General features: G+C 47.0%; 4 protein-coding genes across 7 annotated transcripts; 3 read left to right on the top strand and 1 right to left on the bottom strand.

The window, feature by feature from the left end:
- Positions 1-1,144: 1,144 nt before the first annotated feature.
- EFS (embryonal Fyn-associated substrate) lies at positions 1,145-11,760 on the top strand. 4 transcript variants are annotated; one of them, XM_049898740.1, is made up of 6 exons: positions 1,145-1,390; positions 6,418-6,696; positions 6,944-7,084; positions 7,211-7,933; positions 8,239-8,328; positions 10,147-11,760. In XM_049898740.1, exons 1-6 carry the CDS (start codon positions 1,373-1,375, stop codon positions 10,582-10,584), a joined length of 1,689 nt encoding a protein of 562 aa, XP_049754697.1. In that variant the 5' UTR covers positions 1,145-1,372; the 3' UTR covers positions 10,585-11,760. The 4 variants fall into 4 exon arrangements, with proteins under 4 accessions (XP_049754697.1, XP_049754699.1, XP_049754698.1 ...); XM_049898742.1 differs by lacking the exon at positions 6,418-6,696; XM_049898741.1 differs by lacking the exon at positions 8,239-8,328.
- A 2,965-nt stretch (positions 11,761-14,725) lies between these two features.
- On the top strand, positions 14,726-21,914 carry SLC22A17 (solute carrier family 22 member 17). The gene is made up of 10 exons (XM_049898859.1): positions 14,726-14,991; positions 15,151-15,657; positions 15,759-15,862; positions 18,540-18,694; positions 19,285-19,450; positions 19,628-19,773; positions 19,942-20,047; positions 20,205-20,422; positions 20,711-20,822; positions 20,972-21,914. Exons 2-10 carry the CDS (start codon positions 15,250-15,252, stop codon positions 21,258-21,260), a joined length of 1,704 nt encoding a protein of 567 aa, XP_049754816.1. The 5' UTR covers positions 14,726-14,991; positions 15,151-15,249; the 3' UTR covers positions 21,261-21,914.
- Positions 21,915-42,566: 20,652 nt separating this feature from the next.
- PABPN1 (poly(A) binding protein nuclear 1) lies at positions 42,567-59,978 on the bottom strand. Its single transcript, XM_049897515.1, has 11 exons — positions 59,889-59,978; positions 59,502-59,589; positions 58,594-59,033; positions 57,820-57,967; positions 47,652-48,007; positions 47,195-47,309; positions 46,420-46,487; positions 45,983-46,089; positions 44,617-44,704; positions 44,380-44,531; positions 42,567-43,485 (listed from the first exon to the last, which is right to left on the bottom strand). The coding sequence occupies exons 3-11, from the start codon at positions 59,023-59,025 to the stop codon at positions 43,446-43,448; spliced, it is 1,506 nt and encodes a 501-aa protein (XP_049753472.1). The 5' UTR covers positions 59,026-59,033; positions 59,502-59,589; positions 59,889-59,978; the 3' UTR covers positions 42,567-43,445.
- Positions 59,979-65,875: 5,897 nt separating this feature from the next.
- Positions 65,876-67,183, top strand: PPP1R3E (protein phosphatase 1 regulatory subunit 3E). The gene is made up of 2 exons (XM_049898293.1): positions 65,876-66,350; positions 66,637-67,183. The coding sequence occupies exons 1-2, from the start codon at positions 65,934-65,936 to the stop codon at positions 67,057-67,059; spliced, it is 840 nt and encodes a 279-aa protein (XP_049754250.1). The 5' UTR covers positions 65,876-65,933; the 3' UTR covers positions 67,060-67,183.
- The last annotated feature ends 2,946 nt before the right edge of the window (positions 67,184-70,129 follow it).

The raw sequence follows: 70,129 nt of genomic DNA, 5'->3' as shown, positions 1-70,129 counted from the left end.
CCCCCTCCCTTTTCCCCTCCCTCTTTTTCTTAATCCCCAGGACTGAGCCGCGCGTCGGAGCGGGCCGGAGGGGAGGAGGAAGAAACTGCACTGAGAGGGAGCCAGGAGCCCGGGAAAGGGAGGGTAGCCGAGAGCGGGGGGTGAGCCTGGGGGCCACGCGCGACCCCCGGAGCCTCCCAGCCCTCCTGCTTCGGGGGGGACCCTCTAAGGGTCCCTCCCCAACACCCCCCAGGCGAGTCCACAGGACCTTAGCCACTGCTCTCTTTCGCCTTCCTTTTGCTTCTTCTTTTGCTTTGTGGTCTTTCCCTTCGTTCCCAGAGACACCTGGGAGGTGCCGAGGGGCCCTGCCTAGGGTGCGTGCGAGCGTGGGCTGCGGGGCCCGCTTCGGGTGCCAGGGGGCAGAGGGTGCGAGCGGTCGTGCGCGGCCCTGCGCGCCAAGGCCGAGGGTTGGAGGAGGGCGGCGGGCCCCTCTCTGCCTGGCCGCCAGCAGGAGTTGTTCAGGCCGCCCCGCCTCTACGGGTTGTGCCTGCGTGCGGGCTGCTGCCAGGCGACAGCCGGGGGCGAAGCACCGTCGCGGCGCCCCCAGGCTCCCCAGCTTGCTTACAGCGAGCGTGCGAGCGTAAGCCCGCCGCATTGCCTGTGGTGCGAGCGTCTGGGCAGAAAGCAGCCACTCCAGCAACCCAGCCCAACGGCCACGCTCTCGGAGGCCTTTGGTGGCAGCCCGGCCTCCCCACGCTAACTTGGGCGAGTTTGAAGAGGGACAAAAGTCTCAGTTCTCGCTCTCCTGCTCTCCCAGCGGGTGCCGCCGCAGTGTCCTCCGGTGCCCCGAGCAGTGGTCTGGGAGTCCCACTCTTCTGCGCGCCCCCCGGGTGGGAAGGGTTGATCCCTAAACTCACTCGTCCAGCTCAACCGCCCCGGCGGCCTCTCCCAGCCCTTGGGGCCGCTCAGAGAGGCCTGGAGAGGCGTCGAGTACAGCCCCAGCTCCCGCCTTCTCGCCGGTCCGGGCCCTAAAAGGGAGCTTTAGGCCCATGAGGGTCCGGTAAGCCTCCGCGGCCTAGGGCAGGCAGCCCCGGGGGCCTTGCCAGCCTGGTGGCCCCCGGGACAGTACATAGCGCGCGCCTTTGGATAAGGTCCCGCAGCGACGCCCCGACCCGCCTCGCTCCTCCTCCTGCCTGGCCAGGCTGCCTCCCATTTGGAGAGTTTTGTGGATTTTCTTTCTCCTCCTCCAACTTCGGCGGAGGCCACGGCTCAGGCGCCGCAGCCGGGGGGCGCCTCCTCGCCTGGAGGCAGTGGACCATGGTGCGGGTCAACCGCTGCTGAAGTCAGCGAAACCGAGCCTGGCCTGGAGCAGGCCACGCCAGAGGCCGAGCCCATGGCCATAGCCACGTCGGTGAGTCCCATCAGTGAGAGGAGGCTGCCGAACAGCGACCTCCACAGCCTGCCATGCGGTCCTGTCACTTTTATTTCTTCCTCTCTTTGTCTCTCTCCTGGGTCCCTTTCTTCGCCAGAAGGCTGTCTCCCCTCCTCTCACTTTTGTTCCCCTTTCCTTCTCACTTATCCCCTGCGCTCCTACGGGTTCTGAGTTGCCCCTCCTCCCCTCCCCCTCCCCATTCTCCTCTATTCTTTCTGGAGGCTGCTCTTGGAGCAAGGGGAGGGGGCAAGTGTAACCAGAAACCTATCTGCTTTCCTGGGCGGGAACAGGTGGCCACTTGTGGTCGGCAGGGGCTTGTGATTGGGAGGCTAGTAAAAGGTTGGGAGGGGGCTGAAAGGATGTAGTTCAGGGAAAATGGGAGAGGCCAAAGGACTCTTAGAGGCCCATCTCTAGAGGAGGGACGGAGGAAACGGGGGAAATGGAGCAAAGAAGGACGCTCTGGCAAGAGAAAGAGAAAATAGAGGGAGGAGGGGAGGTGATGTCAGCCAGCCTCAGGCCACTTTCCGGGGACTAGGGACAAAGGGAGGAGACAGCTGGCTGGATGGGACAGTGGGAGGCGGCCTCCCAAAGAACAAGTGGTCCACGGCCACCCCCATTAAGCCAGCCATTCCCTCACAAGTCGGCTGGGCCCTTGAGAAGGGGGTAGAGCAGGGGTGGGCCACACCCATCATCAATCCGTCTATAACAACTCTGCCCATCGTTGTTGTTGTTGCTGTCGTTAGGTGCCATCAAGTCAATTTTGACTCTTAGCTACCCCATGTGACAGAGTAGAACTGCCCCATAGGGTTTTCTTGGCTGTAAGAAGCAGATTGCCAGGTCTTTCTCTAGTTTCCTGTAATTGCAAGCCTGGGTTGTTTGGCCCCATTGGACAGAATTCAAACCTAACAGGAAGGAGTACTTCACAGCCCCACCTCTGCTTTCTGTCTTATGCCCTCTGTAGCCTGAATCCAAGTGATTCCCAGGGAAAGTGAGGCTGCCACCAGTGTTCTGGCCCCCCTCTGCTTGGGAACTCTGGGAAGGAGGATTGTGAAACTGGAAAGAGAAACGGAGAGACATCCATCATCTTCCCATACCCCTGGAGGGGGCCTGCTGGGTTTGAGTTTGGCACCATCTCAGACCAAACTCCTTTTAGTTTCTCAGTCTATGTGATGGTGAGAAGACCTTAGCTCAGAGCCAGAGAGGGGGAGGTCGTAAAATAGTAGGGGCACTGTGACGTAAAGATGCTGGCTTAGGAGCCAGCTGGTCAGCTTTTAGTCCCAGGAGGTAGATTTTTTTCTTTTACTCAGAAGTGAGGAGGTCCAGGGAAATGACTTACACTAATCAGACTCTCAGAATCCTAATAACAGCTAATATTTATTGAGCATTTACTACACCTGGCACTATGCTAAGCTTTCTCGTGGGTTTTTTTTTTTTTCATTTAATGTGAAGTCCACAGTTTAATTGTTAAAATGTGTGCCAAATCATATGTTATTCAAAAGAACTTGAAAAAAAACAATATTTTTGACAGCTAGACTAAGAAATCTAACCCTTCAGTGTCCTTAAGTCATTTTTTTTTTTATTGTGCTTTAAGTGAAAGTTTACAAATCAAGTCAGTTTCTGATACAAAACCTTATATACACCTTGCTATATATTTTTTTATATATATACTCCTGGAAACCCTGGGGGAGTAGTGGTTAAGTGCTACGGCTGCTAACCAAAAGGTCGGCAGTTCGAATCCGCCAGGTGCTCCTTGGAAACTCTATAGGGCAGTTCTACTCTGTCCTATAGGGTTGCTATGAGTAGGAATCTCCTCAACAGCACTCGGTTTGGGTTTTTGGTTTTTATATACTCCTAGTTGCGCTCCCCCTAATGAGACAGCACACACCTTCTCTCCACCCAGTATTTCTGTGTCCATTCAGCCAGCTCCTGTCCCCCTCTGCCTTCATATCTCCCCTCCAGACAGGAGCTGCCCACATAGTCTCATGTGTCTACTTGATCCAAGAAGCTCACTCCTCACTAGTATCATTTTCTTCCTTATAGTCCAGTCCAATCCCTGTCTGAAGAGTTGGCTTTGGGAATGGTTCCTGTCTAGGGCTAACAGAAGGTCTCGGGACCATGACCTCCAGGGTCCTTCTAGTCTCAGTCAGACTATTAAGTCTGGTCTTTTTACGAGAATTTGAGGTCTGCATCCCACTGCTCTTCTGCACCTTTAGGGATTCTCTGTTGTGTTCCCTGTCATTGCAGTCCTTGGTTGTAGCCAGGCACCATCTAGTTCTTCTGGTCTTAGGCTGATGTAGTCTCTGATTTATGTGACCCATCCTTTCTCTTGGGCTCATGCTTACCTTATGTCTTTGGTGTCCTTCATTCTCCTTTGCTCCATGTGGATTGAGACCAACTGATGCATCTTAGATGGCTGCTTGCTAGCGTTTAAGACCCCAGACACCACTCTCCAAAATGGGATGCAGAATGTTTTCTTAATAGATTTTATTATGCCAATTGACCTAGATCTCCCAAGAAACCATGGTCCCCAAACCTCTCATGGGTTTTTGATGCATTATCTCACCCACAACCTCACAAAAACCCTATGGGGATAGTAGTATTATTATCCGAGTTTTACACAGGAGGAAACTGAGGCTCAGAAAGCCTAAACAGCCTGCTCAAAGTCACCCAGCTAGAAAGGGACAGAGCTAGGACTCAAACCCAGGTCTGCCTGCCTCTGGAATCATACTCTTAACCCCCTGGCTAGATCTAAAACACCAGTTTATAATTTACATTTAGAAAGAAACATGCTGAGCTAGCCAGAAATCTATGTCATCTGGTTTGCATGTTTCCATTCTGTGGAACAATATCCTTTAGAAGCCAAAATATAATGAAAAAATGGTTTGATGAGTTTGGAGTCAGGCAAGAGGAGAAGTTAGTTTGTTGTTAAAGTCAACCAGCCGTGAAGGGCTGGACAACCTCTCCACAGAGGGAAACACCCACCAGAAGGCACATGCACTCATGCCGAAGGAACAGGGCAACCTCCCCAGGGCCTGATGGTCAAATGCAGCCTGTTTGAGGTCTTCAGCTTGGGATTTTTTACTGAGTTGGTCAGCACACGGGGATTACCTAGTCAGTACTCCCAAACTACCTGCTGTCCACCACCACTGCCTGGGGCCCTGCCAGCAGCCATGGTCACTTAGCTATCATAACTTAAGCAGAACAGGTAATTTGGCATTTTGAGTGGTTTAAACTTGATTCTGCCAAAGGATATCCTGGAACCCGAGCACTGTGAAGGGTTACTAGCAAAGGGAAATTGGGCATAATGAAGCCTCCATGTGCCCTTGACTCATGTTTGAGTCATGGACTCTCGACTCAACCACTGTTAACCAATATAAGAAAGTAGGTCTATACATTTGTGATTGTGGAGAGGCAGTAAAGCAAGTGATTGAGAGTGCAGGCTCTGGAATCCAACAGCCTGGGGTTCAACTCACGCTCCACCAACTCTGCATCACTGGGCAATGTACCAACCTCTCTGTTCCAATTTCCTTTCCAAAATGGAAATAGTGGTGGCCCCTTCCTCATGAGGTTGTTGTGAGGATTAAATGAGATAATTAGTGTAAAGACATACACAGTGTCTGAACATGTAATTAGCACTCAGTATCTGTGACTTAAGGAGCCCCTGGTCATACAATGGTTAGAGCACTCAGCTGCTAACTGAAAGGTCAGCAGTTCAAACCCACCAGCCACCCTGTGGGAGAAAAGATCTGGTAATCTGCTCCCATAAAGATTACAGCCAAGGGAACCCTATGGGGCCGTTCTAGCTCTGTCTTATAGGGTCACTATGAGTCGGAATCTACTCAACAGCACGCAAAAACACCTGTGACTTACTAAAAAGTCCTCAGGAGGTGCAAACGGTTTGTGCCAAACTGCTAACCCAAAGGTTGGTGGTTCGAGCCCTCCCAGTGGAACCACAGAAGACAGGCCTGATGATCTGCTTCCTTTAAGATGACAGCCAAGAAATCCTACGGAGCAGTTCTACTCTGTAACACATGGGGTCACTCTGAGTTAGAATTGACTCAACAGCAACTAACAACAACAGAAACATCTGTGGCTTATAATCTGAGCATATGGCCCTCGATGGGCCCACCCGATGGACAAGAAACAGGCTAATAAATGTTTGTCTTGGTTGGTTTGCCAGCCTGCCTCTAAACACACACACACTGGAGTGTACACACTTTTCTCCATGGTAACCTCAGCCTCTTCTGAGGTTTGCTCAGACTGAGAACAAACCAAGTGCTTCGGTTTCTGTTTTCTTCATTATTATGCTTAGGCACTGTGTCTGGCCTGGGCTTCTCCCACTTGCTCAGGTTAGGGGATTTCTGCAACTGCTTCTTTTGGGGGGACACCAGCTGAGGGAAGGTAAAGAAAATTCTGGGGAAAACCTTAGCAGGACTTCCTAGCACACACACAAGGCTTTGGAGGAAATTCATTCAAAGCTTGTTTATTGAGGACTGATTGTGAGCCAGGCCCTACTGCAGGTTCTAGGAAGAAAGCAGTTCCTGTCCTCACAGGGCTTACAGTATAAGGGAAGAAATCAGTAATAAAGTAAATGGACAAACAGTGTAAAGAATTATGACAGAAACCATGTGTGGAGACAGAGAATGGGGGCTGGGGGAGGGGTGAAGAAAAGGCCTCTTTGAGAAGGAGACATTTAAGCCAAACTGAAGGATAAAAAAGGGCCTGTAAGATAAGAAGTCAAGGGAAGAGCATTTTGGGTAGAGGGAACAGCAAGTGCAAAGGCCCTGAGGCAGGAAAGAATTTGTCTAGTGCAAGGAATAGAAAGGAAGAGGGAGAGCGCAGGAGGAGGGGAAGCTAGAGAGGAGGTGGGCCCAGTGAGAAAGAAATGAGCCATGAGCTCAGATTTTTAACCTAAGGGAAACAGGGAGCTCTGAAGGGGTCTGAGCAGGGGGTGACATGACCTAACATGGGTGAAGACCCTGCCTCACTCCCACCTCACCCACCAGGCCCAGCTGGCCCGGGCACTCTACGACAACACTGCTGAGTCCCCCCAGGAGCTGTCCTTCCGCCGAGGGGATGTTCTACGGGTCCTGCAGCAGGAGGGTGCAGGCGGGCTGGACGGCTGGTGCCTCTGCTCCCTACACGGTCAGCAGGGCATCGTGCCTGCCAACAGAGTGAAGCTCCTTCCCACTGGCCCAGCACCCAAGCCCAGCATCTTCCAGGTGCCCCCACCTCCGCCTGGCTCACCATATCCAGCCCCAGAGCATGGCAATAAGGACCAGGAGGTGAGAGCTGGGGAGCCCGAACTCAGCCCTGTGCCCTTCCTCTGGGGCCTGCAGTGAGGCAGAGCAGGTTACCTCAGCTCTTCACTGACTTTGCTCTGTGAACCCTAATGACCAGCCCTTCCTGGGCCCTGCTTCCCCATCAATACAGGGAAGGGGTTGGAGGGCCTCTAAGCTCCTTCAAGCCAGACGTTATCTTGTTCCCTGGCCCCTCACTCCTCCTGACCCACCCACCTATCTTGATCCCCAGGTGTATGTGGTACCACCCCCAGCTCGGCCCTGTCCCACCTCAGGATCTCTGACTGGACCCTGTCCGCCCTCCCCTGACCCCATCTACAAGATCCCCAGAGGCAGGGGGACCCAGCTGGCTGCCCCTGGAAACACTTCAGAGGTATGGGCAGGGGCTGCCTGGGCCTGGAGACCCATGTGTGTCTGTGTCTGTGTGTATATAGCATGGGGGCCCCCAGGGAGGGTTCATCACTAAGCCTGAAGACTAACAACTCCTCCCCCTCTCCAGGTCTATGACGTGCCCCCCACTGCCCTCCGGGTTCCATCCAGTAGCCCCTACGACTCTCCAGCCTCCTTTTCCCGCCCTCTGGCCTGGGTGCCCCCACAGCCTCCTGGAGAGAATGAAGCTCCCTATGATGTGCCTCTGACCCCAAAGCCACCGAAAGAGCTGGAGACGGACCTGGAGTGGGAGGGGGGCCGGGAACCTGGGCCTCCCCTCTATGCTGCCCCCTCCAACCTGAAACGGGCATCGGCCCTGCTCAATCTGTATGAAGCCCCCGAGGAACTGCTGACAGAAGGGGAAGGTGGGGGCTCCGATGAGGGCATCTATGACGTGCCCCTGCTGGGGCCAGAGGCACCTCCTTCCCCAGAGCCTCCAGGAGCCTCAGCCTCCAATGACCTGGACACTCTGTCTCTGGTTTTGGCCAGGAGCCCCCCACCCCCACACAGGCCCCGGCTGCCCTCAGCTGAGAGCTTGTCCCGCCGTCCTCTGCCTGCCCTGCCTGTCCCCGAGACCCCCAGCCCTTCTCCGGCTCCCTCTCCTGCCCCATGCCGAAAGGGCAGCATCCAGGACCGGCCTCTCCCCCCGCCCCCACCCCACTTGCCTGGCTATGGGGCCCCCAAGGCTGAAGGGGATCCAGAGGGAGGACAGGTGGAGGATGATCCAGAGGGACACCACAATGAGTATGAGGGCATCCCGATGGCTGAAGAGTATGACTACGTCCACCTGAAGGTGAGCACCTCTGGGCCAGCCCCACCCAGAACCCCCCAGCACAACCAGGGAGAAGAGGAAAGAGGCCTGGAGCCCAGCCCCTGAGCCCTCCTCTTCCTCCCTACGTTCCTCCCTGCCCTAGCCCTCCACCTGAAGCCTGGGTCCCCAGTACTTGGCCATACCGCTTGTACCAGTACACCTCTTCTGCCCCTCAGCCCTCTGACACAACAGTCCCCAGAAGGAAGGGGACTCAGAGGGGCAAAAAGGCTGCTGAGGCCACCCACCCTGCCCTCCCACCTCTGTGCTGAGACCTGGATCCCCTGCAGGGCATGGATAAAGCTCAGGGATCTAGGCCCCCGGATAAGGCCTTCCCAGGGGACCCTGAACTGCTGGAGAGGGAGCTGCCAGAGCAGCAGGTAACCTTGGTGGGGGTGGTGCGAGAGAAGGGGGTCTGGGGAAGGGGGAAGAGGAATTTGGGAGGAGAATTCTTAAATAACCATGAATGGAAATAGATTAGGACGGGAATGAGAGGGGATAGATAGAGTAGAGAGGAGTTAGAATTAAGTAGGAAGGAGCTGGAACCTGGAAGAGGATGTCGGGAATTCAGAAAGCTGGGAAAGAATTTGCTGGAGAGGCGTCAGAAAGCCAGGCAGCCAGGGGAGCAGAAAGGGTATAGGTCAGAACTGGGCTGAGCGACTTCTAAGGCTCCTTCCTACTGTGAATTCCTGGGTGCCTAAGAGACCTGGGTCCTAATCCCAGTTCCACCGCTAAGAAACCAGGGCTCTGAAGCCGTCAGTTAATCTCTCTGGAAAGTGAGGTGGTTTCCTGGACCCTGTCTAAAATGGTCAATCACAATAGCTACCATTTATCAGGCATTTACCAAGTGCCAGGCCCTGTGCTAGGCACATTACATGCATCAGCATTAATAATAGTCATTGTTTATTAGTGGTTACCAGGGTCTGGAAGGAGGGGGAGGGGTGTCATTCCTTAAGGGTGATGGAAAAATCTGGAAACAGATAGTGGTGATGGTTGCACAGCACAATGAAGGTAATTAATGTCACTAAATTGTGCGTGTAAAATGTTCAAATGCAAATATTTTGTTATATACATACCCATTGCTGAGGAGTTGGTCCTGACTCACAGCAACCCTATATAGGACAGAGAGAACTGCCCTATAGGGTTTCCAAGGAGCAGCTGGTGGATTATAACGGCCAACCTTTTGGTTAGCAGCCAAGCTGTTAACCATTGCACCACCAGGGCAATATTTACCACAATATTTAAAAAAAAATTTTTTTTTTTTTTAAAAAGGAAAGAAAAGGACCAACCCCTACAGCCAATGCCCTGAATTCGGACTTCTAGCTTCCTGAACTGTGAAAAAATTAATTCCTATGCTTTAAAGCCCCCTCCTCCCAAAAAAGCCATAGTTAAAATTCATACGGTGCTTGTAGTGAGTAATACTGCAGCCTTATGAGGTAGGTACCACTGCACTGTTCAGTACGGTAGCCACCAGCCACATGTGGCTATGGAGCGCTCAGTTTGAATTGAAATGTGCTGTTAATATAACATGCATACCAGATTTTTGAAGACTTAGTATAAAAAATAAAATACATCGTTAATAATTTTTCTATTGATCAAATATCGAAATAACTTTTTTAATATTTTGGGTTAGATAACACATATTATTAAAATTAATTTCACCAGTTTTGTTTAACTTAACATGACTACTAACCCAAAACCCAGAGCCGTTGAAAAGCGACCCTATAAGACAGAGTAGAACTGCCCCATAGAGTTTCCAAGGAGCGTCTGGCGGATTCGAACTGCCGACCCCTTGGCTAGCAGCTGTAGCACTTAATCACTACACCACCAGGGTTTCCTAGCATGAGTACTGGAGAATTTAAAATTACATTGTATGGTTCATGTTGTATTCATCTTGGACAGTGCAGTGCTAGAATCCCCACTTAGAGATATGGAAACAGAAAAGGTCAGAGACTTGTCTGCAGTCAAGTCTGAGGCTCTTTGAATCCAGACCTATCTGACATCAAGTCTGGGTATTTCCCGGTCCTCTCTATGAGAATCTAAATTTTCTGATGGGGAGAGGTAGGAGCTACAGGAACTGCACGCGGGAAGAAAAGAGGGAGGGAAGAAGAAAGGAAGGGAGAAAGGCAGGAAAGCGAGCAGCCCACCAGGTGGCGCTAATGGGAGCCTTCCCACTGACCACCCCTCTCGCCCCTCAGGATGCGCAGTCCCCACCAGGAGAGCCGCTGGTTCTGCCCGCCGGAGACCTACAGCTCCTGCACTTCTACGCAGGGCAGTGCCAGAGCCACTACTCAGCCCTGCAGGCGGCGGTGGCAGCCCTGATGGCCAGCAGCCAGGCCAATCAGCCCCCTCGCCTCTTCGTGCCCCACGGCAAGCGGGTGGTGGTGGCAGCTCACCGCCTGGTGTTTGTCGGGGATACCCTAGACCGGCTGGCAGCCTCAGCCCCTCTTCGAGCACAGGTCGGGGCTGCCGGCGCTGCGCTGGGCCAGGCGTTGCGGTCCACGGTGCTGGCTGTCAAGGGGGCCGCGCTGAGCTACCCGTCCGGCCCTGCCGCCCAAGAGATGGCACAATGTGTGGCAGAGCTGGTGGGACGGGCCCTGCGATTCACCACCCTGCTCACCAGCCTGGCCCCCTGAAGGTCCCTGGGTATGTCTCTGCCCCTCTCCTGCCCGCCCTAGTCTCCCACCAGGCCCTGGTGGCTGGAAAGCTCTGTTTCAAGGACTAGAAGGAGTGGATGTATCTTTTTCCTCTTATTGCCTCTTTCAATCATCTCAGCCTCTCGTAGAGGCATCTCTTCCCCCAACCCACAGCTTTTTGTATGAGCCATTTTGTATAAATTATTTATATTTAATATTTTCCCTGCCTTGCCAGGGGCAGGCACCAGGCCCTCTGGGGGCAGGGAGGAACCAGACACTCCTCCTTTTCCTCTGCCTGGGGCCGATGTTCCCTGGCCACTGCACTGCCACCCACCTACAGAAGACTAGCCCCACAGAGAATCAGGTGGCAAAACCCTGGGATCACACAGAGCCCATCTCTTGTTTATATTTCTCGGCCCCAGACCATCAGCACCTCACTCTGCTAAGAGCGAGGATGCAGGACATTGACTCTGAATGTGAAGGCTGGGCCTCAGGAACTGGGTGTGCACCTCAATAAACCCTGCTATCTGATTCACTGGCTCTGCTTTTGGGGAGCCTGGAGGCACCCTTCAGCCATGCCTGTGAGGCATACACTATGACTATGAGCAGGGTGCTTTTAGGGTTTGGGGGAAATTTTTGCTTTTTTCTTCAACAGCTATTCATTCAGCAAATGTGCCAGGCACAATTCTGAAGGTACATTGTGAGCATACCATTCTAGTAGGGGTGAGACAAATGCAAATAAATCAATTAAAATAAGTAAAAAAATGAACCTGCCACAGATTTGACAGTAGCTGGCGATGGACATAAACAGGGTGATGTGAAGAGACTAACTAGATTGGGGAGGAGAGGGCAGTGAAGGAGACCTTACATAGGTGATATCTGAGCTGAGATCTGGAGGGTGAAAGAACCCAGAAGAACCTGAGAACTTGCATCTCAGGAAGGCAGACATTGATTTAGGGGCTTTCCTCCAAGATCTTGTTGTCAAACCATGTCATGAGAGAGGCTGGCCACACTAGAGCCTCAAAAGGTGCCATCTTGGAGAGGTCACCCCGTAGGACAGCTCTGGCTAACCGAGTGCTCCTGGCTAGCCTGGGTGCCCTCTCCCTTAGGTAGCCCCAAGGGGGTCTAGCCCCTGAGCTCCCCAGGCTTCCTGTGACCATACTTTTGGACAAACCATCTTTTAGAGTTGCTGAAGTGGCAGGTGAATCCAATGTGTTGGAAGTCTAGTCTACTTTATCACTTAGTCACTTTGGTGAAATCAGTGTGGGATGGGGGAGGGGGGATGACTTCAATCATATTACCACAGAGGAAGAAGTCCGAGCTACAGATCTATTGCTTCAGTTCCACTTTCCCAAGAGTATCGATACCCTGGCAAGTTGACTGTATTGGGGGCATTCCAAATTTCAGTCACGCTTTTAGTCTCTCAGGACCCCCTACACATTTATTTGCCTTGTCCCTTGTCAGTTCCTTCTTTCTCGTTTCGTTCTCAAAGGGAAACTCATTTCCAAATTCTGGGGCCCCCAAAATTCACTCATATGAGTTGAAGACATAACAGGAGCCATACCCCATTATCTTCCAGAAAGAAAAGAGATAGCCTAAACTTAGAGTCTGGGTCTCTAATCTGCCATGTGCCTATGTGTCTGTGGTAATCATATCAGTCACTCTGAGTCCCAGTTTCATCTTTAATGTGAGGGTGATCAGAAATCGCTCACAGGGCTGTTGTGAAAACCATCCTAGATAATACATGTGAAAAGCCTAGCTTTTTTCCAGGACAGAAACACAAGGACACAAGCAAACGCAAGGAACATTGCCTGTGCTATTACAGGCTATAGTAAGGCACCATAGTAAGTCCTAAAGAGATGCTGAGATTAGTTGGGGGAACAAAAGTGGGGAAAAGGCTGCTTGCTGCATTAGAAAGAAAGGGTTTCCCCGAATTTGGAAAATTTCTGAACAAAGAAGACATTCAATACATGGTTTGGTGGAGAGAAGAGGGAATGGATTTCCAGGCAACTAACAGCACTCCTTTCCAGCTTTTACCTGGGATTACAGAATAAAGTGCCTATCAGGTATCAAGTCCCTGAGAGAAACGTGTCTCCAACCTCCATGATCCACCTGGGGATCTTGTTAAAATGCAGATTATGATTCAATGAGTCTGAGTGAGGCTTGAGAGTCTAAATTTCTAACAAGCTCCTAAGTGATAAGATACTGTTGGTCTGTGAGCTGAAATCTGAGTACCAATTCTGGTGGTTAGGGAGGGCCTCTCTGAAACAAAGGTGCTTGAGCTGACAGCTGAAGTATGAGAAGAACTCGACTAGGGGGAGAGGAAGCCTTCTAGGTATAAGGAATAATTTGTGCAAGGGCCCTGTGGCATTGGAAAAACAGAGAAGGCCAGTGTGGCTAGAATGCAGAGAATTGGGGAAGAAAAGTGAGAGATGGAGCCCCAGGGAGCACAGGACCAGGCATGCAGGATCATGTATGAAGTGTCTAGAATATTGATAGCTACCTTGATAGTGAGGAGATGCCGTTGAAGGTTGTTAAGCAAGAAAGGGACATTATCAGGTCCGCATTTTGAAAAGATCATTCCATCTGCACCGTGAATAACAGATGGGGAAGAGTGGAGACAAAGTGGATGCAGGACATCAGTTAGGAATTAGGGGGCCAAAGAAACCCATGCAACAGGTAGCTTGACTAAATGGTGGTAGAGAGGAAGAGAAGAGGAATATCCGAGAACTGCAAGGAATAAGGAAGACCAGAGAAGAATTGATGCCTTTGAATTACGGTGTTGGTGAAGAATACTGAATATACTGAATGGACTGCCAGAAGAACGAACAAATCTGTCTTAGAAGTACAGCCAGAATGCTCCTTAGAAGCAAGCATGGTAAGACTTCATCTTATGTACTTTGGACATGTTATCAGGAAGGACCAGTCCCTGGTGAAGGACTTCATGCTTGATGAAGTAGAGGGTCAGCGAAAGAGAGGGAAACCCTCAACAAGATGGATTGACACAGTGGCTGCAAATATGGGCTCAAAGCATAGCAACAATTGTGAGGATGGTGCAGAACCAGGCAGTTTCCTTCTGTTATACATAAGGTCATTATGAGTCAGAACTGACTCAGTGGCACCTAACAACAACAACATATAGAAGGTAAAATAGATAAAATTTTTGAGTATTAGACATGGGCTCCAAGGGCTGTCATCTAAGTATCTGGTCACAATTGAATGAGAAAGGTGCCATTCACTGAGGAAGAACTAGAAGACAACCAGATTACAGAGGGAAGAATATGGGCTTGGTCTTGGACATATTGAGTTAAAGGCTCCTGTGAGTCACCCAAGGGGTGAGGAGTCAAATAAGAGGTGGCTTCCTACTGTTTTGTTTTTTTTTTTTCCTACTGGTGCCATGAGCATGGGTCAGATTCCAAGGCATAGAGAATAGTGTGAGATGAGAGAAGGGCCTAGGACCAAGCCTCTGAGGTGTGCAGATACTGAATGATGGTGAGGAAGAAGATGAACCTGCAGTGGAGAAAAGAGGAACAAGAGAGAGAAAACCAGGAGAGTGTGGGAATTAGCAGCCTTGGAAGAAAGTGTTTGGAGGAAGGGGTGGTCAACATGGCCAAATGCTGTTGAAAAATGATTGAGACTCAACCAGTGGTGAACCCCAAAGAATTCGTTACCTTGTAGAGGACTGAAGCCAGAGCTGAGTACAGTGCTCAACCAGTCCTCCATATGCATTTGCTGTACTATAAATGCTGGTTTACATGTCTGTCGCCCCCAGTGAGTTTCTCCAAGGTAGACCTTGTCTACCTTCTCATCCCCAAAGCCTAGTGCAGGGCCTGGCACATAGAAAAAAAAAAAACAGAAGACGCCTAATAAATTTTACTGACGAATGAATGGATGGATGGGTTGTTGTATGGATGCATGAATGATGGGGAAGAGAGGGAAGCAAAGGTAGCATCTCCCTGGGCTAGCTCCTATCCTTCCAGCTTTTTTTTCCTTTTTACCGCAATGGCCCGCAGACCCGGAACAAGCGACAGAGCCCCATCCCCTCCTTCCCCTGGGCCCTGGCCCCCCTTCCTCTCTCTGACGGAGAGTCTGGACCGAAGGTTCTGCTGACGTGGGAAGGGGAGGAGAGTCTGGAGGAAGAGGAGGGGACAGCTGCGCACAGTTCGCAGAGAAGAAGGAGGCGCCTGGGGCTGCAGAGCTGCAGAGCGGGGTCTCTCCCGACTCCCAGTGTTCGGGCACCAGGTGCGCAACCGAGCCAGAGGACAGCGCATCCTTTCCGGGCGGGCCTGCAGGGCCCCCGCGGTCGGCAAGCTGGCTCCCCGGGTGGCCACCGGGACCCCTGAGCCCAACGGCGGGGGCGGCAGCAAAATCGACAGCACAGTAGAGATCACCCCCAGCACCAACGGAGTAAGTGCCCGCGCCCTGGGGGGCTCCGCCATCCTCACCCCCGCCCGCGCGAGCGCCCAGCCTTTTCCTCCCGCGCAGCGCCCCCCGCCCCCCGCCCGCAGTCCTCTTCCTCGCCCCCGCTGCCCCCTCCCCTAGCGCTGCGGTGTCTCGCTTCACCAGCAGCAGGTCGGGACCCTCGGAGATGCCGTGCCCACGGAGCAGCTGCAGGGTGAGCGGGACCGCCAACGCGAGCGGGAGGGCGACGCGGGCGGCGACGGGATGGGCAGCAGCCTGTCGCTTTCCGTGCCCCCCGGCCCCCTCAGCTTTGAGGCGCTGCTCGCCCAGGTGGGGGCGCTGGGCGGCGGCCAGCAGCTGCAGCTTGGCCTCTGCTGCCTGCCCGTGCTCTTCGTGGCCCTGGGCATGGCCTCGGACCCCATCTTCACGCTGGCACCCCCACTGCATTGCCACTACGGGGCCTTCCCCCCCAACGCCTCCGGCTGGGAGCAGCCGCCCAACGCCAGCGGCGTCAGCGTCCCCAGCGCGGCCCTAGCTGCCAGCGCCGCCAGCCGCGTCGCCACCAGTACGGACCCCTCGTGCAGTGGATTCGCCCCACCGGACTTCAACCATTGCCTCAAGGACTGGGACTATAACGGCCTGCCGGTACTCACCACCAACGCCATCGGCCAGGTGAGGTGCCCAGCGAACTGCAGGTGGCCGCGGGTCTGGGGGCGGTTTGTGGGCGGCGGGGGCGGGGCCTCACCCTGGCTCCATCCTTCTCACATCCCCAGTGGGATCTGGTGTGTGACCTGGGCTGGCAGGTGATCCTGGAGCAGATCCTCTTCATCTTGGGCTTTGCCTCTGGCTACCTGTTCCTGGGCTACCCCGCAGACAGGTGAGGGCTGCCTGGGGGCGGGGCAGGCAGAGAGGGGGGTGCCAGGGAGGCTAGCCCAGGTAGCTGGCATTCTCAAGAAGCCTACAAATATACATTGGACTCTGCAGTCTTCTTTGGACTTCTGTTCAATGACATGCAATCCCACCCTGTCTCAACTTCACTTCCCATAAAAAGATACTCCTTCAGCACCTCATCTGCACAAGGAAACGAGCCCACCCTGTGGATTATTAGCCCCATTCCCACTGATGAATAACCCTATAACCCATGGATCAATGGCCTCATTTCTGAAGATCAATAGCCCCATCCTCCCTGACCAAAAAACACTCTCCAGAGATCAAAAGTCCTATCTCCCCACTCTATTGTACCTAGTACCAGTAGCCACCTCCCTCACCATCTCTATGTATTAATAGACTCTTCCTCACTGACTAATAGCCCCATCCACATAGGCTTTTAGCTTCATCCCAATGGCTTCATTCCTAACGAGCAATATATTCATTCCTAAATATTAATGAAGCCCTAGTGGCATAGTGGTTAAGCACTATGGCTGCTAACCAGGAGGTCGGCAGTTTGAATCCACCAGCAGCTCCTTGGAAACCCTTTGGGGCAGTTCTACTCTGTCCTATGGGGTCATTCCTAAAGAGCAATATATTCATTCCTAAATATTAATAACCCCATTCCCACTGACCGTGGTTCCACTCTACAAACAAATGGCTCTGACCAGTGGCCTACACCCATGAATCAGTAGCCCTTTCTCCAAAGAACAATAGCATCATCCCCAATAACGCATGGCCCTACACCTGCCAACAAATGACTCCACCCTCATGGGTCGGTAGCCCACCTGCTGTGGATGAATGACACCAATAAGCACGCCCATAGATTAAGAACCCCATCCTCATAGATCTTCAGTGCTCTCAGATCCTCTCAGACCAAACATCCCATTCCCATTGAACCAGTGGCCTCATCTCCAAAGATCAGCAGCGTCCCCACCAACTAATAGCTCTTCTCATGGATAAAAAAAATCCCATCTCCTTTGATTCTTGACCCCATCACCACTGACCAGTTGCTCCATCTCCACTGATTATCCCCATAGACTATTAGACTCATCCCCCTGATCTATGTTGTTGTGTGCCGTTGAACCGATTCCAACGCATAGCGACCCTGTAAGACAGAGTAGAACTGCCACATAGGGTTTCCGAGACTGTAATCTTACAGGAGCAGATCACCAGGTCTTTTCTCCTGCCAGAGCCTCTGGTGGATTCAAACCACTGACCTTTTGGTTAGCAGCAAAGCACTTAACCACTGCACCACCAGGGCTCCTTCACTAACCTACAGTCCCGTGCAATGGATTAACAGTACTACTCCCATGGATCAAAGGCAACCCAACATTCAATAGTCCAATTCTCTAAAATCAATACCCCCCTCACTGCCCAATAGTCAAACACCCCTGTGGGCAAATGATCCCAAACCCACAGGTCATTAGACCATCTCCGTATATCAGTGGCCTCATCCTCACAGACCAATATCCTCATTCCTATGGAACAATGGCCTTACCACCAAATATTAATGGCCCATCCATATGGACTAGTAGTCTCAACTCTATGGAACAATAGCCTCATCCTCAAAGATCAATAATCAGTCTCCCAAAATCAATACCCCTAGCCTGATTAACCAATAAACCCATCCCTATGGAAAAATTGCCCCATCCCACTGGGTCAGTAGCCTCACTCACATGGATCAGTGTCCCTTTCCCATTGACCCCAGTCTTCATTCCTATAGATCATGGTCTTATCTCAAAAGATTAATAGCCCAGCCCCCAAGGATCAGTAGCCCTGTCTTCACTGACTAATAGTCACTGTCGTCACTGACCATTACTTTTATTTCCCCTGGTTTGTGACCCTATTCTCACCGGGATTAATAGATTCATCCCCACTGAGCAACAGCCCCATCCAAATGGACTAATAGCCCTACCCTGTGAATCAGTGGCTCCATCCCCAAAGATCAGTTGTCCAGTCTCCAAAGATTAATAGGTCCACCCCCACTGATCAATAGCCCTATCCCCAGGAATCAGTGGCCCCATTCCCACTGATCATTCTTATGCATCAATAGACCCACGCCCCATCCTCATGGACGAATAGTCTCAGCCCTATGGAACAATGGTCTCATCTCCAAAAATCAATGACTCAGTCCCCTAAGAACACTAGCTCCATCTTCACTGATCAATATTATCCCCATGCAAAAATCACCAATGGCCTCACTTCCACATATTAATAGCTCCAAACCCATACATCAAAGACCCCATTTTCTCTGACCAGTCTGAGGAAGAAAAGCTCCATCCCCACTAACCAATATCTCCATTTCCAAGGATCAATGGTCCTAAGTCCCCTAAGCAATATCCCATTCCTCTAATGGGTGGTCTTACTTCTATGAATAAATGCCCTTCCCTCTGACCTATAGCCTCATCCCTAAGAGTCAATGGTTTCACCCCCAAAGAACAATAACTTCACCCCAGTAAACAGTAGCCAGATATCCACTTGTCCATGATCCCCAACCCTTCTTATCTTCTTTAGCCTCAGTCCAACTCTTGCCCCCAGACCCTCACTCTTCTACCTCCAGCTTTAAGGTGGGGATGGAACCCCACACAGCAACTCCTTACCCACAATCCCTTCCCTCTTTCCAGGTTTGGACGTCGTGGGATTGTGCTGCTGACCTTGGGGCTGGTGGGCCCCTGTGGAGTGGGAGGAGCTGCTGCAGGCTCCTCCACAGGCGTCATGGCCCTCCGATTCCTCCTGGGCTTTCTGCTTGCTGGTGTTGACCTTGGTGTCTACCTGATGCGTGAGTGGCGTTCTCACAGAGATGAGTCTCAAGCCTGCCTGTCTGCATCCCCAGGCCATTCCCACTGCCCCCTAGGGTCCCCTCAGTCCCCTCCTTAGCCCTACATTTCAGCTGATCTGAATCTCAGCTTTCTGCCCAGGCCTTTGAAGGATCTGGGGGCCCTGCTTCTCCGCACCTGTCTCCTCCGACAGATCTTTAGGGCCGCCCGTGCCTTGGCCTACTACTATACGGGAATAGCGCCTTATTTAAAAATGAAATCCCAACGAGCTGTGTGACCTTGGACAAATCACCTAATTATGCCAAGGGTTGCTATGAAGGTCAAATAAGAGGTTAGATGTAAAAGGGCCTGTAAGCTTGCTGAACACCGCCAGGGACCCGGACCCTAGAGCCATCCTAGGTTTGCACAGTCAGGGAGACAGGACTGAACAATCCCTCAGTTCCTTGCCATCCAGAGGTTGGTCTGTGAGAGGTGATGGCTGCAGCCTCCACTCAGGGTCTGACCTTGCTCTCTGTCCTCCTTCTCCTTCTCTTCCCTCTCATACCTCCTCCCTCCATGGCCTCTCCCCCCTCCATCCCTGCTGTATCTCCAGGCCTGGAGCTGTGCGACCCAACCCAGAGGCTTCGAGTGGCCCTGGCAGGGGAGTTGGTGGGGGTGGGGGGACACTTCCTGTTCCTGGGCCTGGCTCTTGTCTCCAAGGACTGGCGATTTCTGCAGCGAATGATCACCGCTCCCTGCATCCTCTTCCTGTTTTATGGGTCAGTATCACCCTCCACCCGTTGTCTGGCCATTCCCATCTCTACCTCAGCCTCACTCTAGCCCAGAGACCCCTCCTGTTCTCCAGCTGCCTTCCCCAACCCCTCAGAGGTGGGAATTCTCCAACCCTGGGTCAGGAGACCACCCCCTGAGAGTGCACCCCTACCACCCGCCCCCAGCTGGCCTGGTCTGTTTCTGGAGTCTGCGCGATGGCTGATAGTGAAGCGGCAGACCGAGGAAGCACAGTCTGTACTGAGGATCCTGGCTGAGCGGAACCGGCCCCATGGGCAGATGCTGGGGGAGGAGGCCCAGGAGGCCCTGCAGGGTAAGAGGCAGGGTTCCCTGGGGGCAACCCCTCACGTACACTCATGACAGTGCCCCCTGCGTGGTTGTGGCTGTGCCACCTTCTCCCAGGGCCCTCACCACCCATGTGGGAGGATCCTGGGCTCCTAGCTGTTTCTCCTAACATACAGCTCCTCTCTCTCTCTCAAAGACCTGGAGAACACCTGCCCTCTCCCTGTAACGTCCTCCTTTTCCTTCGCTTCCCTTCTCAACTACCGCAACATCTGGAAAAATCTGCTTATCCTGGGCTTCACCAAGTGAGCCTGGGTGTCTGAGCCAAGGGCCGGGCCAGTAGCTGGGATGGGGGCTACATGGGTGGGGAAGGCCGGAGAACCCCTGCAGAGGCCACCAGGGTTGTGGAAGGCTGGGCAGGGGTTCGGACACGGCTCTTTGCTTCCCCATCCCTTCTCACAGCTTCATCGCCCATGCCATCCGCCACTGCTACCAGCCTGTGGGAGGAGGAGGGAGCCCATCGGACTTCTACCTGTGCTCCCTGCTGGCCAGTGGCACAGCAGCCCTGGCCTGCGTCTTCCTGGGGGTCACCGTGGACCGATTCGGCCGCCGGGGCATCCTGCTTCTCTCGATGACCCTCACTGGCATTGCGTCCCTGGTCCTGCTGGGCCTGTGGGATTGTGAGCATCCACCTTTCCTTTCCTTATGGTTGGCAGGGGGCTCGGCAAGAGGACCCCAGCAGGGCTGCCTCAGGCAGGCCTCTCTCTGGCATAGGCCTCCCAAGACCCAGATCTTCCATAACCCTCCACCTGGCCATACAACCCTGTCTGTTCTCCCAGTCAATGAGCGAATGCCCAAAGTCCACCCAGAGAGAGCCACAGGAGCAGAGAGCCAAAGGGGTGGCCCTAGGGACTAGGCCTGACATGATCTCCAAAGCTCCATTCACCCCATTCCTTCTGGCCCTCCAGATCTGAACGAGGCTGCCATCACCACCTTCTCTGTCCTTGGCCTCTTCTCCTCCCAAGCTGCTGGCATCCTCAGCACCCTCCTTGCTGCTGAAGTCATCCCTACCACTGTCCGGTGAGAGCAGGGTGCTGCCCGGGGCAGGGCCAGGCCCCTAGGCCTCCAGCTAAGGGCAGGGCCTTCAGAATGGAGGATGGGAAGGCTGCTGGAGGAAGGCGGGGCAAGGCCCACAGCTACAGGCTGAGTGCCTCCTCCGTCTCTCCCAGGGGCCGCGGCCTGGGCCTGATCATGGCACTGGGGGCACTCGGGGGGCTAAGTGGCCCAGCTCAGCGCCTCCACATGGGCCATGGAGCCTTCCTGCAGCACGTGGTTCTTGCGGCCTGTGCCCTCCTCTGCATCCTCAGCATCATGCTCCTGCCGGAGACGAAGCGCAAGCTCCTGCCCGAGTTGCTCCGGGATGGGGAGCTGTGCCGCCGGCCTTCCCTGCTGCGACAGCCACCCCCTAACCGCTGTGACCATGTCCCTCTGCTTGCCACCCCCAACCCTGCCCTCTGAGTCATCTCTGAGCACCCTGGCGGGAGGCTGGCCAACACAGAAAGGTGACATAGGGCCCCGGCAGGGAGATCGGGAGGACAAGAGAGGAAGCGGGCTGAGAAGGCTCAGAGGCACCTCACGCCAGCCATCTAGGAGAGCTCAGAGGGCTGCACCCACCCCATCTCCTCCCTGCTGCTTTGTGTTCACTTTCTCAGTAAGAGTCGGGGACAGGGAGAAAGCTCCACACTGTAACCACTGGGTCTGGGCTCCATCCTGTGCCCAAGACATCCTCCCAGCCCTCATTCCTTCTTGCTCTATCATTCTGTTTCAATAAAGACATTTTGAAGAAATGAGCATACCATAGCCTGGACTTTCCTCCCTTCTGTTGTCCTTCTGACGTCTCTTGGGAGAAAGTTTCTCTTGGTGGAACCCAAACCAATAACAATCTCCCCTCCCCCTCCCTGTGCCCTGCACGCCGTGTTAACTTCTCACCAATTACCACCACTTACTGATTGCTTGCTATGCTACCAGAACTGTGCTAGGCGCTTACAAACTGCATAGTATTTAATCCTTTACAACGCTGCAAGGTAGGTGTTTGGATTAATTAGGGTATTTTTGTTTTTTGCTGTTGTTACAAGCAATAAAAACTGACCAGCATAAATAAGCTTAAAAGGGGAATTTATTAAAGGGATGTAAGGGGGACCAGGGTGGTGGTGGAGAGCTCATAGAATGGAAGGAGAAGCAGAACTAGTCACAAAATTCAGGTATCAGAGAAGCTTCCAGGTAGAGGGAGCAGAAGCCAGTATCAATTTGCTGGGACTTCTGGATGAATGAACTCCCGTAGGATTTGACCTTTGGGTCACCCCACTGAAGATTCATTTCCAGAGAGCATGTGATGGTCTAGCTTGAGTAACGTGCCACACTCATTCATATTTCTGACAAATGGGGAGGGAGAAAGCAAAACCTGGGTGCTGTTAGCAGAAGTGGGATTGGATATTGTGGAGGAAAAAACAGTGGATGCCCACTACAGTATTCTTCTTTTACAGATGAGAGAACAGGCTCTGACTCAGTCACTTGTCCAGGGTTACAAAGCTAGAGAGGAACGCAGCTAGGATATCAGACCCCAGGTCAGAGTTCTTCGTTGCTGCACACCATGGCCACCATCACCACTTCTTCCAATCTGTGGGCATTTCCCTTAGAAGTGAGAAGTAGGGTTGGTTTTAAGGTACCTGTGAGAGGTGGCAGTAGGAGACAAGGACTCAGTGCCAGGGCCCAGGTCCCAATCTAGCCTGGGCCTGGGTTTACCACTTCAGGCAAATCTCTTAACCTCTAGCTTCCTTCAAGGGTTGCTATAAGGATTAAATGAGGTGATGTATGTGTAAGTGCCCCTTAAACTACCCCACTAGATACTCAACTTTGAAATACCAATGCCTGACACATGGTAGATGCTCAAAAAGTTACTGAATTAATATTTGTTCATTCTTTCAGCAAGTGTTTCCTGTGCACGATTTATAAACCAGCACCATCATGGATATGTAGGGCACAGGCCATCCATCAAGGAGCTTAAAATCCAGCTAACACTGGGAACGTTAATGAGGAGGAAGAGAGGCGAACAGTTTGGAGCACCAAGAGGCTGCTTCCTGAAGGCGGTGAGATTTCACTCAGGGAGGCAGGGAGCCAGGGCCTGGAAGGCAGGCAGAAACCTTATACAGTGTTCTCAACTCTAGGCAAACGGCACAGTGAGAGCAGAGGCCTAGAGGTGGGGGAGGATGAGGTTCTCCTGGAAGAGTGGTCCAGGAGAAAGGGATTCTTAAGGAGAATGTAAGTCTTGAGGCCAGCCCCTTCCAGAGCAGGGAGGCCCATTTCCCACAGATTCCTGTACCACTAGTGTTTCTGGCTCCATCCCCTCTGCCAATCCACATCTGAAGTCCACAGCTCTATGAACGAAACCATGTTCCTGGGCTCTCGATCATAATTGTAATGTTACTGGACAACATATATGGACCTTTCCAGTTTAATCTTCACAGCCCCATGAAATAGGTATTATTATTTTCATCCCTGTTTTAGCAGAGGAAATTTGAGATCAAAGAAATGAGGGAGCTTGCCGTAAAGTGGCAGAGGTACTTCTGGCTATTCGTTCTACCTCATCCCGGTTCCTTCACAGTTAAACACTCTGCATCACACTCTCTGTAGAAGAATGTCTGTGGGCTGTTCACTGACTCCAATGCTGACGTCTTAGCTTTGGATGGTCAACGATAAAACAAGAAAACATACTCATTATCTGCCTGACTCCAGAGATTCTGTAAGAACCAACACGATGATAGATGAGAAAGCTCTTGTACTTTTTGGAATAGCTCACGTAAAACTAATGAGCTGTCTATACGCTAATAACACTGTCCAATGCACACAGTGAGGAGTGGTTTCAAAGGGGCATTTCAGTGAACCCATTCTTTGTACAACCTCTAGAAAAAGGTCCAGGAAAGGAAAGTACAAACAATCAGAAAGAGAGCAAGATTCTGTCTTTTCATTCAAAGAGGTGAAGGCAAAGAAAATGGGAGCATTGGAGAAGTATCAGTGAAGCACAGATGCAGGAACTGAGGCTTGGAGAGGTGAGTGACTTATCCAAGGTCACGTGGTTGATAAGTAGCTAGAGTAGCCAGATGTCGAAAACTGAGAGCCTGCAGTCTTCTTACTGCATGCCAGGTAGAAAATATTTCTAAACACCATGAGAGAAAGCTTTACTTACTCTATAATATTAAGTTTAGAAGGTACCCCAGGAACTTGAAGGACATAGATAAGAGAAATGACAACTTTGCTTGGAAAAGCTGTGCTCTTTAAAATATAAGTAAATTCTAGAAATGTTTTAGTTGGATTCAAAATGAAGAGCCATGGTGGATTATTAAGTGGAAAATTAAATCTGGGGGAAGGGGCATGGTCCTCATCTGCAAGAGCTCAGTCTGGCAGAAGACTGTGAGACAAATAGTTAACAATCCTATATGTTAAGAGCAAAGAAATGTAAAGAGAGCTGTGGAAGCTCTGCGGAGGGAGGGATTCATTCTATTGGAGTCAGTGAGGAGACCTTCTCAGGTATTTGGACTGAACTTTAAAGGAAAAGTCTTGAGTTTGCCAGGGATAGAAAAGAGAAGGAAACAGTGCAAAGCCAGAGGCAAGACAGAACACGGTATGTTTGGAAGACAGCAAGTTTTAATTTTAAGCATCCATGGAATAAAGAGCATCTACAAAAAACCCACAGCTAACATACATCACTAAAGACAGAAAGCTTTTCCTCTAAGGTCAGGAACAAGACATGGATGTCCAATCTCACCACTTCTAGTCAACACTGCCCTGGCGGTTCTAGCCAGGGAAATTAGAAAAGCAAATAAAATAAAAGACATCAGATTGGAAAGAAAGAAATAGAACTATGTCTATTTGCAGATAACAATCTTTTATATAGAAAAATCCTAACGAATTCACACACACACACAAAACTGTTAGAACAAACGAGTTCAGCGAGGTTACTGGACTGGTAACTGAACCTGCAGGATACAAGATCAATATAAAAAAATCAATTGTATTTCTATATACTAGCAATGGACAATCTGAAAATGAACTTAGGAAAACAATTCCATTTACAATAACATAAAAAAGAATAAAATACTTAGCAATAAATTTAGCAAAAGAACTGCAAGACTTGTACTCTGAAAACTACAAAACATTGTTGAAAGAAATTAAAGACCTAAATAAATGGAAAGACATCCTGTGTTCATGAATTGGAAGACTTTCTATAGTTAAGATGGCAATACTGCCCAAATGCACCTATAGGTTCAAAAAAGGTTAATCCTTACCAAATTCCAGCTGGCTTTTTTGCAGAAACTGACAAGCTGATCTTAAAATTCATACGGAGATACAAAGGACCTACAGAATAACCAAAACAATCTTGGAAAAGAACAAAGTTGGAAGATTTACAATTTTAAAACTTACTGCACAGAGTAATGAAGACAGTATGGTACTGGCATAAGAATGGACATATAGACCAATGGAATAGAATTCAGAGTCCAGAAATAAACCTAGCCATTTATGGTCAATTGATTTTCGACAAGGATGCCAAGACAATTCAATGGGGAAATAAGAGTCTTTTCAACAAATGCTGCTGGGGCAACTGGATACCCACACGCAAAAGAATGAAGCTGGACTCCTACCTCCTACTATACATAAAATTTAACTCAGAATGGATCAAATACCTAAATATAAGAACTGGAACTATAAAACTCTTAGAAGATAAGTGTAAAGCTTTGTGACCTTGAATTAGGCAATAACTTCTGAGATGATACCAAAAGCAGAAGCAACCAAAGGTGAAATAAACTGAACTTCATCAAAGTTAAAAACTTTTGTCCTTCAAATAATACCATCAAGCAAGTGAAAAGACAACCCATAGAATGGGAAAAAATAATTGTAAATTATATATCTGATAAGGATCTAATATTCAGAATATACAAAGAACTCATGTTGTTGTTGTTAGGTGCCGTCAAGTTGATTCCAACTCACAGCAACCCTATGCACAAAAGAATGAAACACTGCATGGTCCTGTGCCATCCTGACAATTGTTGCCATGCTTGAGCCCATCACTGCAGCCACCATGTCAATCCATCTCATTGAGAATCTCCCTCTTTTTCTCTGAGCCTCCACTTAACCAAGCAAGATGAACTCATAACTAAACAACAAAAAGACAACCCAAGGGGCAAGGCCAAGATGGCGGAGTAGCCAGACACTTCCGGTGATCCCTCTTACAACAAAGATCTGAAAAAACAAGTGCAACGATTACATTTATGACAAGCTAGGAGCCCTGAACAACAAAGGCAAAGTTAGAAAATGGACTGAGCGGAAAGGGGAGGGAGAGACGGTTCAGAAGCAGATAGAAGTTGCTGGACCTGAATTGTCAGGATCCCCCAGGCACCATTCCCGGGAGCGACTGCGGCAGGCTGGTGATAGCGTTCAGCTGCAGTTTCCTCAGGTGGTAGTGTTCAGCTCAGTTTCCTCAGCCAGCCATACAGCCTACTCACACCGCCAGAACCAGAGACGAGCGCTCTCAGCAAAAGCTAAGTACTGGCATATGTTTTACCATGCCCCCAGCCCTCAAGCTGACTTCAGTGGCTGTTAATTCCTCTGGGCCTGAGATACGTCCTGCTGAGCGCCCTGAGCAGTTTCCCAGCCTTGGAGAAGGAATTAACCTGGGGAGCTCAGGACAGAAGCGGCTCCTGTCCAGGCATAAATGGTCCATGGACTTGGAATATATTTCCCCCCTGCATGGACCTCTGTGGGCCTATTTCAGGAGAATAGGCCCTTGTTGGCAGACTGCAACTGTTTCAGCTGTGCAGTGGAGAGGTAGGTGTTTGAAGTTTGACACCACTTTGTGTATTAAACAGGGTCCTCACCTACATCAGGGGCCTAAGGACTGGTGGCTCCACTCAGGTCACCCAGCCACCCATGGGAGGGGCCCAAGGATAACTGATACCTCCTAGTCCTTAAAACCAAAAGCATTGGGTGCCCATGGTCTGTCTGCAGAACCCACCCACCTGTGCGCTCTAGGGAACAGGGATGCGCTTTCCTCACAGACACTCGGGGGACACCTGTCAGCCCCCCCTGCCTTGTTCAGAGCATGACCCCCTGCTGCAACCAGATACTGGTACCTACACCAATCACCCCTGCTCCTCTAAGATTGTAGGACAGAGCCTGTACCACACAGTTGATGACCAACTACCTGGATACCTGAGCTGAATCCATACAAGAAAAGTGAATGGACTCCTAGGCTGATATACATGATAACAGCTCTAGCCACCTGGTGACAGGATGTTAGAGCTTCAAAGGTGAAAATAATCAAGCTAGCTCGCTCAAGCAACCTATTTGGGCATATTAAAAAAAAAAAAAAAAAAAACAAAGCAAGAAGCTAGGCTACAGTAAGAAAACATAAAGTAAACTAATGCAGTAACTTAGAGATGGCTCAGAGACACCCAAAAAAAAAAACCCAAAACCAAACCCAGTGCCGTTAAGTCGATTCCGACTCATAGCGACCCTATAGGAGGACACAGTAGGACTGCCCCACAGAGTTTCCAAGGAGCACCTGGCAGATTCAAACTGCCAACTCTTTGGTTAGCAGCCGTAGCACTTAACCACTATGCCACCGGTGTTTCCTCAGACACAACAGTCAATACCAAATCACATAAAGAAGCAGTCCATGATCACTTCAACTAGCTCTCAGAACAAAGAATCAGGGGATCTTCTGGATGAAGGTGCCTTCCTGGAATTGCCGGATGCAGAATACAAAAGATCAATATACAGAACTCTTCAAGACATCAGGGACGAGCTTAGGAAGGAGAATAGGCAACACACAGAACAAGCCAAGGGACACACAGATAAAGCCGTTGAAGAAATTACAAAGATTATGCAAGAACATGAAGAAAAACTTACTAAGCTGCAAGACTCCATAGGGAGACAGCAATCAGAAATTCAGAAGATTAACAATAAAATTATAGAATTAGACAACTCAATAGAAAGCCACAGGAGCAGAATTGGGCAAGAGGAAGGCAGAAACGGTGAGACTGAAGATAAAGCACTTGGCACCAATATATCTGAAGAAAACTCAGATAAAAGAATTTTAAAAAATGAAGAAACCCTAAGAATCATGTGGGACTCTACCAAGAGAAATAACCTATGAATGACTGCAGTACCAGAACAGGGAGGGCTAACAGAAAATACAGACAGAACTATTAAAGATCTGGTGGCAGAAAACTTCCCTGATATTGTGAAAGATAAGAAGATATCTATCCAAGATCCTCATTGAACTCCACATAAGGTAGATCTTAAAAGAAAGCCACCAAGACATTTTATAATCAAACTTGCCAAAACCAAAGATAAAGACAATTTTAAAAGCAGCTAGGGATAAATGAAAAGTCACCTACAAAGAAGAGTCAGTAAGAATAAACTCAAACTACTCAGCAAAAACCATGCAGGCAAGAAGGCAATGGGATGACCTATTTAAGGCATTGAAGGAAAAAAAATGCCAGCTAAAAATCATATATCCAGCAAAACTGTCTCTCAAATATGAAGGTGAAACTAGGACATTTCCAGATAAACAGAAGTTTAGGGAATTCATAAAAACCAAACCAAAACTACAAGAAATACTAAAGGGAGTTCTTTGGTTAGAAAATCAATAATATCAGATATCAACCCAAGACTAGAACACTGGACAGAGCAATCAGATGTCAACCCAGGTACGGAAATCACAAAAATAAATCAAGATTTTAAAAAATGCTCAAAACAGGGAAACAGCGATGTCATTATGTAAAAGAAGACAACATTAAAACAATAAAGAAGGACTAAGAAATACAGTCATAGATCTTTCATATGGAGTGGAACATAAGGTGATATAAAGAAATAAAAGTTAGGTTTAAATTTAGAAAAATAGGGATAAATATTAAGGTAACCAAAAAGGAGACTAACTATCCCACTCATCAAAATAAAGTACAAGAGAAAAATAGAGACTCAGCAGAAACAAAATCAACAACAATGAAAAAGAGAAAAAGACGATATATAAACTATTCATCACAAAAAATTAAGTGGGAAAAAGAAACTGTCAACAACACCCAAAAAAAAAAGTCAGCAAAATGACAGCACTAAACTCATACCTATCCATAATTATGCTGAATGTAAATGGACTAAATGCACCAATAAAGAGACAGAGAGTGGCAGAATGGATTAAAAAAAAAAACACGATCCATCTATATGCTGCCTACAATAGACACACCTTAGACTTAGAGACACAAACTAAAACTCAAAGGATGGAAAAAATATATCAAGCAAACAACAGTCAAAAAGAGCAGGAGTGGCAATATTAATTTCTGAAAAAATAGACTTTAAAGTTAAATCCACCGCAAAGGATAAGGAAGGACACTATATAATGATTAAAGGGACAATATACCAGGAGGATATAACCATATTAAATATTTATGCACCCAATGACAGGGCTGCAAGACACATAAAACAATCTCTTAACAGCATTGAAAAGTGAGATAGACAGTTCCACAATTATAGTAGGAGACTTCAATACAGTACTTTCAGTGAAGGACAGGACATCCAAAAAGAAGCTTGATAAAGACACGGAAGATCTAAATACCACAATCAACCAATTTGACCTCACAGACATATACAGAACACTCCACCCAACAGCAGCCAAGTATACTTTCTTTTCTAGTACACATGGAACATTCTCCAGAATAGACCATGACTTAGGTCATAAAGCAAGCCTTAGCAGAATCCAAAACACTGAAATATTACAAAGCATCTTCTCTGACCATAAGGCCATAAAAGTAGAAACCAATAACAGAAAAAGCAGGGAAAAGAAATCAAACACTTAGAAACTGAACAATACCCTGCTAAAAAATGACTGAGTTATAGAAGACAACAAGGATGGAATAAGGAAATTCACAGAATCCAATGAGAATGAAAACACTTCCTATCAGAACCTTTGGGACACAGCAAAAGCAGTGCTCAGAGGTCAATTTATATCAATAAATGCACACATACAAAAAGAAAAAAGTGCCAACATTAAAGAATTATCCCTACAACTTGAACACATAGAAAGAGAGCAACAAAAGAAACCCTCAGGCCCAGAAGAAAGCAAATAATAAAAATTAGAGCAGAATTAAAAGAAATGGAAAACAGAAAAACAATTGAAAGAGCTAACAAGACAAAAAGATGGTTCTCCGAAAAAATTAACAAAATTGATAAGCCATTGGCCAAACTGACAAAAGAAAAACAGGAGAGGAAGCAAATACCTGAATAAGAAATGAGATGGGCAATATTACAACAGACCCAACTGAAATTAAAAGAATCATATCAGATTACTACAAAAAACTGTAACAAATTTGAAAACCTACAAGAAATGCATGAATTCCTAGAAACACACTACCTACCTAAACTAACACAAACAGAGGTAGAACAACTAAATAGACCCATAACAAAAGAAGACATTGAAAAGGTAATCGAAAAACTCCCAGCAAAAAAAGCCCTGGCCTGGACAGCTTCACTGCAGAGTTCTACCAAACTTTCAGAAAAGAGTTAACACCATTACTACTAAAGGTATTTCAGAGCATAGAAAAGGATGGAATACTCCCAAACTCATTCTATGAAGCCAGCATATCCCTGATACCAAAACCAGGTAAAAACACCACAAAAAAAGAAAATTACAGACCTATATCCCTCATGAGGAAACCCTGGTGATGTAGCAGTTAAGAGCTACAGCTGCTAACCAAAAGGGCAGCAGTTCGAATCCACCAGGTGCTCCTTGGAAACTCTGAGGCAGTTCTGCTCTGTCCTGTAGGGTAGCTATGAGTCAGAATCGACTCGATGGCAATGGGTTTTGGTTTTTTGGTTTTATCCCTCATGAACTTAGATACAAAAGTCCTCAACAAAATTCTAGCCAATAGAATTCAACAACATATCAAAAAAATAATTCACCATGACCAAGTGGGATTCATACCAGGTATGCAGGGATGGTTCGACATTAGAAAAACAATCAATGTAATCCATCATATAAATAAAAAAAAAGAAAAGAACTACATGATCTTATCAATTGATGCAGAAAAGGCATTTGACAAAGTCCAACGCCCATTCATGATAAAAAGTCTCAGCAAAATAGGAATAGAAGGAAAATTCCTCAATATAATAAAGGGCATTTATACAAAGCCAACCGCCAACATTATCCTAAACAGAGAGAGTCTGAAAGCATTCCCCTTGAGATCAGGAACCAGACAAGGATGCCCTTTTATCACCACTCTTATTCAACATTGTGCTGGAGGTCCCAGCCAGAGCAATTAGGCTAGATAAAGAAATAAAGGGCATCCAGACTGGTAAAGAAGAAGTAAAGTATCTCTGTTTGCAGATGACATGATCTTATACACAGAAAACCCTAAAGAACCCTCAAGAAAACTACCGAAACTCATAGAAGAGTTCAGCAGAGTACCAGGATACAGGATAAACATACAAAAATCAGTTGGATTCCTCTACACCAACAAAAAGAACATCGAAGAAGAGATCACCAAATCAATACCATTTACAGTAGCCCCCAAGAAGAGAAAATACTCAGGAATAAATCTTACCAGAGACATAAAAGACCTATACAAAGAAAACTACAAGACACTACTCAAGAAATCAAAAGAGACCTACATAAGGGGAAAAACATACCTTACTCATGGATAGGAAGACTTAACATTGTAAAAATGCCTATTCTACCAAAAGCGATCTATAGATATAATGCAATTCCGATCCAAATTCCAACAACTTTGTAATGAGATGGAGAAACAAATCGCCAACTTCATATGGAAAGGAAGAGGCCCTGGATATATAAAGTATTACTGAAAAAGAACAAAGTGGGATGCCTCACTCTATGAGATTTTAGAACCTATTATACCACCACTGTAGTCAAAGTAGCCTGGTACTGGTACAACAACAGATACATAGACCAGTGGACAGAATTGAGAATCCAGACATAAATCCATCCATATATGAGCAGCTGATATTTGACAAAGGCCCAAAGTCAGTTAAATGGAGAAAAGACAGTCCGTTTAACAAATGGTGCTGGCATAACTGGATATCCATTTGCAAAAAAATGAAACAAGACCCATACCTCACATCATGCACAAAAACTAACTTAAAATGGATCAAATACCTAAATATAAAATCTAAAATGGTAAAAATCATTGAAGAAAAAATAGGGACAATACTAAGAGCCCTAATACATGGCATAAACAGTATACAAAACATTACTAACAATGCAGAAGAGAAACTAGACAACTGGGAGATCCTAAAAAATCAAACATCTATGCTCATCCAAAGACTTCACCAAAAGAGTAAAATGATTACCTACAGATTGAGATAAAGTTTTTAGCTAAGACATTTCCGATCAGCGGCTGATCTCTAAAATCTACATGTTACTGCAGAAACTCAACAACAAAAAGACAAATAACCCAATTAAAAAACGGGCAAAGGATATGAACAGGCACTTCACTAAAGAAGACATTTAGGTAGCTAACAGATAAATGAGGAAATGCTCACGATCACTAGCCATTAGAGTAATGCAAATCAAAACTACAATGAGATTCCATCTCACTCCAACAGGCTGGCATTAATCCAAAAAACCCAAAATAATAAATGTTGGAGAGGTTGTGGAGGCACTGCAACACTTACACACTGCTGGTGGGAATATAAAATGGTACAATCACTTTGGAAATCAATTTGGCACTTCCTTAAAACACTAGGAATAGAATTACCATACGATCCAGCAATCCCACTCCTTGGAATATATCCTAGAGAAATAAGAGCCTTTACACAAACAGATACATGCACACCCATGTTCATTGCAGCACTGTTTACAATAGCAAAAAGATGGAAGCAACCAAGGTGCCCATCAATAGATGAATGGATAAATAAATTATGGTATATTCATACAATGGAATATTACGCATCAATAAAGAACAATGATGAATCCGTGAAACATTTCAAAACATGGAGGAACCTGGAAGGCATTATGCTGAGTGAAATTAGTCAGTCGCAAAGGGCAAATATTGTATGAGACCACTATTGTAAGAATTCAAGAAATAGTTTAAACAGAGAAGAAAATATTCTTTGATGGTTTTGGGGGGGGAGGGAAAGAGGGAGGGAGAGGGGTTTTCACTAACTAGATAAAAAAAAGATAGGCGTTAAGAAGTATTTTAGGTGACAGGAAAGACAACCCACAATACAGGAGAGGTCAACACAACTAGACTAAACCAAAAGCAAAGAAGTTCCCTGAATAAACTGAACGCTTCAAAGGCCAGCGTAGCAGGGGCGGGGGTTTGGGGACCATGGTTTCAGGGGACATCTATGCTAACTGGCATAATAAAATCTATTAAGAAAACATTCTGCATCTCACTTTGGAGAGTGGTGTCTGGGGTCTTAAACACTAGCAAGAGGCCATCTAAGATGCATCAAATTGTCTCAACTCACCTGGAGCAAAGGAGAATGAAGAATACCAAAGACACAAGGTAAATAGTAATTATGAGCCCAAGAGACAGAAAGGGCCACATAAACCAGAGACTACATTAGCCTGAGACCATAAGAACTAGATGGTGCCCGACTACAACCGATGACTGCCCTGACAGGGAACACAACAGAAAACCCCCGAGGGAGCAGGAGAGCAGTGGGATGCAGACCTCAAATTCTCATAAAAAGACCAGACTTAACGGTCTGACTGAAACGAGAGGGACCCTGGAGGTCACGGTCTCCAGACCTTTTGTTAGCCCAAGACAGGAACCATTTCCAAAGCCAACCCTTCAGACAGGGATTGGCCTGGGCTATGGGATAGAAAATGATACTGGTGAACAGCAAGCTTCTTGGATCAAGTAGACACATGAGACTATGTGGGCAGCTCTTGTCTGGAGTAGAGATGAGAAGGAAGAAGGGGTCAGAAGCTGGCCGAATGGACATGAAAAGAGAGGGTGGAGGGAAGAAGTGTGCTGTCTCATTAGGGGGAGAGTAACTAGCAAGGTGTATATAAATTTTTCTATGAGAGGCTGATTTGATTTGTAAACTTTCAGTTAAAGCACAATTAAAAAAAAAAAGACAACCCAATTTAAAAATGGGCAAAAGATTTGAATAGACATTTCTCCAAAGAGGATATATAAATGCCTGATAAGTACACGAAAAGATACTCATATCATTAGTCATGAGGGAAATGCAAGTCAAAACCACAATGAGATACCACTTCACGCTCTCTAGGATGGTTAGGGTAAAAAAAGATAGACAATAACAAGTGTTGATGAGGATGTGGAGAAACTTGAGCCCTCAAACATTGCTGGTGGGAACTGCATGGCTGCTTTGGAAAATAGTCTGGCAGTTCTTCAAAAGATTAAACATAGAGTTACCATATGAACCAGCAACTCCATTTTTATGTATATACCCAAGAGAAATGAAAAAATGTTAACACAAAAACTTGTCCAGGGATGTTCATAGCAGCATTATTCCATAACAGCCACAAAGTGGAAGCAATCCAAATATCCCACAACTGATGAACAGATAAACAAAATGGGGTATATCTATATAAAATGGAATATTATTTCACCATAAAAAGTACCGATACATGCTATAACATGAACCTTGAAAACATGCTAAGTGAAAGAAGCCAGACACAAAACGCCACATATTGTATGATTCCATTTATATTAAATGTCCATAATAGGCAAATCCATACAGGCAGAAAGTAGCTTAGTAGTTGCCAGGAGCTGGGAAGGTAGTGCCTGCTAATGGGTACTGGGTATTTTTTGTCTGTTTTTGACATGTTGAAACTGTTCTAAAACAAGGTAACAGTTGGACAACAGTGAATATACTAAAAAACACTTTAATGGGGTGAATTTTATGGGGGAGTGAATTATTATCTCAGTTTTTTAAAAAAAATTCATGGAGATTTTGATGGGGTAAGAGTCAGAGGTATGGCATAATGGCACCTTTCTTTAGAAAAAAACATTAAAGTTCCCTTGGTGATTCCTTTTTCTGTGGCAAGTTCTAGTACCTACAACAGTACTGTCTTAGGTTGGCTTCTCCAGGGAAGCAAAACCAGTGAAGCATCTATATATAAGCATATATAGAGAGACAAATATTTATATCAAGGAAATGGTTCACCTGGTTGTAGAGGCTGGCAAGTCCCAAGTCTCTGGGTCAGGCTGAAGGCTCCTCTTGACTCACAGCTGCAGGGCTGGCAAACCAAATCACAGGATGCAGAGGCTGACAAATCCCAAGACCAGCAGGTAAGCTGCTAGCTAGCTCAAGTCCCAAGAATCGGAGGTCAGATGAACAGGAGCCAGCTGCAGGATCCAGAGTGAGCAAAACCCCACAAGACTTCCCAGAAAGTTCACCTATATTGGACTCAGGCCACACCCCCAAGGAAACTCCCTTTCAACTGATTGACTACTCACAGCAGATCCCATCATGAGGTGATCACATTACATCAGATCTCATCATGAAGGTGATTACATCATTATGCTGTTGTTAGGTGCCATCGAGTCAGTTCCGACTCGCAGCAACTCTATGTACTACAGAATGAAACACTGCCTGGTCCTATGCCATCCTCACAATTGTTATGCTGAAGCCTACTGTTCCAGCCAGTGTGTCAACCCAACTGGCTGAGGGTGTTCCTCTTCTTCACTGACACTCTACCAAGCATAATGTCCTTCTCCAGGGACTGATCCTTCCTGATAACATGTCCAAAGTATGTGAGACGTAGTCTCACCATCTTTGCATCTAAGGAGCACTCTGGTTGTACTTCTTACAAGACAGATTTGTTCATTCTTCTGGTAGGCATGGTATATTCAACATTCTTCACCAACAGCACAATTCTTCTTAAAAAAAAATTAGGTCTTCCTTATTCATTGTCCAGCTTTCGCGTGCATATGAGGCAACTGAAAGCACCACGGCTTAGGTCAGGTGCACCTTAGTCTTCAAGGTAACATCCTTCCTTTCCAACACCTCAAAGACGTCTTTTGCAACAGATTTACCCAATGTGATGCATTTTTTTATTTCTTAACTGCTGCTTCCATGGTTGCTGATTGTGGATCCAAATAAAATGAACTTGATAACTTCAATCTTTTCTCCATTTATCATGATGTGCCATATTGGTCCAGTTGTGAGGATTTTTGTTTTCTTTATGTCGAGATATAATCCTTAATGAAGGTTGTGGTCTTTGATCTTCATCAGTAAGGGCTTCAAGTTCTCTTCACTTTCAGCAAGCATGGTTGTGTCATCTGCATATCGCAGGTTGTTGATGAGTCTTCTTCCAATCCTGACGCTTCATTCTTCTTCATATAATCCAGCTTCTTGGGTTATCTGCTCAGCATACGGATTGAGTAGGTATGGTGAAAGGATATAACCCTGATGCACACCTTTTCTGACTTTAAACCATGCAGTATCCCCTTGTTTTACTCGAATGACTGTCTCTTCATCTATGTACAGGTTCCTTATGGGCACATTTAAGTGTTCTGAAATTTCCATTCTTTGCAGTGTTATCCATAATTTGTTATGATCCACACAGTTGAATGCCTTTGCAGTCAATAAAACACAGGTAAACATCTTTCTGGTATTCTTCGCTTGCAGCCAGGATCCTTCTGACATCAGCATGATATCTCTCGACCACATCCTCTTCTGAATCCAGCTTGAATTTCTTACAGCTCCCTGTCTATATACTGCTACAGCTGCTTTTGAATGCTCTTCAGCAAAATTTTACTTCTGTATGATATTAATGATATTGTTTGATAATTTCCACATTCTGTTGGATCACTTTTCTTGGGAACAGGCATAAATATGGATCTCTTCCAGTCAGTTGGCCAGGTAGCTGTCTTCCAAATTTCTTGGCATAGACCAGTGAGCACTTTCAGTGCTGCATCCACTTGTTGAAACATCTCAATTGGTATTCCATCAATGTTTTTCACCAATGCATTCAGTGCAGCTTGGAGTTCTTCTTTCAGTACCATCAGTTCCTGATCATATGCTACCTCCTGAAATTGTTGGATATCGACTGATTCTTTTTTGGTACACTGTGTATTCCTTCCATCTTCTTTTGATGCTTCCTGTGTCATTAAGTATTTTCCCATAGAATCATTATACGACTGCCAAACTACATCATAACTGCCAAACCACTGAGAATCATGATCCAGCCAAGTTGACACACAACCTTCATGATCACAAGTGCCCAACACTTGGTAAGTAATCTATAAATATCTGTTGAATGATTACCAATGGGCATAAAGAAGGGGCACGAGGCATGGGAAATTAGCAGAGTTGAAAGACATTTTAAAATGTGATCAAGATTTGATAAAGGCTACTCATTTTAACCAGAAAAGTGAGGAAAGTTATATTATTGTAAACAAATAGCAACAGCTTCTTTTCTCTACTGCTGATGTCAGATTGGACAAACCCAGGCTGAAAAGGCAGGATTGTCTTGGTTCATTTTGTATTATCCATAGTCTCACTAAGGATCTCTGATTCACAGACTCTTATAGAAATCTTACAGACAGGCTCTCCAAATTTCTCCTCCTTGAAGACACTTCCTTCCCACAGTCCTAATGAGACTGGGTTCACTGCTATCCCTTGGCTAAGAGAGCTTATCGGGAGTGATTTGACAGAAATAATCTACCGAAATAACCAGTCTTTCCCGAGGAAGGCAACTCTTTTGCATGCTTACTTGTCTACAGGCATTGAGGATGGTACAGGAAAAATGAAGAGAGATCAGGTGAGGTAGAAAGTCTGACTCATAAAAATAGGAACTAGCAGGTTTAGGAAGAAATGCGCACTTACCTTTATCACTGTCTTCTCTAACACAAGAAGACAACTCCAAGGTGAATTAATATCTTTTGAACACCACTAAGAGCAGGTACTGTGACGCAGATACAAAGGCACAGTTCGTGCCCTTGATGAGCTTGCAGTCTAGTGAGAAGTCAGCCATAATTATTTTAAAATTATATATATAATTATCTTAATTATGAAACCACGAAGAAGGAAAAAAAAAAACCCTGTTGCCAATAAGTCAATTCCAAGTCATGTCGACCCATGTGTATCGGAGTAGAACTGTGCTCCATAGCATTTTCAATGGCTGATTTTTTGGAAATAGATTGCCAGGTCTCTCTAGTGAGGTGCCTCTGGGTGGACACAGACTTCCAAACTTTTGGTTAGCAGCTGAGCACATTAACCATTTCCACCACCCAGGGATTCCTATAAAACCATGAAATACTAAAAAGATAGGCATTGCCTCGAGTGCAGGAATGATTAATTCTACCTAGGTAGTCAATGAAGGCTTCCTGGCTGTAATACTTGGTTTACCCTTTGAAGGATACACATGACTTTGATAGAGAAGTTGAGAATGAGCATCTAAGCCTAGAAGAACAGCCTGAGCAATGTATTTAAATCAAACTCAACTGAAATGCACAATACATCAGATGTGGGGGAGGCTGTGGCAGGGAAACTGAATCAGGATCAAATTGGGAAAGGCCTTACTTAGTTCCACGCTTTAGTATATTTTGTACTTATTGTGGCATCGCAGGGCCATGTCGACAACGTTAACAGTTCAGAGGCAGAGACATCTGCCAGGACCTCCACTGCAATGAAAATGAAGAGTTGATCAAGCAGAGAAAGTAGGAAGGGAGAGAATGAGCAGGGTATTTAGCAAGTAGAACTGACTTAATATAGAAAATCAAGACCAAAGAAGATCAAAAACATTCACCCTCCCAAGATCTAACACATTTAGAGCTCTTTAGAGATACCCACTTAGTGCCCCCTGGTGGATGAGATCTTCCCTGCATCAGCTGCATCAAGCCACTTAGGGTATTTCATTGTCCCAGTAAAAAGTTAATATTGAGTACTTTATCCAGTCTCTTGCTAATCAGCCTTTGCAGAAGTCTCCACACTCAGATTAACAGGCACTATTCTAGTTGACTCATAGTTGAATCTCCTCAGGAGAAAAGACCACCGCTTGTCAGTTTGTGGTACTATGGTGGCTTTGCGTGTTGCTGTCATGTTGGAAGCTATGCCACCAGTATTTCAAATACCAGTAGGGTCACCATGGTGGACAGGTTTCAACAGAGCTTCCAGACTAAGACAGACTGGGAAGAAGGACTTGGAGATATACTTCTGAAAACACTGGCCAGTGAAACCTTATGGATAGCAGAGGAACATTGTCAGATATAGTGCCAGAAGATGAGCCCCTCATACTGGAAGACACTCAAAATATGACTGGGGAAGAGGTGCCTCCTCAAAGTAGAGTCGACCTTAATGATGTGGACAGAGTCAAGCTTTCCAGACCTTCATTTGCTGATATGGCACAACTCAAAATAAGAAAAAACTGCTGCAAACATCCATTAATAATCAGAACATGGAACGTACAAAGTGTAAATCTAGGAAAATGGGAAGTTTTCAAAAATGAAACGGAATGAATGAAGACAGATACCCTAGGCATTAGTGAGCTGAAATGGACTGGTACTGGCCATTCTCCATCAGTCAAACATATGGCCCACTCTGCCAGGAATGACAAACTGAAAAGGAACGGCATCACATTCATTGTCAAACAGAACATTTTAAGATCTACCCTGAAGTACGACGCTGTCAGTGACAGGATGATATCCATAGGGCTACAAGGAAGACCAGTTAATATGACGATTATTCAGATTTATGTACCAACCATTGACATCAAAGATTAAGAAACTGAAGATTTTTACCAACTTTTGCAATCTAAAATTAATCAAACATGCAATCAAGATGTATCGATAATTACTGGTGATTGGAACATGAAAGCTGGAAACAAAGATCAGTATTCGGAAAACACGGCCTTAGTTAGAGAAATGACGCTGGAGATCCCATGATAGAATTTTGCAAGACCAACAACCTATTCATTGAAAATATCTTTCTTCAACAGCATAAATGGTGACAATACACGTGGACCTCACCAGATGGAATACACAGGAATCAAACTGACTACATCTGTATAAATAGACGGTGGAGAAGCTCAATATCATTAGTCAGAACAAGGCCAGAGGCCAACTGCGGAACTGCCCGTTGATGGCTCATAAGCAAGTTCAAGTTGAAGCTGAAGAAAATTAAAACAAGTCCACAAGAGTCCAAATACGACCCCTCGAGTGTATCTCACCTGAATTTAGAGACCTCTCAGGAATAGATTTGACTCACTGAACACTAATGACTGGATGAGTTGTGGGATGACATCAAGGACATCACACATGAAGACAGGAAAGGGTCATAAGAAAGACCAAAATAGATGTCAGAAGAGACTCTGAAAATTGCTCTTTAACACAGAGTAGCTAAAGTGAATGGAAGAAACGATGGAGAGCCGAATAGAAGATTTCAAAGGGGGGCTCAAGAAGACAAAGTATTATAATGAAATATGCAAAGACCTGGAACTAGAAAACCAAAACGGAAAAATATGCTCAGCATTTTTCAAGCTGAAAGAACTGAATAAAAAAATCAAATCTCAAGTTGCAATACTGAAGGACTCTACAGGCAAAATACTGAATGATGCAGGAAGCATCAAAAGAAGATGGAAGAATACAGAATCACTTTACCAAAAAGAAATGGTCAACATTCAACCATTTCAGGAGGTAGCATATGGTCAAGAACCGACGGTTTTGAAGACGTCCAAGCTATACTGAAGGCACGGGCGAAAAACAAGGATCCGGGAATTGATGGAATACCAATTTAGACATTTCAACAAACTGATGCAACACTAGAAGCACTCACTTGTCTATGCCAAGAAATTTGGAAGACATATTAGAAAGATGTTTACCTGTGTTTTAGTACTATGCTGAGGCATTTGACTGTGTGGATCATAACAAATTATGGATAACATCGCTAAGAATGGCAACTCCAGAACACTTAACTGTGCTCACGAGGAACCTGTACACGGACCAAGAGGCAGTCAAACTCAACAAGGGGATACGGCATCGTTTAAAATCAGGGAAGGTGTGCATCAGGGTTGTATCTTTTCACCATACTTATTCAGTCTGCATGCTGAACAAATAACCAGAGAAGCTAGACTATATGAAGAAAGAGGCATCAGGAGTGGAGAAAGACTCATTAACAACTTGCGATATAAAGATGACACAACCTTGCCTTCTGAGAGTGAAGAGAACTTGAAGTCCTTACTGAACTGATAAAGATCAAAGACAACAGCATTCAGTACAGATTACATCTCAACATAAAGAAAACAAAAATCCTCCCAGCTGGACCAACATGCAACATCATGATAAGCGGAGAAAAGATTAAAGTTACCAAGGATTTCATTTTACTTGGATTCACAATCAATACCCATGGAAGAAGCAGTCAAGAAATCAAATGACCTATTGCATTGGGCAAATCTGCTGCGAAAGACCTCTTTAAAGTGCTAAAAAGCAAAAATGGTACCTTAAAGACTAAGGTGCCCCTGACCCAAAGCGGTGGTGTTTTCAATTGTTTCATATGCATGCTAAAGCTGGACGATGAGTGAATTGACACCTTCCAGTTGTGGTGTTGGCGAAGAATATTGAATATATCATGGACTGCCAAAAGAACAAACATCTTAGAAGACGTACAACCAGAATGCTCCTTAGAAGCAAGATTATGTCTCATACTTTGAACGTGTTATCAGGAGGGACCAGTCCCCAGATGACATCATGCTCAGTAGATGGTCAGGGAAAAAGAGGACGACCCTCAACAAAGTGGACTGACACAGTGGCTGCAACAATGGCCTCAAACATAGCAACGATTGTGGGAATGGCACAGGACCAGGCGGTGTTTCCTTCCGTTGTACACAGGGACGGAGTCGGAACAGACTCAACACTTAACTGGAGAAAAGTTCTGTAACTCAAACACCTAAATAATTACACAATGCAGTAGTATGATCAAATGCTAACATAAACGGTAGTGAACCCTATCCTAGAATTCAGAATACACTGACTTGAGAAGTGCATTACGGCTCCTTGATAGGACAAAGCTATTTTACTGTCTCAAGATTTTTGATAAAAAAGGTACCCATGTCAGAGGTGATCATGAACAAAACATGAGAATAGAAAATGGTGAATAGAGCATGCAGAGGTTGAAATATTCAGACAATGAGTGCTAGATTAAAAAATCCTGTGGGTAACAGAGTTGTTTTAAGATCACTCTGACAATATAAAGCGGACAATATAAACTGGAGAAGTTAATACGATGAAGTAACTAAAACACCGAGAGTGCTAAAACAATGAAAGCCACAGTGAAATCCTAATTAATGGGACACTAGCAGATGATCCAAAACCAATTAGCTGAACATATTAAGTGGTCACTGCACAGCTGAAGAGAAGACAACATAAGCTTTGCAATTGTCTTTAACCTAAATGTTAAAAACAAAAAACTTGCATTCCCCAAACCCACCCTGGAGTGGGGAAGGCAAGGTTACCTACGAATCCAGTGTTGCTGTGGACAATTTACTTGCAGGTAAGTTTTATCAGGACGCACACACAACTGCTACTAGGTCATTCTAATCTGGCCATTATGTGATTTTTCCAGGCTTGTTTAATTTACCTCTCAAATGCCAATCATCCTTAACTATAAACATAATGTTCCTGCTAGCTGTAATTTAACTCCTACTCCTTAATTCACAAGTGGGAACTTTCCCTCCATAACACCAGCACTTCCACAAAGTAGAATTAACAGCCATCTGGGATTTAAGAGAGAATAGGTAGATATATAAATAATCCTTCCATCCAAATGGACAATTTTTATTTTCAAAAAACAACTTTATTCATGACACATATTTTTTTTTTTTTTTAAAAAACTCCCACCCCCTGGAAATGAGCTAAAAAAATAAACAAAATCCACTTCCCACCTCCCCGTTCCCACTTCCTCCCATTCCCTCCAAATAAAAAGGGGAAAAAAAGGCAAAGGAAAACAAAACAAAAAAACCGAAAAACAAAAAAACACTCCAAACCCCCAAAACAAGGTAGTGCATTTCCCCAGGGGAAAGGGGAATTTACACTGGAGCCGCTGGGAGCGGAACGGAGATCTTCCAGCTACAGAAACCTGCAAAGAAAGACACTCAACAGAAAAAGAAACACAAAAGGAAACAAAACAGATCACCAGGCAATCTGGAGGGGCAAGAGCCAGAAAAGAGGGGTGGGGTGGGTGGCAGACCTGGCAGAACAGGAAGCAGGCAGAAAGGGACTGTGAAAGGCAGGGAGAAGATGGAGGGAAGGTAACAAGCAGAACAGTTTGGTGTCCTTCCAGAGCCCTGGGTAAAAAAAACCCTTCTACCACCCAAGCCCACCTACCCTTGAGCAGCCCCCAAGGGGGTGAAGCAGGACAGGGAAAACACGGGGAGCAGCTTGCGCAGTTGAGACGTGTCCATGGTGAAGCCCCAGAGTGAATGAGCAGCCCCCCGCCCCGCTCCCCGGGCCTTCCCCTACTCCCCAAAGCAGGTCCCTCCTCAGCAGTTAGTTATGGGATTCTCCCCCCTTCCACAGTATATCTTTTTTTTTTTTTTTTAAATATTTTTTTTTCCATCAAGGTCATCTTCTGTTTTTCTTTTTTTTTTTTTTTTTAATTCTTTTTTTTTTTTTTTTCCTTCTTTCCTCTTTTTTTCCTCTCTCTCCTCCTAATACACTTTTTTTAGTAAGGGGAATACCATGATGTCGCTCTAGCCCGGCCCCTGGAAGAAAGAAGGAGAATTAGGTGTTAACATCATCACTGGATATTTCAGCACAAGCCCCTCCCCGTAGGCCCTTGCCCCAACTACTGTGAAGGGGAAGGGGAAAGAAGTTTACAAGTGCCCTAAAACTGACCCTATACTCCCAGAAACAGAAACACCTGAAAATGAGAGGGGGGGTTAGCAGAATACTTGCTGAACACTGGCAATAAAGTGGCATATGAGATACAGGGGTGAGAGAAAGAGGACCCACTGTTTGTTCTGTTTTCAGTTTTTCACAGCTCTTAAGACCTAGCCCTCACCAACAGATTTACCCTAACTCCTGGGAGCAGACAGGTAGATCTTATGAAAAAACCTGTCTAATTAAACGTACAGACTGAAACAAACCAACAACATGGGCTATACCCAGTGAGAAAGTTAATTTTAAAAAAGACTGGCTCAGTTAAAGAGTAAGTTTATCTCAATATCCTCCCACGTGGCTATTGGGGAGGTCAACTAGCCTCTGGTACTCATCCAAGGGAGGTTTAAGCCTAAACCCCTCCCTAACTCTGATAAAAGTTGCCAATGTCCGCAGTGCTTCTGCTGCTCTGAGGCCCCTGTTCTCTCCGGCCTTCAGCGTAAGCACCCTCACTGCCACCAGTGGTGGGAGGCTGGGGGAGGAAGCATTTCTCAGAACAGAGTGGAGAAAATCCAGCCCTTATCACCAATTTCTGCTCCAGAAAAGATGTGAGACTGGCCTCCTGGCCTGGCCTCCAACTACCTTCCTCACCCTGCACAGGCAGGAGACCAAGTCCCTGGAGACCACGGGGAGGGGGAGGGAGACTCCTCAGATCAGGAGAGAAAGAAGCATACAGGGTTCATGGGAGGCGGGGAGAGGAGCAGCCCATCTATCCTGACCTGTAGACGCGACCCCGGGGCCTGCTGTTGAAACCACTGTAGAATCGAGAGCGGGAACTGTTGTAGTTGGTGGTCCGGGCACGGTAGCGCGCTCGTGGGAAACCCCGGTCTGTTGTGCTGATGCCTGGTCTGTTGGTTCGTTTTGGGGTCACCTGGGAATGAGGGATATGCAACAGAAAGCCTTAAGGTAACCTGTGGTTTTACATAAAACACAACTACAACAGGCATAAGGCTTACCTTGATTTGTCTTCCTCTAAAAAGGGATTCATCTAAGGCCAAGGAGGTCCTCACTGACTCCTTGTCTGAGAACTCTATATATGCAAACCTAAAAAAGGGTAATTGTCACTTTATCTCTCTGAGGTTGCAAATAGCTCTCAGGTCAAATTTAACCTGCAAACATGATTTGTTTGCATGCAATATGTTTGCATCTGTAATTATTTGTCAAAAACGCTTTTTAAAATGCAGTATTTTAATCAAAATTTCCAGCTACTCTTGGAAAACTATAAAATAAGACACCCAAGGGGTCTGGATTTCCATGACTGTAACCAGCTGGAACTAGGTGTCTGTCTTCTTCCAGTTCAAGAACCCACCTATACCTGGCCCACTTTATTTCTGTTAACCGTCTGCTCTCTAAAGACATGTACGTGCAACCCATGATATGTACCAGAATTAATGCCCTATCTTTTCTTAATAGCAAATGATTCACCATTCAATTAAAAACAACCTGCACCTACCCCTCACTTATCAACTTGTTATGCCACATTTTGCATTTTAACAATAGTAAGAAAATCTACTATCTGACTATTCTGCGCATTAACGAGGCAGCAGGCACAGCAGCAATGGCTGCAGAGCATCCCCTCCCAGGAGGAGGGTCTACGGGTGGCCTCCAGGAAGCTGGGCGGTGCTGCTCCTTGCCCTCTGCTTCTTCCTGCCAGCCAGGGCACAGCGTCCAGCTGCCACGCGGGGCCACAGCCTTCGGGCGGACTGGCAGGCAACAGCAAGCCAGCAGGCGCCTGTTCTGGATTCCCAGCTCCTATGAGGTCTGCGGCCCTGCAGCTCAAAATTGCTTTGGGGTGGGAAGGGAGGAAAGAGGCATTGGAGAGGGTGTTTGGAAGAAATGCATGCAAGTTTAATGACATCCCAAAGTGAGGTGAACTGAGCCTGAAGGCTCTGCCTCAGTGCGGCTGGGTGCGCGGCCAGGCTCTCGGTGCCCTCACAGGAAGCCTAGGTGACTCTCCAGGCCTGGAGGGCAGAGCAGGCTCTGGGATTGTTAAGCTGTGGGCCCTCCAGTCACACAGCCCGGCTTTATCCAGCTTTGACTCCTTCAAGCCGCCTCCTCCACAGGCGAATAATCCATAACTGGACTTGTCACAGTGATGAGCATATCAGTAAATCTTAGTTACTATTTCTATGATCACATTTTCTAAATTAAAAAAATCAAACAAATGGATGGTCTGAAAACAGGGGAAAAAAGGAAAAAACTTCCATTTTTGCATAATACCGATTTTCACATAATGACCCAGACTTTATGAGGAGTCTTTATGAGGAGCGGGTATATTTTTAAACTGTGATTACAATGATCTTAACTTACTTCCCTACTTACCCTTTGGGATGGCCACTGAATTTATCACAGAGTATGGTAACACGGTTGACTGAACCACAGCCGTGAAAGTGTGCTTCCAGCTCTTCCGCTGTTGCACCATAGTCCACCTGATTGGGAAGTAAAAGGTTTCATAGAGATTGTGCAAATGCCAACTCCCACCTCAACATATTCCCTGCCTAGCCTTTGGGCTGGGCCATCATATACCCAAAGGCACACCCGATCTAGTTCTCTAAGGAACTAATTCTTTTCTTTCCAACCCCAGAGCCTCTGCTGATCATCAGTCTATTACCTTTTATCTCCTCCCAAACCATCTACCCCCCAAAGCCCACCACCCATCTTGGAGATAATCCTTTCAAAAGACTCCTGGTAAACTGCTCCCCGAAATAAAAGCTTCTCCTCCTCCACCTCCCAAACCCCAAACAGGGCCTAGTACATACATTTCCAACATAGATAGAACGAGCATCAGCCTCCATCTTCTCCTCAATGGACATGATCACTGGGCCAGCTTTGAAGAAAAAATAATTAAGAAATGAAAATTTTTTTTCTACTTGACTAACATATGCAACATTCATTCTTATACCACCAGCTAGAATAGAAACTCAATGAAAGCAAAGATTTAGCCTGTTCTGTACCTGTACCCTGCTGTACCCATTACCAAGAACAGTGCCTAGCCCCCAGTATGTGCTCACTAAGCATGTGACAAATTAAAGAATAAACTACTACAATCTTAAAAACAGCACAGGAAGCCCCAGCCCCCCACTGAATAGCTTTGGTTTAAATGTCCTGAAACCTGAACAAAATTAAGTGGGCTGAGACTATAAAGCTCTAGATTACAAAGGGGAAGTACCCTGCAGCTGAGCAGTCTCTTAAGACTCTGATTAACTAAAGGGTCTCTAACTGGAAGAAAAATTAAGTCTTGAAGGTCAAATGCTAGCTGGCAACCTCCTCAAAAAAAAGCAAAGGTAGACTAAGAACAAAGAGCAACACATTTACAACAGGGACAAAGGGTGGTACAAGATTACCATCACCAAAACACAGGTTCTGTCTCACAAAGGTCAGAGGAACACATAACAGACTATGACCGCGGTACTTGCCCAGTAATTGCTCGAACGGCAGCTCCAAGGTCTCAGGCATCTAATCCCAGTCTCCTTACTCCCCGAAACCCTTCCGACGCGAGGACCCGGGGTCCGCGTGCAACCGCCAGTTACTCACCATTGCCTGGAGGTGGACTCATATTCATCTGCTTCTCTACCTCGTTCTGCAGCTCTTTTAGCTTTTCAGCTTCTTCCTCCATCTCCCTGACTCGAGCTTTGATCGCTTCCAGCTCCTACAATGAGTAGGGAGTGGAATGAAGAGCTTAAGAAGAACCAAGGCAGGGGCTGCGTCCTGCTCTCGGTACGCGTGCGGCTCCAGTCATTTCCCTCGCCCCACGCGGAGGACGTGATGATAAGAAAATCAAGCCACCTTCTCTACACCAACACTAGGCACCCATGACGCCCTAAACAACCTGGCCGGGCCCCTTCTGGCGATCGAGGATCAGTCCCCGGCCCGGCCCCAGCCACGTTATTCCCCGCCCACCCCAACCCCCGCCTGCCTCCCGCTCGACGAGCTCTGGGCCTCCCGTGACCCGGCCGGCCGGCCGACCGCTCGCTCGCCCTCCTTCCCTCACCGGGTCCTCAATGGCGCCGTCCCCCGGGTCACCCTCGACCAGTCCCGGCTCCTCCTCCTCCTCCTGGCTACCGGGGGCTCCCGAGCCAGGCCCAGGGCCCGGAGCTCCCGGGGGGGCGCGGGGCCGGGGCGGCTCCTCTTCGGGCTCGGGCTCCGGCTCGGGCTCTAGCAGCAGCTCCCCAGGTTCCAGTTCCTCAGACTCCAGGCCGTTCCCGTAGTCCCCTGCGCCCCCCGGGGCCCCCTCCCCGGCCTCCCCACCGGCCCCGGGCACAAGATGGCGCCGCCGCCCCGGCCCGGAGCCCCGACCGCCCGCAGCCCCCGCTGCTGCTGCCGCCGCCGCCGCCGCCGCCATCGCCGCTCAGACTGGGGCCCGCCGCCCGGCGATTGGAGAGCAGCACCGGCCACGCCGAAGATTCATTAGTCAAACCAACTGCCAGTCACCACCAGCTAGTAGTCCATTGGGGAATATTACTTGGCAATCAAATAAAACCCCACCTCCAAGGCGGGAATACTGAGCCAAATTCTCAAATCCCGGTAGGAGAAATCTGTCTGTCAATCAACATACGTCCCACCTCCCCTAAGTCCTTAGGTAACAATACCGCCACGCTGTGACGACATTCCAGCCTCTCCACCGCCTACGGGCGGGTCCACGAAGTGTATGACGCTCCGTGATTGGCCCCTGGCTAAGCGAGGTGGAACAGACCAATCTTCCGATATCCTCATCGTAGTGGTCCAGTCTCAGATGCCGATTGGCTAGCGAGATTCGAAGGGCTGACACCCATTACGCGACAGGTGAAACTTGCCCCCAAACGGACTGCCCGATTTAAAGTAGAGAAAACCCGAGGTCACATGACTTAACCTTGGGTGCCGCCATCTTGATTGTACTGGTTGCCAAATAGTGAGCTTTTGGAAAGCAAAGGCCGGAAAACATAGCGGCGGTTTCTGGAAACTGGCCTGACCAGGACCACCAGTAGATGGAAAGCACCAGTAGATGGGATGTTGCTGGGAATGGAGGGTTCTGAATAGAGCACTCCAGAAGAGAGCTTACTTTCCTTATCGAGGTTATTGGCACCACCATCCACTAGGTCTCCTAAACCAGAAAGTGGGGAGGAATCCTCACTCCACTGCTAACCAGTCATGAGTCCTGTCAGTTCTGCCTCCTGCATAGGCCCTCTATCTAAGCCCTCTGCTCTTGTCCCAGTTTCGGCCTGTTTGTTCTCTTGCCTGGACTGTTGGCTACAGCCCGCTAACAGGTCTCTCGACTGTCAGTATCACACCTCTAATCCGCACCGCTACCAGACCATGCTGGCTCCCCTTTGCTGGCCTGGTTAAGGCTCAACTCCTTACCCTGGCCTTAGAGAACCCAGGTCTATGCCTCTATAAAAGCAGTCCGTATTGAACCAGATCCACTGTAAACTCATCCCTCCTCTCCCGTGACAAGCGGGCTACCTCCACTCTCTGTACTTCATCGTTCTATGCTGCGTTTCCTAACTAGGTTGTGAGCCCCTGGAGATGAGCTGAATCCTATTTATATTTGCATCTCCACAGCGTGGCACTATGCCTCGCACATAATAAGTGTCTGTTGGCAGAAGGATGCATTAATTGGGGAATCGGGGGCCAGGAAAGCATCTTCAACGCTTTCCTGGCCCTCAAGCCCTCCTACAGACCCCAGAGGAGTTCTCGGGGCAGGTTCTCACCATATCGCTGCACTTCAAGATAGCAGTTAGACCTAAGCCTGGAAAGCAGGGTTGCCACGTTTTAGTAGTGATCCTACACATTTATTAAACAGGCAGGAACGGCGGTACTAAGTTTGCAAAAGGAATTTTTGAGCCAGACCAAACTACTGTTTGAAAGCTGGAGCACAGGAGCCCAACCGAAAGTATCAAACAACCCCAGCGGGGTTGGGCGTGGTAGAGGCAGACGGATTGACACAAAAGGAGATCCCTATTAGCAAACATAAAAATCAAGCTTCTCACTACACGCCGCTTCTCCCCTCTCCCCAAACTTGTTCTCATAAATCCTTACCTCTGGAACTGAGGAACTTGAAGCAGAGTCAGTTGCTGATAACTTCTGGACAGCCATCTCAGCTTCAATCTGGGAGAATTAAAGTTGAGGCCGCAGACAAACTCTAAATGACTGTGACTGCACTGGAAGAAAGGTCTTTTATATGGATCGGATCATAACCTAATCAAGATTTGGATGTTTTATTGGCTCCTAATTTAAACTAATCAGGCCAACTAAGGGAAATGTAATTTTTTAAAAATGTCTTTGAATCCTTTTTCTTGAGCACTTGATTTTGTACAGGCACCATGCTAGGCTACTGAACATCTCATTGAAACCTCACAAAAACCCCGTGAGCAAAGATTTCCAAATATCTTTTTTTTTTTCCTGGGGGGGAGGATGGGGAAGAGGCTTAAAGAAGTCAGGTAACTTGCCCAAGTCAAGGAACTAATTATAAGTGAGCAGAGAATTTCAAAGCTTAGATCATAACTACTACTATAAGGACTGCTTTAATACACAAAAATTACATTATGTATAATTCTGAAAATTGGAAAAAGACTAAATCCCAACACTAGACAACTGTTAAGTAAACTATCATTATATCCAATCAAAGATTACTATGCACCTATTAAAAGGTTTGGGGCCCTGGTGGCACAGTGGTTAAGAGCTCAGGTGCTGAGCTCGGCTGCTAACCAAAAGCGCTGAAATTCAAATCCACCAGCCACCCTTTGGAAACCCTACGGGGCAGTTCTACTCAGTCCTATAGGGTTGCTGTAAGTCAGAATCGACTCACCAGCAACGGATTTGGTATGTTTTTGGGGTTTTTTTTTTTTTGGTTTATTAAAAGGTTTACATATAGTGTGTGATAAACAACAACAACAACAAAAAACCAAACCCTCTGCGGTCGAGTGGATTCTGACTCATAGTGACCCTATAGGACAGAGCAGAACTGTCCCATAGGGTTTCCAAGGAGCGCCTGGTGAATTCGAACTGCTGACCTTTTGGTTAGCAGCCGAGCCCTTAACCACTACGCAACCAGGGCTCCATAGTGTGTGATAACATGCAAAAAAAAATTTGTTAGGCCAAAGAAGCAGAGTGTAAAATTGTGTATGAACTATGATTACAACTATGTATATATAAGTTTTAAAAACTTGGGCATAAGAGGAAAAATAAAACATTAACCAGTACAATATTTCTGTTTTTTAGTGATAGGTACCAAAAGCTTTTAGAATGTTGAGACTTGTAACCCAGTAATTCTATTTCTTATAATCTGTTTTAAAGAAATAATCTAAAAAGTGGGTAAACATTTGTGAATAAAGATGTCCATCAAAGTGAAAAATAAAAACAAATGTCCAAGTGGAGACTTGCAGGAAAATTATTTCACACACAAAGGATGTAACTTCATTCTGCCTTCAAAACATTTTTAATGACAAGGAAAAATGTTTGTAATACAATGGTAAACAGTTTCAGTATACAAAATTGTATGTGTGTATGTACAGTATGATCATAAAATATAAGCATAGATAAAAGACTGGAAAGAAATATGCCAAAATGTTAATAGTGATTCTTTCTGGTTAGTAGGATTACAAACGATTTTCTTCTTTATAATTTTATATGTTCTCTAATTTTCCGTAATCATTTTTATTTAAAATTTTAAAAATCACTCCAACTTCTAGATTTTCTCTAGGAAGTGTGATTACTTTTACAAAAAAAATAACACATTTAAAAAGATGTTTGAATGGTGACTTATAAAGTAAGAGCCTTCTCTATTAGATTATAAACTGTAGATGGCAAGGACACAATCCTAATCATATTCCCATTGCCTAGCACTGTGTGCTCAATAAATGTTAACAGAATGACCTTCTGTGATGAAAATATTATTTAATATCTTTCCTATTGTTGATGCATAGAGAACATCAAAGAGATAAGTTTCCCTCTGAGAATGAATTTTTAAAAAATTAATATGTAATGGTGTGAGATTCACCCATTATGATAATTCTCTGTAAGTTATGACCTATAAATAAAGGGCTGTGAAGTTTAAAAAAAAAAACAAAAAACTACAACCATGTTATGCCCCAGAGGAGGGGAAAATGTCTTAATATAAGGGAATGGTCAGTGGAGTTGGGAAAAGGAGAATTTAAGTTAAAATACAGGTCGAGGCATCTTCAGTTCCGTCCAGAAGGGAAAAGGTTCCTCACTAGACAACAGAAATATCTGGGCTCTTAGTAGTTTCATAATGATTTTAACTCCTTCTTTGAAATTTTTATAATTCTCTATGATATAAAATTACACTGTTTAATACAGTAGCCACTAGTCACACATGAATATTGAGTGCTTGTAATGTGGCTAGTCTGAATTTAGAAATTCTGAAAATACATACTGTATTTTGAAGTTTTGAGGATTTAATATGAAAAAAGAATGTAAAATAGCTCATTAATAATGGTTTAATATTAATTATACATTGAGAATTGATAATATTTTTGCTATACTGGATTAAATTAATATATTACTAAAATTAGTTTTACCTGTTTCTTTTTGCTTTATCCAGCATAGCTACTAAAACCAAAAAAACCAAACCCAGTGCCGTCAAGTCAATTCCAACCCATAGCGACCCTATAGGACAGAGTAGAACTGCCCCGTAGAGTTTCCAAGGAGCGCCTGGCAGATTTGAACTGCTGACCCTTGGGTTAGCAGCTGTAGCACTTAATCACTACGCCACCAGGGTTTCCGTAGAGCTACTAAGAAAAGGTAAAACTACATATGTGGTTTGCATTATATTTCCAACTGGGCAGCACTGATATAGAACCTTGGAGTCTTTACCATTTACTTCTCTCTGTGTTGACGCGCACTCCGTTTATCTCCTAATACAAAGTCTGGCCCTACCCACCTTAACTCCCTAAGTCTGCCTTTGTTTGCACATGGGGTTGCCATTTAAATAAGAAGCCTCCATTGGGCTGCTTAATTTCTATTCTGCTTGGTTCACTTTTAAAAAAAATTTTTTACCTGAAAAAACTTTAATATACTGTACCAGAAATACATATTCATTATCAAAACATCAGAACATACTGATGGCAAAAAGAACAAAATAAAATCACCCATAAATTCCACCACCCAGAGATAATCACTAAGGCTATTTTGGCATATACCCTTCCTGATTTTTTTCACTATACGAATATATATAGAGGCATACATATACATATTTTAGCAAAAATGGGATCATACTGTATATATTGTTTTCTAATCTATTTTCTTTTTTACCCAATGAGATACAGAAACATTTTTCCATGTCAATAAGTGTATTTTTCCAACATCAGTTTTCATGGCTTTACTCAAAAGCCACCCTAGCAATGAGGCCTTCCTTGACCACCTTATTTTAAATTGAAATCTATATACACACCTTCTCAGTCCCCCTTCAATGAATTGTTTTTCTCCACAGCACTTATCACCTTCTAACGTATTATAAAATTTATTTAGTTTCTGTTTGTGACCCTTACTAGAATATAAGCAACGTGAGGGCAGAGATTTGTGCGTGTTTACTTCTCTACCCCAGTGCCTAGAACTGTGCTTAGCACAGAGAAGATGCTGGAATATTTGCTGTACGAATGAATGATGGAATGAAGAACTACATAGTATTCTGTTTTCTGGTTGATTTTTTAAATGTTGTTAATTAATTTATATCATGCCTATATCCACATTTGGAGCTCTGGTGGTTCAGTGGTTAAGATCCTGGCAGCTAACCAAAAGGTCAGAGGTTCACATCTACCAACTGCTCCTTGGAAGCCCTATGGGGCAGTTCTACTCTGTCCTATAGGGTCGCTATGAGTCGGAACTGACTCAACAGCAGTGTTTATTTATTTTTTTGGTTTTATATCTGCATTTAAGGCAGCTGCTTTTAAATTTTTCAAAATATCTGCCCTTAAGTAAAAACAGAACGCTTATATCCATTTGACAGAAATTGTAACTAAACGTTGTCCAATTTTTATCAAAAGTGCCATTTGGAGAAATAACACTCATAGAGGACTGTCTGAAGGGCACAATCCATCTATTCCTTAGATGGTCCAACACTGAGCCCTGCATTAAGCCAGATCATCACAGGGCAGTGTATTGGGCTAAACTGTGATGAGCTTGATAGAATAAGCTTAAGATCTACTGAATCCCTGTTTGGTGTTTCTAGAAGAAACAGTGGTACAAAACTCAATATCATATTTGCTGTTAGGTGTTGTAGAGCATGGTGTTCACTGTATCACTCGGTGTCTTCTCAGAATAGTCACAAAACTTTTTGCTCCTCTTGAGTAACTGATGGGCTTTTATAAATCCTAAGAGGAATGTGAACTTCATTGTATTTTCCAAACTGCTTTAGCTGCCAAGAAGCTCAGAGCTGAATTCATAGCCTTGCTTTAATATTCAGGAATATTGCTTATAGAATGCTTTTCTGTGCATTAATTTTTTTTGTACTGTAATACAATTTTCCCCTCACCTTGACTTTAAAAATCTGTATTTTCCTATTGTTTTGTCTTTTGTGTATTATAGTAAGATGTTTCAAATGTTTTTCAGAACTAGGCAAATATAATCAATCAATCATTAAATCAATCACACTGCAGTGGAGATAAATGCACTAGCTCTTACAGCTTGATGACATTAACTGTTAAGAGCATCTAATTCCTTTTCCCCTAATGTCCTGTTCACCAAACTACACAGTATTTTTCTACAGAGAGAGAATGGAAAGGCCACACTGGGCTCCTCTCAGCAGTTATATTTTTCACTACAATTTAACGCATAAACTCAAATTCCAGTTTATTGCACTGGATTATAGAAAGACTAGAAATTCCTGCTTGATATTTAAAATGAAGATTGCTATTCCTGTCAGACGTGATTTTGATGTGGTCCTAGACTGGAGGTGCAGAGGGATGAACTGAGTAATTCCTGGCAAGCCCATGCAGTTTAGCAGTTTGCATTAATGTGGCTAAAGCCAAACATCTCAGGGGACCAGGAAAGGAAACAGGGCCTCCCTTTTGCCAGGCCTGTTTTAAGTCTGAGGTAGGAGCAGGGTACCCAGAGAAAGATGCTCGTTATCACACACTTCTGATTAGAGGCTGAACCACATTTCAGGACTTGACAACTGTCATGCAAAGGTTTTTGGCAGGTTGTTTTGTTTTTTTTTGTGGCAGTCGCAAAGTACCAACATACACACACCCTCTCAGTAAGGCTTGGGTTGGCATAGATGGAGTTCTTGGCTTTGGGCATTTGGCTGGGGGAGAGAGTAGGGGGAGGCTACAGTTTTTTTGTTTTGTTTTGTTTTTTTAATTTCAACACTTTCCCAAATTCCTATTACTCTAATTCTTGTCCTTAACAAGGTCTTGAAGAGATGCCTAGATGAAGGAATGTCCTGACCCCAGGCTATACAGTGTAGAAGTCACAAAACCCTGCTCAGTCCTTCTCATTAAACTTCTGGGCTTTATTTATTTTTTTTTAATACGACCATTACATATTACACAAAAATAAAAGTCAAATGAACTTGATATTTATAAATTATTAAATAAAAATACAGGAATATATATTTATATTTATAGAGCTTTTTTCTTCTAAACTAACCAAATCTGTTCTCCCGCCATTTTATGATTTAAAAAAGTAAATAGTATATGCCCTAAAATAAGTGGGGAGTGGGGCTAATAACCGCAGGACCTAGTTGCCCTACTTCCGCTCCTTCCTTGGCCAAAGCAAAGTCCCTATTTGTCCCTTTGGGCGCTGGAGAGCAAGAAACACCCTCTCCACCTATTTAATCTTTGAAAAATGGCAATTACATTATTTCCTTTATTTTTTTAAAAAGTGAAATGGATTTAAAAATTGGGAGCCATCCTCAGCCTTCTTGGCCAAGAGCTAATCCCAAGGAACTATATGGCTCTAGAAGAGTCCCTATTTTCCCTGACATAAGAGTCTCTGGGGTTTCCATTGCCCTTCAAGCTAAGAAGGACAGGACAGGTCAAAACTGCCCACTGTGGTCCCATCCAAGCTGTTTTTAGGAATCCAGACCAAGCCCTTTACCCTTTTCAGAAAATAGCCCCTCTTTCCACCCAGGTGTGAAGGCCCAGAACAGGGCATTTTGGTAACTTGACCATGGTCCCTGCTGCCCCTGTTGCTAAAGGACCACAGGAGAGCTAACAAGACCCTGTGGTAGAGGATGGGATGAAGCGTCTGCCCCACACCTGGGGGAGCACAGGCTCCACTTTGAAGCTGATGATCTAGTCAGTGGTTTTCCAACTTTTTTCAGCAGCAAACCCCTTAATTCAAATAAAATCTTACCCTGGACCCCGATATGTAAGACAACTACAAGGGGAGCTGTTCTGTTTGAGGGCAAGTAGCCCAGCCTGCTCAGCCCCCATCTCATCTCCCCAAGGACTCCTGAGGCAACCCCTAGGAAACTGTGGGGCTTTGCCAAGCAGTTTGAAAACCACTGGCCTAGTTTGTCCTGAGCAAGTCAGAGACCCCCCACCCCAACTGCCTGCCACAGACCAGCTCTGAGTTTCTGGGATCAGCATACTCACAACAGACCAAGTGGCACATGCAGTCTACCACCTCCCCTATAAATACCATTAAAAAGTGCGGTCCTCTCTCAAAAGCAAAAGTCTGGACTAAACACCTGAGGCCAATTTTGGTCCCACAGTCTAGCGAGCACAACTATGTTGCCACATTCCTGGACCAAGTGAAAATCTCCTCCAAGAGGAACCAACCATGTTCTAGCTAAGCTGATCAGTGCTCAGGGTCAAGGGCAGGGTTCTAGAGCACTGTGCCACTGAAGTCAGCATTGGAGAGCAGCAATTTTAGCACCTTGGAAAGTGCAGCAGTGAGGTTTGGCTCAGGGCATGCATCTGCAGTGAATCATTTCTTCTTGAAAAGAAAAGGCTATAATCTGAATCTGTTCTGGAGGACTGTGAGCTCTGAAATTAACATCCCCAGACTGTGAGGTACAGACAAGTAACACTCATGCAAATAGCGTGGCTTCAAAGAAAATACAAAATGCTTCTAGGTCATGGTAGGTACTCTAGAACCCATATACCTGGCCCCTGATAAAGCAGCACCAAAGCCCACTGCACAGAACAGGCAGATCACAGAGTACACGTCACCCTCACACCCGCCGGGATCAGAGCTGGGTTTGTTCTTCTCAAGGCGTTAACTCTGTCTCTCTGAGATAGTGCAGGACCCACACTGTATTCTAGATCAGCATTTATGTCCACACACTCAAAAGGAAAACTAGTTGGACCCCCAATTTAGTGTTTAAGTTTGGGTACAGAGGTCCCAGGGATAGGGAACACTTCTAGTGCCTCAGTGGGAGAGGAGGGCGGCAGGCAGGTCCAGCTCCTGAAGCTTCCACCCACCCAAGCTCCACAGCCCTGCCTTTCTGTTGGAGCTCAGGAGGCAGCAGCAAGTGCGTGATGCACAGGAAGGAGGTGAGGAAGCAACAAGGCCAGCTGCAGAAGGGCTCTTTTCTTCAAAGCCCTGGGAACTACTTTCTGCAGAGAAGTGTCCAAAGGCCTGTGTCTGGATACAGTGTTTCTCCTCAGCCTTGAGGCATCAGGACAAGGGGGGAGGAAGGAAAGGGCAGGGAGCAGGGGCAGAGAACTGCCACTTGTTCTTGCCACTGCAAGAGGGGGGTATCTTTTCTCCTCGAAGAAACCCACCACCACCAGATTAGACAAGCAGCCCAGCATGCACACGAGCATGCGTGCACATGCACTCACGTGTCCAAGCAGCCCTCTGTCACAGCCACTGCTCCCTATCACCTGAGAATCCCGAGCTTCCATTGAAAGCTGTATTCTCCCCAAATCCCACTCATCCCTTATGCAAGCTCCCCTTCTTCAGGGCTGCAAACCAAGCTCCAGGAACAGTGTCATGTGCCCACGCCTATAGGCATGATCCCTCCCACCTCCCCCCATCCCTGGAATGACTCCACCTCCTAGCCCTCAGATCTTTCCAATACCTTCCCCAATGTCTCCAACTCACCCTCCAGCCACCTGCCTGATACATTCAGCTCCCTCACACCCTACCCTTCCCTTGCTCACTCCATTCTTGGCCCATCCATTCACCCCACTTGTCCAAGGGCATTTCTCTGTTTTCTTCCTGCTCTCCGGTTCCCTCACCACACCTAGTCCCATCTGGCCCTGGGCTCTCTCACTTGCTAGCAAAAAAGGCCCCTACAGTTACCAGGGCCCCCAGTGCCACAGCCCCCGTCAGCACTGTCCTCACTGATGCCCAGTTCCCCTCCCGCAGACGCCGTGCCTCCTCCAGGGCCCCGTCCCCGTATAGAGCTGTGAACTCCGCCTGTGGGAGAGAAGGGAAGTAGGAGAGAAAGGAGAAAGGGATATCAGGAGAGGAAAGAGTGGAGAAAAGAGGAGAGGAAGAGTTCCAGTTCCATTCACTGCGAACACTACCCCACACCCAGCTCCTCCCTGGCCAAAGCACTACCATCTGCAAGCCCCCTGAAAGCCCCACTTGCTCCTGGCTCGTGTGCTCTCTCCACCTCAAGTGAACCCTATCATTTCTCGGCCAAAAATTCTGTTCAGAACTAGCATCCATCACCAAGTCTTGCCTGACTACCACCCCCGACCCTCCAGGCCCTGTACTCAGCTGTATAAAGTTCCTGACAGCTGGCTACCTTGCCTGACATCATTTCCCTGCAGGCATTCCTTGGGTGCTACGTATTCTGTTCTCTGCTTTGGACCATGAGCCCATCCAGTGATTACTGCATGGGAGCCCTGGAGTGCAGAGTCTAGCGTGTTGCCCACAGTAAGGACATTTCTCAATCTGATTCTATCCAAACAAGCAGACTCGGCCCCCACGCCTCATTCCCAGCACAGCTGCCTCCTGCCCCAATCAGAGCCCCAGCCTTCCCCTGGAGACCAGCTTTGCAGAGGGACGTGCAGAGCAACAACCGAGAAGCTTCTTACCCAGCCCCCACTGCTGTGGATCCAGTCAGCCAGCCGCGTCTCCAGGTAGACCACCATCCACTCCTGCACTTGTCCCACCAGTGGCTCCATCTCCTTGTTGACACTCTCAGCACACAGAGCAGCCCCAAAGACAAAGAAGGCCACAAGGCGGCCCCAGTTGGGGCCCCCTTGGAAGAGTTCATCAGAGACCTGGGTGAAGCGTTGCTGGGCTGAGCCTGGGGTCACATGCAGCTGGGCTGCCAGATCAGAGAAGGTGCGCCGGAAGCGGGTCTCGAACTCATCTCCAGCTGCCCGCATGGCTTGGTGCAGCGGGTCAGCTGCTGGGCCCTCCCCGGGGCCAGCTCCACAAACATAACCCTTCTGCCTCAGCTTGTAGCCCACAAAGTCTGCCACCAGAGCCCGTGTGTCTGGGGCTGAGGCTGGGGTCGCCATGCGGGCGGCTGCAAGAGTCAGGGATGAAAGACTAACATGAATATATGGTCAGAGACCCCAAAGGGGCATTCAGGTTTGGCCAACCCGGAGGGAAAGGTTGGGGGTGGGAGGGAGTGCTCAAAGACCACTGGGCAGGGAGGGGCAAGAACCAGGGAATTAAGTCATGGTGGGAGCCAGGGCATAAGGGTCTGGCCATTAAATTCATATTACGCCAAATAAAACGTAAAACAAGTAAATTTTCTTTTTTTAATACTTTAGATTCCTTCCGTAATAAGAAAACACTAGCTCTATGACACTCCTACAGACCTCCTCTCTATACTGCACACCTTCTTGACTAGAGGAAGGGGTTTAGGACTTCCCCAAAGGCAAGACTGTGAAGATGTTGGCAAAGGCGCAAGATGGGGTGGAGACAAGGGCTGAAGAGAAAGGTGGGAGAGGCAAAGGGGTGCCTGGGATAGAGAAAAGGGGGCACTCACCCAGCCTGGATGGCAGCTCTTAGGACCCAGCACCGGTGGCAAGAAGCCCCCAGCTGGGGCCTTTCATCCTCCCGGCCAGCGTGGAGCCCTGGGAAGGGGAGGGGGAGATCAGAGCTAGGTGGGAAAGGCCAGGGAGCAGGGTCTGGCCTGAGAAGGGCTGGGGTTGCAGCTCCTGGGACCTGGCGCCTGTCCCCTACGTCCTACCAGCTGTGTGGCTGAATCCATGTTTAATGACTGTCCTCCCGGGAAACCCAGGGCCAAGGGCTTCCTGCCGATACCATCTCTTCTCCCGGCTCCCACCAGTGCGGCCCAAAGGCCCAGCTCCTCCCTTACCCCCACCCTCAGCCTGTCTCCAACCCCGCCCGCCTGCCAGGTTAGAGATCTCACGGGTCAGGCCGCTGCCGGGATCCCGGCCGTTTCCTGGTGCAGGAGCTGGGAGGGAGGGAGAGAGGGAGGAAGGGAGGGAAGGAAGGAAGGAGGAGGAAGGGGGAGCAGGAGGGAGGGAGAGGGGGAGGGCCTGGCGCCGGGTGATGATGGGGCCCAGAGATGCGTCCAGAGAGAGGGGCGGGGCTGGGACGCAGGCCTGGGAAGGGCCACAACTAGGGAAGAGAAGGCCACTGAAGGTAAGGGAGAACAGGGCGAGGAGAACACCATGGGCCGGGCTGGGCTCCTGAGTCTCAAGGCTGTCCAGAGAAGCGCGCTGGACCCTGGGAAATCTCAGAGCAAATGCAATATTTCCAGAAGGTTTCTCATGTTTCACATACTTGTTGAACTTTTCCAGTCCTGGAGTGGGAGTGGGTGCCTGGAAAAGAGAAGCAGTTGCCTTTACCCTGTGAACCACAGGCCAGGTACCTTTCCCTTGCAGGACTAATAGACGATCACTGAGTCTTTCCCATCCTCTTTTCTCCAAGGCCTTTAATCGAGTGAGTTCGTGGGCTGGGGCTTTGGCCAGGCATCAGGGAGCCTGGACTTTGATCACAAGCAGTACATGAAGGCGACTTTTTTTCATCTTTATTTTTTTGTAATCAGATGATTTAGTTTTTTTTTTTTTTTTTTTTACTCAACACATGAACTCCTTCTTGTTATGAGAAAGGCAAACAATACAGAAGTACAGAGGAAAAAGTACATGTCCTCAACCTCACTCCCTCCCCACCCACCTACAATCCCACCTCCTTCCTGAAGGTCCCCAATGTTAAGGTTGATATTTATTCTTCTGGATTTTACATATATAAAATGTGTTTATATATCTGTGTGTATACATATATACAGAGCCCTGGTGATACAGTAAAAACCCGATGCTGTCGAGCTGATTCTGACTTATAGCAACCTTGTAGGACAGAGTAGAACTGCCCCATAGATTTCCAAGGAGCAGCTGGTGGATTCAAACTGCAGACCTTATGGTTAGCAGCTGAACTCTTAACCACTGCGCCACCAGGGCTCGCAGTTCAAATTCACCAGCCGCTCCTTGGAAACCCTATGAGGCAGGTCTACTCTGTCCTGTAGAGTCACTATGAGTTGGAATCACCTCTACAGCAATGAGTTTGATTTTTGGTTTTGGTGGCACAGTGCTTAAGAGCTATGGCTGCTAACAAAAAAGGTCTAGAGTTTGAATCCACCACCTGCTCCTTGGAAACCCTATGGAGCAGTTCAACTCTGTCCTATAGGGTCGTTATGAGTCAGAATCAACTCAACGGCAACAGGTTTGGTTTTTGGCTTTACATACATATATACCAAAAAAAAAAAAAAAAAAACCCACTGTCGTTGAGTCAATTCTGACTCATAGCAACCCTATAGTACAGAGTAGAACTGCCTCATAGGGTTTCCAAGGTGCCACTACGCCACCAGGGTTTTCAACATATATACCTGCTCCTAACTTATTGACATAGTTAGGTTCCAAAGACCAGGTCATTACGTGAAAACTGGCGTTATGTAAAAATGGAGGATGACTATATCATTGCATAGCTACAAAATTACATCATTACATAACTGCCAAACCACTAAGAATCGTGGCCCAGCCAAGTTGATACATAATCTTAAATATCACAGCCAGTGTTAATCCCACCTCGCACCTCAGTGTTACTGCCAGATGTACATCATTAATGTGCAAAATAGTCAGATAGTAGATTTTTTTCTATTGTCGTAAATGCAAAATGTCAGGTAATGGGACAGTTGATAAGTGAGGAGTAGGTGTATGCACGTATATACAGGCAGTTCCTGGATTACCGATGAGTTCCGTTCCTAAATCTGTCTTTATGTCAAATTGGTACATAAGTCAGAACAGTTAGGTACAGTTTGTATCTAATGTTAGTCAAATGTTTGCTTTTAATATATAGTGTAACTTTCTATGCATAACAACATTAAACATATCCAGATACACTAAAACCTCTTTAACATAATAATACAGCAATAGTAATAATGTTCTGATGCATGTCACAAAGTAGTGCCTGTTTGTTATTAGGAACCATTTGTAGGTACCTCAAATTTTTAATATAACAGACTTTTCGAGGGTTGGTTTGTAACTACAGTTTGTATGTAATTTCTAAGCTGGACATTCGTCACCCAGGGACTGCCTGTATACATACACACACAAATACATAGATTTTTATTACATAAACCAAGTCATATGGTAAATATTGTTTAGCAACTTGATTTCTCCCATGATACTGGAGATCTCTCCAAGCAATTTTTAATGTCACAGCAGCTCCCCAACCTGCCCCCAGAGCTCCAGAGGAATTTCTCCTCCAGAGATCGTGTCTGGTTTCTTGTGTGTATCTCTCTATCCTACACATGGCCACTACAGTGCTACATGCTTTCCTACAGCCAAGGGGCACAGGGCATGGGGTGTGAGGCAGTCTCTGGCCACAGCTGGTCCAAATGAGGACACTGGGACATTTCGCCTGGCCCCCCCTTATGAGGGGGCGCAGCTGGTTTCACAGAGGCCTCAATTATCTTGCAGACTCTTACAGCCATCACATCCTTTGGCCCCATTTGGAGGGAACCCCAACCAAAGGCCATAAAAAGACAACCCAATTCTCCTCCTTTCCTGCTGGTTCCCTTCACTTCTACCTCCAGCCCAACCATCAGAATTCCCATCCATCTTTAAGGTCACGGGGCGTTGGGGGGGGGCTCTTTTCCATGACAATAAAAGTAAAAACTAACATTTTAAGGACTTATCAGTCACAAAATGCTTCCTTTATATGCATAATATTTTAACCTCACACCAAACCCTAAGCTTTTCCTCCTTCCCTCCCCCCCCGCCCCCCCCCCCCCGCTCCATTCTATGGACAAGGAAGTGAGGGCTTGGAAAGGCTAAGTAATTTGTCCAAAGCCACAAACTGATAAGTGGAGAAGCTGGGACTCAGCCTAATTCTGTCTGATCTGAAAGCTTACGGTCTTGACACTAAATTGCTTCAAGGTCACCTCTTGTCTTTAGGTAATCAATGTTGTGCTCACAGTCTGAATTCACACCATTTATCGGTCCAAACTCAGTTCTCTCTCTCTTCTGGAGTGTACAGCCTATTTGCTCCTTTATAGCTGTTATCTCTTTAGCCATCCTCATTTCTCCTTTGCTCTTGGGCTGATCATTCCAGCTACCATCAGCAAAGTTGCCCTCTTTTTCAGAGAATAATGCAGTCTAGGCCTTCATTTTTATTTTTATTCATTTTTATTTGAAATAAAAATACTTTTTAGCCTCCAGATCCAAATATATTTTTGTTTGCCCATTTATTTATAAGCTCTTTGAGAGCAGGAGCTGAATTTTATTCACCTTCATGTCCTCACAGAGTCCCTGGGTGTTACAAACGGATAACATGTTCAGCTGCTAACTGAAATATTGGAGGTTTAAATCCACCCAGAGGTGCCTCAGAAGAAACGCCTGGTGATATACTTCCAAAAAATCAGCCACTGAAAACCCTAGGGAGCACAGTTCTACTCTGACATGTGTGGGGTCGCCATTAGTTGGTATCAACATGATGGCAGCTGGTTTTGGTTTTTGTGTCCTGATAGCCTAACACGTCCTCAGTAAATGTTGACTGAACAAATCAATCAATGCCTCTGGCCAGTTATTGAGCAGTTCCAGCCAGACATTGAAAGATAACTGCAGTAGCTGTGTAAGAAGGAAAGACTTATCTGAACTAAAGGTTCAGTCTCGGACTGAGCAGCCAGGGGAATAGAGCTGCTGGACCCACACAACTTGTACCTGGTCCAGACCTGTCAGATCAACACCACAGAGCCAAGGGATGGTAGCTCAACTTGTAGACAAGGAAATGGAGTCTTTACTATGAAACCACAGGCCATATATAGGCTGACCTTGGACCCCATGTATTCCTTCAATGCCATATTTCCCAGGACAACTACTTGACCGTAATCTGTTGTGTTGCTGTTATTGTTGGGTGCTGTTGAATTGATTCCAGATCATAGTGACTCCATAGGTTTTCTTGGCTGTAATCTTTACAGAAGTAGATTGCCAGGTTTTTCTCCTGTGTAGCCGCTGGGTGGGTTCGAACCGCCAACCTTTGGGTTAGCAGCTGAATGCTTAACCGTGGTGCTACCAGGGCTCTTTTGACTGTAATATAAAAACTAAAAACCCATTGCCGTCAAGTTGATTCCAACTCATAGCAACCCTGTACAGCGTACAATTATTTTACACCCCGAGATTTGAAGAGAACACGTCCATGTGTGTAAAAGAATAAAAATGAGTTCTGGTTAAACAGCATTCCTATGGTTAATATCAGAGTTAAAATGCAAACAGAAATGTATTATACAATAAGATGCATGTCTCACTATATTCCCAATCTAGTCCCTTGTGATTTTACAGTTAAACTACACTGTTCTTTCAAATTTAGAGATTAAAATTCTACTTAAGAGTTCCCATTTTAATACTCCAAAGGTGTTAATTATGATCATTTAATGTTTTTTACCTTCTATAACCAAGTAAATAAGATACTGGACTCTAGAGTAAGACTAAAAAAAATCCAAACCAGTTGCTGTCGAGTCTACTCTGACTCATGGCAACTGTGCTCTACAGGGTTTTCAATGACTTTGATCTTTCAGAAATAGATCACCAGGCCTTTCTTCCACGGCACCTCTGAGCGGATTCAAACCACCAACCTTCCAGTTAGCAGCTGAGTACTTAACCATTTACTCCATCCATTGTCTCCACAGCTGGACTGCTGGGGTCCAAATCCCAGCTCTCCAATTATTAGTTATGTGATCCTGGCCAAGGGTTCTATCCTCTTCCTGCCATGATTTACTCATCTGTCACAGAGGCATAATAATATCCTGTACTACTAGGTAGTTGTGGATATTATGAGTTAATATTTGTAAAGCTCTTAACAACAGTACCTAGCACGTTGTAAATGCTATGTTAAGACCAGTTAGAAAGTTAGAAAGGGGAAAAGAAAAACTTGTTTTTTGTTTTTTTTCATTAATGTAAACAGAAATGAAAGGGAAAAAAACCCAGCTCTGTGCCCTCCTTGGTCTAAGCAGCTCCCCCTGGAACTAGAACCCCACTTTCCCAGCCCCCAGAGAGTTGTAATGCGTTCATTTAGTCAATGATTTCCGGGCCTACTTGGTTCTGAAACTGATCATGAATCAGACACAGACCCTGTGCTCAACGGACTTAGAGCTGGGTTAGAAATCCTAACACTAACCCACTTTTCTACAGATGAGAAAACTGAGGTCCAGAGAAATTATGCCTCATTCAAGGTCACATAGCTAAATAGCACCAGAGGTGAGGCTAGAATTTAGGTTTTCCCGCACCTCAGTCCAGGACTCCTTCCAATGGGTAGTGTCAGTCACTCACCCTTTTGAGCGCCACATCTCAGCTTCTATTTGAAAGACTCTACTTAGTTTTCCCGACCTTCCCTTTCTGCTGTCAGCACCACCCTCCTCCCGAAGCCAGAGCCTAGGAGAACCTTAGCCGGCAAGAAAGGGAAAAGTTACTTTCCTCCCTGAGTTAACCCTTCCCATGCCAGAGAGGTTGAGGACGTTGAGGCTAGATGATCTCACTCGAACCGAAAGGGTGGAGATCCCGCCCCCTGTTGCAGCAGCAGCAGCAGCGGCAAAGACAGACGGGGAGCCACCTGTCAGAGCGCTGTGGGCGGGGGCCGGGGACGCGACCGCCGGGGGGACCGGAGGGTGATCGCAGTTGAGCGCACGCTCAGAGCAGGCAGCTCGCAGGAGGCAGGAAGTGATGGTCCAAGATTTTGGGAGCTGACAGCGGGCCAGAGGGTGGGAAAGGTGACCAAGGAAGCAAAGCAGACTAAGGGGAGGTGAAGGCTTCTGGAGGTGACAGCAAGGAAAGTACGCAAAGGCAAGAGGTTGCTGAGCGGGGCCCAGCCGCTTCTGCGCGGACGTGGGGCGGGCGGGAGAGGAAGGGAGGGCAGCGCAACGGCGCTGCGGGCGGACCGCGCCGGGCCGTGGGGGGGTGTCATGTCCCGCGAACGGCCCCCTCGCACTGACATCCCGCGCAACCTGAGCTTCATCGCTGCGCTGACTGAGCGCGCCTACTACCGCAGCCAGAGGCCCAGCCTCGAGGAGGAGCCGGAGGAGGAGCCAGGCGAGGGCGGGACACGGCAAGGGGCCCGGTCCCGAGCTCAAGGTCCGAGTCGGGGCCGCCGGGCCCGCTCTGCGCCCGCCGGAGGCGGGGGAGTCCGGGCGTCCCGCAGCCGCAGCCCCGACACCCGCAAGAGGGTGCGCTTCGCCGACGCCCTGGGGCTAGAGCTGGCCGCCGTGCGCCGCTTCCGCCCCGGTGAGCTGCCGCGGGTGCCCCGCCACGTGCAGGTCCAGCTGCAGAGGGACGCCCTCCGCCACTTCGCGCCGTGCCAGCCCCGAGCCCGCGCCCTCCAGGTAGGCGGCGGGGACACGCCCTCTCGCGGAAACCTCTCCAACTCGGCCGCGGCGGGCCTGTGGGAGTGGATTTGTCAAGGAACACCCATCTCCATCCCCAACCCTGGGCGTGCTCTTGCTCGTCTCATTTGGGTACCCCGTCCCCGAGTGGCTCAAGCCCACTGTACCACCTGGGCCCCACTGCTGCAGCTGGGACGCCGGGGTGGGCCTCTGATTGGCTGCCTCGTATCTGACCCCGCCCCTTGTCTCTCGCCCTGGGCTTCCCCCTCCCTTTCCTCTCCCATAGGAGGCGCGCGCGGCCCTGGAGCCGGCCAGCGAGCCCGGCTTTACCTCCCGCCTGCAGGCGCAACGCATCTGCCTGGAACGCGCAGAGGCGGGCCCGCTGGGCGTGGCCGGGAGCGCGCGCGTGCTGGACCTGGCCTACGAGAAGCGCGTGAGCGTGCGCTGGAGCGCCGACGGCTGGCGTAGCCAACGCGAGGCGCCCGCCGCCTACGCCGGCCCGGCTCCGCCCCCGCCTCGCGCAGACCGCTTCGCTTTCCGCCTACCGGCGCCGCCCATTGGGGGCGCCCTGCTTTTCGCCTTGCGCTACCGGGTGACGGGTTATGAGTTCTGGGACAACAATGGCGGCCGTGACTATGCTCTACGTGGGCCCGAGCATCCGGGCAGTGCCGGAGCCCCAGAGCCCCAGGGTTGGATTCACTTTATCTGAGAGGAGGCGCCTGCAGCCAACGGCGGAGAAAACCAAAGGCGCCCGGGGGCGGGGGAAACCCGAAGACTTCGCAGAGTGGAATGGGAGAAACCAAGATTGGCGGGGATTAGACCAAAACAGTCAAGTGGGGGAGGGGACGGGGAGGGGGGGTGGGAGAAATCAAAGGGGGGTGGTGTGGGCGCAATCAATGAACTTTGTGGAGCTTGGGATGGAAAACGCTGGTTGGATGTGAATGGAAGGAACGCAAAGCATGAGAAAGGTGACCGAAGAGTGTTGGAGGAATTTAAAAAAAAGGGAGATGATGGTGCCATTCTCTTTCGTGAGTGGGCACTGAGCAGTAAGCCAGGAGAGCCCTGGCAGGCCTATGCAGTGGAAGGTAAAGGTACCTTGTCGGCATTGAAGAGGTACTATTATGTGTGAAGTAGGAGTCCAACCCAGTTGAAGTTATTTAGGTTACTCACTCATCCCTTCTTACGCACCATTGCCATCTCAGGTCTCCCACTTAGCCATAATTGCCTTGCTTAATCCCAGGAATCTGACCATTGCTCCCTGGTCCCTGGCATTCTGACAGGGTTTCCTTGTTGCCCCTGACGGTCCCTGTCTTCAGTCTTCATGGACTGGCTGGGGAGTGGTGACAGGTGGCAGTCAGAGCTCTGTCCTCCAAATTCCAGGCAACCCTGGCGACTAAAATGGAGGCCAAAGTAACTCTGGGTCTGTCCCTGTAGCCAAAGAATGAGGTGCCTAAGGGGTTGGTACACTCGGGGGCTTCCGGAAAAATGCCAGCCTGACCTTTCTGGGGTGCCTTCTGATGATCTCTAAGCACTTTATGGATTACATTTGTCAAGAGAAAGTGAATCGAGAGAATCACTATTCTGATTTATTCTTTATGCCATGGAAGAAAAGGAAGTCACTGACTAGTTGTATAACTTTGGTCAAGTTACTTCACCTCTCTGGGCCCGTTTCTTCCGTGGGAAATTAGATTGAAATTTCCTTCTGGCATTGACATTTTATGATCTGTGAGTAGTAGAGCTTAGATAGATTAGAAGCCACAGTCTTCCAGCCTAGTGCTACAGTTCCAAACACATAGCCCTGAGTATCTGGTTGGGCCTAAAGATGGGTCCTCTAGTTTTTGGCATACGGTCCAGAGGCCAGGAAGGAGCCATAACCAGCCTGCAGGTTCAGGGTACTCGAGGACCTCTTCCAGTCCACAGCTCATCTGCCCTTTGCTTTTGCCCTTGCCTATGCAGACTCACAGCCTGGATGCTCTGGGGGCAGCTTTGGGGAGCTACTGCTGGGCAAAATGATGCTTGGGAGCCCCAAAAATGAAAGCAAACAATGTTGGCAGCTCTCTTGAAGATAAAGGATTATGGGTATAAGAAATGGAAAACATTTCAAATCAAGGATCATAGCAACGTGAAGATTAAATGGTACCAGAAAGTGGTGGTCTGCTCCATACGCTGCGCAAGTGAAATGGAAAAGCTGGACTCCTACCCATTCATGCATGCCTTTTGACTCTCCTCCTAGTCAGCCTTAATATAGGAGTCATTCCTCTGCTGGTCACTTGTTTTTCCTTTTCTCTTACTCTATTCTTACGTTCCTTGCTTTTCTTTCTCTTTGCTTGTCCCTCTTCCTTCTCATCACTTTTTTTCTTTTAACATATAGGGCATTTACCTTCATTGTCTTTTATTTCGATTTGCCTTCCTCTTCATCCTTGTTGATCTGTGCTATCCCTTGTCGCTCCAGAAGGGGTGTATGTAGAACCTTTCTCCAAGACTGGTTGATTCACCTTCCTCTCTCAGGCTCCCTCTTCAAAGTCTTCTAGAAGAGATAAGAGGGAAAAGCAGCAGCAGTTCCTGATGCTACAGATGAACAAGGAGCTCCCAGGTAATCAGCTCCCCACACCCCCTTCTGTTACTGATTTCACAAATTAAAAATTCTGGATCCCTCTCTTCTCCCCGAGAGAGAGAATGAGTGTGTATGTATGTATGTATGCATGTATATACACATGCCCACACATGCATTCAGAATAGAGTATGGGGCTTGTTACCTTGTCCCTCCTGTCCAAAGTCTTAATCCTCTGAACAAAGATGGCTGAAAGATAGGAAACATGGGCCTTCCTCAAACAATTGCCCATTTACACATCATCCTCATCACCTCGAGAAGCACATAGAGCTTTATGCATCTTGAGGATCACCTTCGGGTCAAAGTTCCAGCAAAGTAAAGACAGCCACTGGAAGCCACCAAGCAATGCACTGTTAAATCATCAATGAGGAGGCCAAGGGAGGATAAGGGAAGTGGGTCGAGGCTCAGTGTTTAATAATGATTTTTGCCTTATGTGTATTCATTATGGTTATGATGTATTAACAAAAGCACACATTTACTTAACTGTTAAAATCTAGGTGTTTTACATGCATTATTTTATTTAATTCTCAAAACTATGAGTTGAGTAATACCATTATCCCTGTTTTAGAGATAAAGAAACAAGGCTCAGAGAAGCTCAGTAATTTGCTCAAGGTGACACAGCTAGTAAGTGGAAGTTAGGATTGTAAACACAGGAAATTTTGAATCCAGGGCCTACGTATAGAACCATGACATCCTCTGTTTTTTTCCTTTGAAAACAAAATAAAATTTAAAACCTTGTCATATATCATCTCTTATTAGGAAAAGACCATAGTTTTGGTTGTGTTCTTCATTCCCATCCTTTCAGTCTCCTAAACTGGCTTGGGGAAGGCAAAACGCTGAGAACCCCAGGCATCATCTGCTCCTCCCAGGAGCTTGCTGCTTCCCCCTGCTCCAGGTCTGAATGCACCTGAGTTCTGTGCAGGGTCAGCAAGGGACCAGTCCACCTGCCCGCCAGAGAACTTGGGAACCCATTTGAACTCCAGCCTTTCCATATGTTGGGATTCTCTCCTGGCCCTAACCAACCCCCCGCATCTGTTGGTGTGCTACTCCCCAGCCCCCCAACATTGAACAAGCCAGTTGCCCAAAGCTTCTGTTAGAAGGGTGCCCAGCCAGGACAACTCTAGATATAATATGTTTGGGCCCTCCCTGGAAGCCCTGGTTTTACTGA

Source organism: Elephas maximus, chromosome 10, assembly GCF_024166365.1.
Source record: "Elephas maximus indicus isolate mEleMax1 chromosome 10, mEleMax1 primary haplotype, whole genome shotgun sequence".
NCBI lineage: Eukaryota > Metazoa > Chordata > Mammalia > Proboscidea > Elephantidae > Elephas > Elephas maximus.
Note: the sequence above shows the minus strand (reverse complement) of the source record. Positions and strands in the feature narration are given on the sequence as shown.

Bases quoted from the DNA above. Each gene is read 5' to 3' on its own strand.
- PPP1R3E (XM_049898293.1), top strand. From the start codon at position 65,934: ATGTCCCGCGAACGGCCCCCTCGCACTGACATCCCGCGCAACCTGAGC. The intron at 66,351-66,636 runs GTAGGCGGCGGG...CCTCTCCCATAG, and splicing joins CCCGAGCCCGCGCCCTCCAG to GAGGCGCGCGCGGCCCTGGA.
- PABPN1 (XM_049897515.1), bottom strand. From the start codon at position 59,025: ATGGCGACCCCAGCCTCAGCCCCAGACACACGGGCTCTGGTGGCAGAC. The intron at 44,532-44,616 runs GTAAGCCTTATG...CCTCATTCCCAG, and splicing joins TTAGAGGAAGACAAATCAAG to GTGACCCCAAAACGAACCAA. The intron at 43,486-44,379 runs GTCAGGATAGAT...TCTTTCTTCCAG, and splicing joins CCCCGGGGTCGCGTCTACAG to GGGCCGGGCTAGAGCGACAT.
- EFS (XM_049898740.1), top strand. The intron at 6,697-6,943 runs GTGAGAGCTGGG...CTTGATCCCCAG, and splicing joins ATGGCAATAAGGACCAGGAG to GTGTATGTGGTACCACCCCC. The intron at 7,085-7,210 runs GTATGGGCAGGG...CCCCCTCTCCAG, and splicing joins CCCCTGGAAACACTTCAGAG to GTCTATGACGTGCCCCCCAC.
- SLC22A17 (XM_049898859.1), top strand. From the start codon at position 15,250: ATGGGCAGCAGCCTGTCGCTTTCCGTGCCCCCCGGCCCCCTCAGCTTT. The intron at 18,695-19,284 runs GTGAGTGGCGTT...CTGTATCTCCAG, and splicing joins CCTTGGTGTCTACCTGATGC to GCCTGGAGCTGTGCGACCCA. The intron at 20,823-20,971 runs GTGAGAGCAGGG...CGTCTCTCCCAG, and splicing joins GTCATCCCTACCACTGTCCG to GGGCCGCGGCCTGGGCCTGA.